This window comes from Asterias rubens, chromosome 12, assembly GCF_902459465.1.
Source record: "Asterias rubens chromosome 12, eAstRub1.3, whole genome shotgun sequence".
NCBI lineage: Eukaryota > Metazoa > Echinodermata > Asteroidea > Forcipulatida > Asteriidae > Asterias > Asterias rubens.
This window is the reverse complement of record NC_047073.1, coordinates 5,168,157-5,229,104: the sequence shown is the minus strand read 5'-3', so window position 1 is coordinate 5,229,104 and position 60,948 is coordinate 5,168,157. Positions and strand designations below refer to the sequence as shown.

The 60,948-nt window shown below is 39.2% G+C and overlaps 2 protein-coding genes across 6 annotated transcripts; both read left to right on the top strand.

Moving 5' to 3' along the window:
- Window positions 1-4,883: 4,883 nt before the first annotated feature.
- LOC117297967 lies at window positions 4,884-32,717 on the top strand. Its single transcript, XM_033781167.1, has 6 exons — window positions 4,884-5,139; window positions 13,850-13,916; window positions 22,683-22,727; window positions 23,952-23,984; window positions 28,014-28,058; window positions 29,894-32,717. The coding sequence occupies exons 2-6, from the start codon at window positions 13,850-13,852 to the stop codon at window positions 30,043-30,045; spliced, it is 342 nt and encodes a 113-aa protein (XP_033637058.1). The 5' UTR covers window positions 4,884-5,139; the 3' UTR covers window positions 30,046-32,717.
- Window positions 32,718-34,773: 2,056 nt separating this feature from the next.
- LOC117297965 (YTH domain-containing protein 1-like) lies at window positions 34,774-58,486 on the top strand. 5 transcript variants are annotated; one of them, XM_033781162.1, is made up of 18 exons: window positions 34,774-34,934; window positions 38,757-38,849; window positions 39,762-40,321; window positions 41,597-41,636; window positions 43,019-43,249; window positions 43,995-44,090; window positions 45,157-45,207; window positions 45,584-45,681; window positions 46,964-47,072; window positions 47,863-47,980; window positions 48,372-48,456; window positions 49,383-49,519; window positions 54,221-54,288; window positions 54,717-54,744; window positions 54,933-54,975; window positions 56,536-56,616; window positions 57,112-57,441; window positions 57,678-58,486. In XM_033781162.1, exons 1-18 carry the CDS (start codon window positions 34,916-34,918, stop codon window positions 57,786-57,788), a joined length of 2,298 nt encoding a protein of 765 aa, XP_033637053.1. In that variant the 5' UTR covers window positions 34,774-34,915; the 3' UTR covers window positions 57,789-58,486. The 5 variants fall into 5 exon arrangements, with proteins under 5 accessions (XP_033637053.1, XP_033637057.1, XP_033637056.1 ...); XM_033781166.1 differs by having other exon boundaries at window positions 38,754-38,849; window positions 45,587-45,681; XM_033781165.1 differs by having other exon boundaries at window positions 38,754-38,849; window positions 54,224-54,288.
- The last annotated feature ends 2,462 nt before the right edge of the window (window positions 58,487-60,948 follow it).

Below are 60,948 nucleotides of genomic sequence, written 5' to 3'. Positions count from 1 at the left end.
ATTCAAAGAATTCATCATAATTTGCGACAACCTCGAAAGGGGGAGGTTCGCGGCGATTGTCCGTAGGCCAGTCGGTCGTAGACCCAGGGGAAATAACAATAATTCATGTGTTATAATGTTTGTTAACCCAGAAACTGTATGTCTGTAGACATCGTGGTCCCGTCTGTTAGTTTAATGTAGGGTCTTATTAACCACTCCAACAATCGCTGACGTCAGTACTGGTCAAAGCATGTTGTTGCTTTTGCTCAACCATGTCTGAACTAAGGGTACTTTGGTTTGCACAAGGCAGTTTATAAGGAATGCTTTTTCTTTCATTTGTTTCTTGCAATGTCGATGAACAATATTGAGCCCAAATGTTCAAAGACTTGCTTTGTTATGCTTGGATGTTGGGATACACCGAGTGAGAATACTGGTCTTTGGCAACTATCAAACGTGTCCAGCGTCTTAAACACATTGAGTGTCAGGTTGCACAGTAGAATTTTCAAATAAGCGAGAATTACAGGGGCGCAGGTTCACACCCAGTGTGATAGGCGTCGTGTGCAGTAACTATAGTACCATTGACATCAGCACAGATGAGAGGGCATTGCGTCCCAAGCTCATTTAGAGGAGAGGGGAAGGGGGGATCTGTTTGCCTCTTCACCAAGTCAATCACCAATCTTGTGGGGGTTACGACTATAAACAAAACCTCCATCTTCCAAACTGACCCTCTTGGACATGGTGCTTGGGACTTCCAGTGAATTACAAGACAAACACAGTGTCTTGACAGGGTCAATACCATAGGAACCCGCTGCTCAATTATTATTGTACTCTTCTAAACAAATATCCTGTGTTTACACAACTTTTTCCTTACATAACCAGCCCGTGTTAGACTCCGGCGAGGTCGACCGGGCCCCGTGGAGTGTTGACGGCGGTCCAAAACCCTCTCGGAAGCGCTGAGAGGTCTGCTCGTTCCCCCACTCTCAAACACAAGTGTAGTTGATCCATTTCTTATTCCCATACTAATAGTTGGTTCCTCAAACATGGGAAGGGGGTTGATCCCCTCATCACCCCACCCCCTTCACTTTTAGAGAAACAACGGACGCACGTTTTGTCCTCTCCCTTTCTGACGTAGAGGATTAATTTGTGCACTCAAGGGCTCCACGTCATCAATTTAAGACGTTATGGTGGGATGGTAAGAGTTGGGGGTAAACACAAATTAAAAATGTTGACGTCGAAACTTGAGATACGTTCTATATGAGTCGTCCCAATAAACGGAAGGATTTTATGAGAAATGCCCTAAAGTGTCTCACACAAAACAAAACAGCATTTCGTGTGTGATAAAAATTGATCTTAAAAATACGTTGATATATTGTTTTTCTTGTCCTAGCTCTGGGGTATAGCATAGGTTTGTCAAAATAGAAAGTTGTAGTCCCTAATTTAATTTGCCTTAAGAGTTGTAGTATCTATAGTCGTTGAGGAGTGGGTGTTAGTTACATCAAACCAAGTAAGTTGTACATCAAACCAAGTAAGTTGTACATCAAACCAAGTAAGTTGTACATCAAACCAAGTAAGTTGTACATCAAACCAAGTAAGTTGTACATCAAACCAAGTCAGTTGTACATCAAACCAAGTAAGTTTGTATTGCCGTTAATTTTAAGAGAGACTACAAACGTATACATTCCATTTAAAGACACTTGACATTATTGGTAATTATCAAAGACCAGTCCTCTCACTTGGTGTATCTCAACATATGCATAAAATAACAAACCTGTGAAAATTTGAGCTCAATCGGTCATCGAAGTTGCGAGATAATAATGAAAGAAAAAACACCCTTGTTGGACGAATTTGTGTGCTTTCAGATGCTTGATTTCGAGACCTCAAATTCTAAATCTGAGGTCTCGAACTCAAATTCGAGGAAAATTACTTCTTTCTCGAAAATTACGTTACTTCAGAGGGAGCCGTTTCTCACAATGTTTTAATCTATCAACCTCTCCCCATTACTCGTTACCAAGTGTGGTTTTATGCTAATAATTATTTTGAGTAATTACCAATAGTGTCCACTGCCTTTAAACGAATCGCGTTCTTACAATATTACAGTTAGCAACCTTTTTTAGTTTAAAGGCACTGGACACCTTCGGTTATTGTCACAGACCAGTGTTCTCACTTGGTGCATCCCAACATAATATTTTTTTTTATTTTTTTTATTATTTTTTTCCCTGGAGGGGGAAATTTATTCAAGTTTCTTCAATGTACAAAGCTACACAACTACTGGTAAAACCAACTACTTATAGAACGATACTAAGAGAGAAATGGCAAATTGCAAAAACAGGAAGTTTAATATAATTATGCACAAAATAACAAATCTTTGAAAATGTTTACTCAATTGGTCATCGAAGTTGCAAGAGAACGATGAAAGTAAAAACACCCTAATTATGCCTTTAACCTTTCCTAATAAAAGTCTTGAGGCCTGAAATCTTTATAATAATTGAGTGAGAACTTGCCCCTTTCGCTAATTCAGAGGGAGCCGTTTCTAACAACGTTTTATATCAGCAGATCTCCAATTTGTTCGTTATACAAAGTAAGTTTTTATGCTAACAATTATTTTGAGTAATAACCAGTGCATTAACGAGTCTCGTTTTTACCACACCGTAGTTACCAACGTGTGTCTAATATAAAAGATAGTATTTCGTGACGTCATCCTCATCTATCAACTTTACCGGCATTCATGTTTATGCAATATTGAGAGACAATAAACTGCATGAAAGAAGATACTCTCAGTAGCCTAGAAGTGGGCAGAAAAAAGATTTATTCCGAAAACCCCATCGAGATTGTATTGCCCGCTTACCTAAAACACTGGTTGATGTCACCGCTGCACGCAACAGCCATGGTCAACAACAAGCTGCGCATGACTGCAAACTTCAATGAACTTTAAAAAAAAGTTTGCTGAAGGGCGCCGCCCGGGGTCGACTCCCCACCACTTCAGAGAGGCTGGTGCGCGGCGTTTTACATCATCACTTAACCTTGCGTGAATGCTAAATACGGCTTGAAGGGTACCAGCTCCTTTGACGCACTCCAAACCGGAAATGATTTGTTTTAAAAGACCTGTCTATCAAAGCTGCTTATATTAACATTATTATGATGTTAACATTAGAGCTTTTATGTTTGCAAAAGTGCTGAATGGTTTACGGCTCTGACTGGGTAATAGATGTTAATTTTGCATCCGGGATAATTAATATGATTTGGTATTCTACCTTGGTACCTAATTTTAATACACTGTGATCTAAGTACTCTCCCGAGTTCTGTTTAAAAAAAAATCATTTGATACGCAAATCTCTTGCCTGGACTTCATACCAATGACCTTGCATTGCAAAACATAAATTTCGCCTGAAATATCGTGGCAAAGCGAACTGAACTCGAGCTCTGATGTTTCTGATGAGCAGAGGTAAGGTCCGAGTCCCGGTCTTAAAAATGTCTGACAAGCAAGACATTTAAAGACAGTGGACACTATTGTCACTAAAATAACAAACCTGTGAAAATTTGAGCTCAATCGGTCGTCAAAGTTGCGAAATAATATAGAAAGAAAAAACAAGTTGTGTGCTTTGAGATGCTGTAAAAAGTGGAATACAATGATCCACACAATCATTCCTCGAAATTGCACGGTTTTCCTTTCGCCTCGTCGACTAACACGGTCGGCCATTTATGGGGGTTATATTTTTGACTCCCATAAATGGCCGACCGTTTTAGTTCGCAAAGTAAAAGAAAAACCGCACAATTTCGAGGCATTCTTGTGTGGATCATTGTATTCTACTTTTAAAACATCTTTCTAACCATATGCATTTTATAACAAACGGTTACAAACGCTTTTTATAGAACAACTCGTCCGATCCGATCCAATGATACAATAGGGTGTTCCCGCTGTGCTATAGCATCTAGTTTCTTAGAAAGTTTATGTTATATTTCGTTTGGGATATTAAAGACCGTTACTATTATATTTCAGAATTTCAAAATACATAACAACAGCCAATCACACTCGATCCAAATCGTAATTATATCTTTCTTTTCTAATTGAACCTTCATATGTGTCTTCAATAGTGTTGCCCCGCAATTCCAGTCAACGGGTAGAAATGCTCTTTTGAACGGGTGGGCAGGAAATTCAGATTGGGGTAAAAGGTGCAACAAAGAAACTCGATATCGAAGGAAGAAGTCAGTCTGTTTTGTGGGGTATCAAATAATCTTCGTAATGTATAGATGCACCATGATTGGTTAAACCACATGTTCATTCTGCGATTTAGGCGTATACAATACACGCCGACTAAATGGTCCATAGGGAATAATGAGTTTTAATTAGTATTCCCGCCCAGTGGGCAGAGGCCAGATCTGTTTTTCCAGTTGGAAAACACATCCCCATGAGGGTCCTCGACATCCCTTCACGGTCGCTGCCACTTTGTGGTTGGGCCACTTATCTCCCCCCGTCAAGTGCCTCCCTGAACCCCCCTGTCTCAACCAAGGCGGCGATCGGCGATGAGGACGTGGGGAGGGGAAAAGAAGAGGGGCTGGTAGACTGCGGCCCAAGACACGATCATTGTCGGTACCTAGACTCAGGAATGTGTATCACTCACCCTACCCCGCATCTCACACGTGCGGAGAATATTATTAGAAAAGTGGTCTGTAATCAAATTTTAATTTTATTGCAAAACAGCGGAGGGAAATCAAATAGTCGCGAGTATGTGACGATTGCAACACTGCGCCATGATGTTCTATTTAGTACATTGCGTTATGCCCTCCCTTCTTGTTGCGTCTTTCGCTTTCAAGGCAAGTCTGCGCGTTAGCGATGTGAGCATCACGTGATCCCCAGACGTAGGAGGAATTGTGGTGATTTGTCTGCAAGTTCACCGCCCCCCCCCCCCCCCTCTCTCTCTTCTGTCACTGGTAAGTTATTGTCACCAATCACGCGTGTGACAGGATATAAAAGCAATAGCATTGTATGGGTAGTCAAAGCATTTCAAAGTCGCCCCATCACAGTGTCACTACAACGGGAACCGGTGATTTTTTACTCTACTTCTTCTTCTGTTTTTTAGTGCATCTTTCGTCGAAGTCCGTACCTCATCAAAGTTAATCGCCCACATAGTGTAAAACACCACCACACACACAATCCACACGGTAAGTGTTCTTTTAATTTTGAAACAAAATAACTGAAATGTAATTTCTATGGATATTCTTCAAGTTTGCGGATTTTTGCGCAACTATACCGTCCGAATTTTTTTCACGTATGGGCAGATTCAGAGATTGAAGTTTTCCTTATTTAGTTTGAGGCAACTGACATCACAATATTGAAGTCTGCTTGTCCGGTATAGAGCAGGCGAAAATGACCAGATCAATCTTATAATTAGCAACAAGGGGAACTGATCAGCTGGGTAAAAAGCTAACTAATTTTGTGCTGCACAAACACAAATTTACTAGACTGGGACTTTGTCCTAACAATGCGGTGTCTCTATTTCGTCAGTCATTTTTCGGGGTGTCATCCATACAATCATTATTTGCCTTGCGCGGATCACACCAAAGATTAATCTTGTTACAATAAACTACTCTATGATTTTCTAATAAATACACGTAGCCAAGTGAACTGAATTATTTGCTTTCAAACGGCTCATGGTTTATGGTACTCGCCGAGAAGACACCATCAAAACGTGTATCTTAAAGGCAGTGGACACTATTGGTAATTACTCAAAATAATGATTAGCATAAAACCTTTCTTGGTGACAAGTATAAATGGGGAGAGGTTGATGGTGTAAAACATTGTGAGAAACGGCTCCCTCTGAAGTGCCATAGTTTTGAGAAAGAAGTAATTTCGAGACCTCAGATTTAGAACTTGAGGTCTCGAAATCAACCATCAAAACGCACACAACTTCGTGTGACAAGGGTCTTTTTTTTTCATTATTATCTCGCAACTTCGATGACCGATTGAGCTCAAAATTTCACAGGTCAGTTATTTTATGCATATGTTGAGATACACCAACTGTGAAGGCTAGTCTTTGACAGTTACCAATAGTGTACACTGCCATTAACTTTATCTCCACAGAACAGCACCCGCGGCTTTAAGTGGAAATTTTACGGGTACCGTAAATTGATCGCACGCAAAAACTTGATGCTATTTGAGAATTGGTCTTAATGTTTCTAAAAAGCTAAGTGCAGATCAAAATGGTGGCGGGAGTAAAACATCTTTACGAGCTAAGCCTCTAAGTATACGTGCCGGGTCAGGGGTGGTTTCAATTTATGTTTGAATCGAAATGATTTTGTTAGGATGGTCGATCAAATGCTGATGAATAATATTGGACTAGCGTGTAATGGTGACAGAAACACTTCCAGATACGCCTGGCTTAAAGTTACACTTTCCTTGAGTAAGCCCTCTAGGTTGAAATCAAAACGTTGCTGAACGTTCAAAGTTGTATGCTTTTCTTGCAGTATTTAAGGTAAAATGCAGCATTTAAGGTTAAATGCTGGTCCGTGTGAGACGGGGACCATGGCGAACACAGTATTGGCAGCTTCCTAAATAACATTTTCGCTTAGAGTCCTATATTAGTATGGGTATTTGGTACGACACAAAACACAAATTCCACAGACATACATTAAACTTCCACGGTTTAAAGGCAATGATGATTGAAAGCTTCCATGAATCAAATATTCCTTGCGGAGGTGCTGCAGTTTTGGATAAATAAGTAAAGAAATTTCAAGAAAACAATTTTCGTCTCAGGAGGAGACGAAACTTATTTCAGCACGTACAATGAATTTACGCGATTCTCCTGAAAAATATTGCTTTATGATTTTCAACCAACTTGACAACCATTGAAGAAGTCTACTTGCACCCAGTCATACAATTTTGCTTTCCGAACCACTCATTCAATTATTTTATTTAGTCATTAATTAATCCACAGACGTCTTCATTTTACCTGAATAAATATCACTTTACTGTTGGATCTATAATGAATGTACCACTACCGCACAAGACAAGACAATTGAAATCAGTGTTTAGGGAAACATGCTCTAGATTTCTTACCATCTCTTGACCGTTTCCCGGGATGAAAGAACACAGAAAGAAAAGTATAAGCAGCTTTCTAAATCCACAAATTGTTTTTTTTCTAATGGAGCACCTTTAAAAGGGCACGTTTGCGGGTTTTTTTTCTTTTTATTTTTTTTACCGTTCGATTGTTTTAACCGTTTACCAATGTACACAATAAAACATAAAACTAACAAGGTGAACAAATTCATTTCAAAAAATTATAACGTTTTTGAGATATCGCGGAAAATCCGGAATGGTTACGTCAACGTTGGAAGAACAATCCGTAAACACAATCTGAGAAACGTACATGACAGTTACGTTTCTTAGATTGAAACGTTTGGGAGAAAAGAAATTGTATTTTCTGTGCTAAGTGAAATGATTCACTTAAAATGCTTTATAACTATCGAAAGCTGTGGTACTTCTTTTCGAGTAAGTTTTTGTTTACATTAATTTATAGAGTAATTTACTCAACGTAAACCTTGCATTGTTACACTAGATCTTAACTTAAGATCTTAATTTTATTAATTGAAAAAGAACAGAATTGTACATCTTCCGTTGGTTTTGTACCCCCCCCCCCCGTATTTCTGAATGTATATATTACAAATTGCCCTGGGCACCACTCGTCAAGAAATTCTGTCGATTCCGGACAATGCTTTAATTAAACGATACTGTTCATATTACGCCAAGGAGATACTACAGAGACCGACGTTAAACAAATGTTTAAGGAAACCCGCTGCTTGATTAAAGAATGTTAACGCGTTGTTGTTGTTGTTTTCCCAACTTTTTGTAAATATTTATAGTGCTGTGCTCATTAAACAAAATTCAACCGAGAAGAATTTCACTGGCAAATCCGACCAGACAAACGCCGGCCTCGGTTACTTGATTATCTTGTTTGTATTTAGAACATTTTATTAATTTTTTTTTTCTGACTAATTATCAGTATTGTTAGAATTTGTTAACGGAGGTAGCTAATTAAACGATTTCTGGACAGTCATGGATACAAATTATGTCTTTTGTGTGTTCAAGGAGAGAAGGGAAGTTAACAATATCAAGGAGAAAGGGGAAACACGGATTGCCATGTGCCACTTGTAAACATGCGTCTATTGTTCCTACTCCATGCACATTGATTATAACATAAAAAAGTACTGGGACAGTTTTGCGTCCGTCCAAATTAGAAACACCTGATGTCTAGTTATTGTTATTTTTAGCTTAAGGTTGTAATGTTGGAATGATGCAACAACAATACACTGATGCTACTTCTAGAAATAAGGTTCATTTGGTTTAACAACTCTCGTGAGAGCCCTGTATCTTGTTGAGGAAATTGTTCTTAAAGTTAAGTGGAAAGGGAATCTGCCACAAACAATTAATGGACTTTTTTATTTTGAAAGGAAGACTAATGAAAAGGGAATTTGCTTTCAGATGATTTTTTATTTCGGTTTACTTTTTTTCTTTTCCTTTCAGTGGATACAAACACGTGTACTTATATAAAAACGAGACTTTTTTATGCAAAGACACTTGCTTTCAGGTGATTTTGTATTTAAGTTAACTTTTTCTTTGCTCAATACTTGCTGTAGTTGCAGTTCTTTACAAAAAGTCACATCCCTTTGGTAAAAAATCAAATCAATTTCTTCTTCGATTCGAAGCAATATTTAGGTATCGACTACACTCCATCGGAAGTTTTTCTAAATTTGCTTCGGTATTAATTGAATTCAGCCGGTTCATTCAAAGAGCCTACTGGCTTCCTACTCAATCTCATATACCGCGAAACCAAATAGACGAAAAAAGAAAAGAAAAAGACGAAGAAGTAGAAGAAAAAGTAGAGGAAGAAAAAAACAACAGCCCGGACAGGCGAGTACCCGATCGTCTTATTATTGATGGTGTGTAACCCAACCCTAACATCTTCATCAGTATTACGGTAACTTGTCCAGTATTCCATGTATTATGTTGATTTATCTACACTCTACCCACCTGTCATCAAACAGGGCGTGGTCTAAGGGCATTTTTCATCAAAAACAGCGACAGTTTACATAAAGATTAGTTCGACACTTTGCGAAATAAACAGGCTGGACTTGTGAAATAGCAAAAAAATGAAGGAATGTATCAAAGGGCATATTTTGTGTATTCTACAATTATTTTATTTTTTGCTGGCGGGAAAAACGGTTGAGGCACGCACCCATGAATCTGCAGACCTAGATTTGAAAGCCCCTTAAGCGCTTCTAATCCAGTTACACTTCTTGCTCGATGCGATTGTCATCTCAAATGCGGGTGTCAGTGGGTTTGGGGTTTTGCGTCGAGCAAACCAATTACCATAGATGAGGAAAGGGCAAACCAGCCGTTTGTTTCGGCGAGTACGCGGGTTGCTTTAGCGAAGATACAGGGTTGATCTTCACATCTGCAGCTGTCTTGTTTGGGGAATAATATGACTCAATTCTCGCCCGCATCAATGTTGCGAGAGGTAAATCATTGCTCGCAGTAGTCGGATTTTGGTGTGCGGAACAAGCATTTTGAGAAAATAAGGGGAAATAAATTGAAGCATTTTAGAGTGCATTTGGGTCGGATTGCGAGAGTGCATGATTGGAACAGTTGAGTGAGGGGGTCGTGGTCTTTTAGCGCCGGCATTTATTACCCAGTGGGTTTGCCATCCTAGTGTTATCATCTAACCTACTCTCATTTAAGACGATGGGTTGTGAAGACAAGTGTTAAAGGTGTGAGTGCATTCCGATTTTCAATTTCCACCCACTTGGGTTTGTACCATGTCCCGAAACAGTTGGTCAGTTTTTTTTCTTTTAATAGAGTGGTGTCCTCTCATACTTCATACTTGAGAGATTGTCCCGTTTCGATTTCACATCCTACGAACGGATCTCGTCTAAGAATAGAGTGTTCGTATATGACAACATGTGTTTTGCACGTCTGATGTCCTTCCCACGCCTACAAATGACAATCATCCGCGGTGGGGACGTTCATCTTACTAGGGGCATAGAGTAAGGAGGGGTAAGGGGCTTTAAGGGGGTGCAAGGCGGGTGGAGGGGGCGGTTGTGTGTGGGTAAGTCATTGTTTATCCGTAAGAATAATGTTTAAAAAGGGTTTTCCGTTAGGGTATAAGCAGATGGTGTGCAAACTAATTGCGTTTCAGGAAACTGAGTCTGAAAGTATGTCTAATTAGGAAGGTCATTATCTGTGTGGGGTGGGGGTTATTTGGGGATAGCTATTTAACAAGAAAGATGAAACACGCACGCCATATTTTATTTTTCCAGAGCCGTGTCATGACGTTCTTTTACTCGGACACAATATATTGTGTGCTTGGCATGTAAGAGGGAGTTAAACTATTCAAAGATAAACCAAAATTTGAAAGCTTAAAAGCTTCCAAATATTCTTTAAACAAAAAAACAAAGCAGGAATATTTCCGCAGAACAAATCAGACACATACTCTCTCCACTAAAAAAGGAGACTGTGTTTCCCATGTGGAAAGTAAATCAGTGATGACTCTGTTTGAGAACTCAATTTAGTCTGCTAACTCCATTTTCCCCCGTAGAGATATCGAAAACCTTAAACAACATCTGAAATCTACCCGTCACTTTCGATCGCCATCTCCACAGTCTCCGTGTTGATGCAGGTATGGTTGTTTCCTTGGCACTATCACTGGGGAAAAAACCCGCGAATATTTTTCATTTCTAAAGGCCCGGGTAATATCACACACCGCACAAATAAGATTTCAAAGACAACTCGACACCGTCAAGAATTTGTTTTAATCAAATAAGTTTCATGTTGAAAAGGTAGAGAATGGTTTATTTCGATAGTGAGGATAAAAAACATACGGACTTCTCAACATTTTAATTCTTCTAGCTCATGTCACGGGATGATTGCTATTACACTATTTTGAGCCAACCTTTTTGTAAGTGAACGCCTTATAGTTCATGTTTCTGGATCATGGAACACAAATTTTCATTTAAGATTCGTGTCGAGGGAACAAAAGTTTCCTGTTGAGGGACTGCAATAGACTAAAAAGAGAGGGAAAAAAGAGTTGGTTGTGGCAACTAATAACAATAGTAAACTCATTGGCGTCCATGTTTTGGATCATCAGTGAAGACATATATTTTCATTTCAGTTTCTTGTCGAGGGACTGCAAGAGACCATGGATTGTTGGAACTAATAATAGTAATAGCATTTTTGAACCAACTTTGTTTTAAGTACACGCCTTACCGTCCATGTTTCTAGATCAGAGAACACACATTTTCAGTAAGTACCTTGGCGTGAGACTGCAAGAGACTAAAACGAAGGAAAGCAAATGGGTTGTGGCAACTATTAACGATAGTATTTTACCGCCATTGTTCTTGATCAGGGAATACATGTTTATTGAAGTTTCTTGTCGAGGGACCGTATTAAGAGACTTTTTAAAGTAACTCTTTACCCTCCATGTTTCTAGATCAGGGAGCACAAATTGTCATTGCAGTTTCTGGTAGAGAGACTGCAGGAGATTAGAGAGAGGGACAAAGAGTGGGTAGTGGCAACTAATAACACAGCACAGCACCAACATACATACTGAGCCTGATATTATCTTCATGCCATTATAGCTCAGATCATGACACCTTCCATGTTCACATTCCATGAACACGCCAATATAGAGAGCCCGGTCCTTCTCATACGGCCCATCACTATGGCTCGAACTCCCCCAGATCTCCGACAAGTCACTATCTTATACCAGCTTTAAAAATCATCTAAAAACTTGTTTTGTGCTTAAATCTATGTAACTCATTGTAGTCCCACTGCTTCTGCACCTCTCCTGCACCTATACTACGCGTGGAGTGTCTTTCAGACTGACATTACAAAGGGCCACCGTTATTAGTTGTGTGCCAGAAGACGGGCCGCTGCTGGCGGACGCAAGTTAGGACATTTTTACATCACCTGTCACTCTGGGTTTTCTGCTTCTCATTTCGCTTCGGTCAGAACGGGTTTCGCCAACACATGTAATTGACATGGGTTTTACAGCGCAATAAAGCGTAGTGAGTTGTGATTGGATGCTGATGTGTTTTGACGGATGGCGAGAATACACGTTGTCCTGCATGTTGTCTCGCTTCTAAGTTTTAGAGCATGTTTTTTTTTTGTTTTTTTTACTTACGACTAATACGTATAAGTACCCATTTTGTGAATTCGTGCTTAAGTCTTGGGCTCTGTCTGTCTGTTCTACAAGTAAGCAACCGGTTAATTAAGTTGTCCAATTACTCTGCTTATGAATTTTGTTTAAAATCGCGTTTTCCTACACTTCTAAGACAAATACGCTGTAGAATCATTACATACAGTTTGAGTGATCAGGGCAAGGTTGCTTATTCGCAAGATTTTTTTACATCATAGACTGGTCCGCTGACTCAAACGAATTACCACATTGATTGACGCGTACACGAACGAGTCTTGGTCTACCATGTAAGAAATTTAAAATATATTAACACGCCTGGCTCCACTCTGCAAATATTCATTGACAAGCACCTAAAATGGTGAAATAGGCTTTCTAAACCGTCTGGAAGACGGTTATCACCATCTGGAAGACGGTTATCTTTCGGTATAAGACTAGGAAGAGATGAGCACTGCAAGTAATGGCAGGGCTTTACTTTAACGTCCCAAATGGACTCTTGCGCTTATAAAGCCAGGAGTAACCCGAAAGCGCACATTTTCCAGATGACCATCACAACCTGAGCTACACACCCACAGTTGTTTCGAGCCACAAGTAGCAATCGTTTAGTCCCAACGCGTTATAACGAAACTTGAGAATCGTTTGTTGCAGCATAACGATTTATTCGGCTGTGAGAGTTCGCAATGATCAACGCATTTGATTATGCGGGGGAAGTTGTAACGAATTGCAGCCGGGAAAACTAAACTACGACTTCATCGAAAACAGATGTTTTTGAAGCTATTTTGCTAGTCAGTATGTTGATTAGGAAGACATTTCTATTTGATTATTTGATTATGTATCGCTGTTCTTCGTGGCTTATTTATCAGAACATATGTTCCGGTGTGCGTCAAATCCGGGTCATTTTTGAGTCAATTTGACCATTCTGTGTCAGACTGACTCAAAACCACTTAATTTCCATGGGAAATAAAGGACTGCATTATCCTTTGACTCAATATAGAGTAATTTTGACCCGTTTTCGGCGTCAGACCGAACCCCATTGGGTGAAATCTTGTCAGTGACGTTGTCATTTCAGATCATGGAATTCAAAAAGTGAAACTAAAGAGTAAAAACACCCTTTTTTTTATAAGGTTTAGAAGTAATAATTGCTGGCAAACTCTTAATTTTTAACCGAACTTACTTTTAGCGATGTCATAATTACAATGATCTGGAATTTCACGGCGGCCACGACGGCCATTGCCGTGTGGTGCTTCAAATGGTCGTGATGCCCCTATTGGCAATGAGATAATTATTACGGCTACTTTTGCCGTGTCCTTGCCCCACGCAGCCATATTTCACTTTTTGCTCCGTCGAAGAGGCCACTGCATATTAAACTATATTGAATATAATTACACCAATTCACTAGTGACATCATAGAGCGATGGAGTACTTCGAATTATGGAGTACTTCGCGATTTATTGCACCGTGAAAGATTATCCAATGACTTCCGGCTTTGAATGAACAAAATTGAAATCATAAAATGCACCAGGAGAGATGCATCTCAAATCAAACCGAAATGTGCATTTATATTCCTTCTTAATAATCTTCATAATTCATGTAAAAAAATAAGTTGTAATAATATTTATTATAATATTGAATATTATTAGTATTGTTTTCATTGGTATTATCATTTTCTTCGTTTACCAATACAGATGCAGTCGTCAACAGTAGTTACCTTGGCAACGTGTCTGATCATCGCCACAATTGTAACAGAGTCAGGTATGCATTTCATTTCTTAAAAAGTTGTAAATTCAATATTCTGATGGGAGAATTTTATTGACTGTTCTTAAAACCGAAGTGAGGAATCGGGGCTTTGGTGTGACTTGTAACAATGCTTTAAGATGCACCACATGGAGGTGAAGTTTAAAAGGGACTTCAAGGTCAAATTCGTTGTTTTTGCTGTTTAAGCTTTACTCATTTTCCATATAAAAAGTCCTTATACAACTGGAAATTATAATACAATTCTCTACCACCCTCACCTCTGAGGCACTGGGCAACTTAGGTAGACCAGTATTGTCACTTGGTGTATCCACACATGCACAAAATAGCACATCTGGGCAAAATTTGTACTCAATTGGTCGTCGAATTTGCAAAAGAATAATAAAAGAAAAAACACTCTTGGTGCACAAATACGTGCTATCAGATGCCTAAGGTTTCAGGTCTGAAGTATTTAAACATTTGAGTAATAAATCAACTCTTTCTTAAAAACTACGTAACTTCAGAGGGAGCCGTTTCTCACAATGTTTTTATCAACAGCTCTCCATTGCTTGTTACCAAGTAAGTTTTTATGCTAACAATTATTTAACAATAACAATAGCGTCATGTGCCTTTAAATTAAACTTAACTGTCACTTCAACTTGCTTAGTAACCCTCCTGTGGGCGGAAACAGACACCGTTAAAAAGCGGTACTTTCTTGGGCAACTTAACAATATTGCATCCCGACACTCGGAAGACTGTCTTTCCTGCGCGATGTCCTCCCTCGCCCTTCTATTTATTTTCCCCGAAGGAGTTTTGCAATTCGAAACTTTTATCGCAGTAGTTATGTACGCTAAAATTTGAGAAAATATATGTAAGGGTGTCCACGCCTGGCGGAATTGATATGCAGCAAACAATTAAAAATGCATTTTTGCTAAATTTTAGAAAATAAAATATATTTCAAACCTTCTTCAGAAAAACAAAAAAAATTATGAAACGATGGAAGTCCAATTAGAAATTAACGAAGTAACTAAGTGAAACATTACATAAACAATCTGGAGTCATCATGGTTAACCCTTTTTTTTACTTTCGTTTGAATACAACCTATACATAGAGTTATAATGTCATAGAGTTTGGCGTGGTTCGAACCGGGGTCCTAGAGGTTGAAAGTGGGGAAAAGAAACGTTACGCCAGAACAACCACCCGACTGATGTGATGAAGGCCTTCACAAATAATCAATTATCTGAGCCAGCAAACATACATAATGAGTATCTCTTTAAAAGTTGACTTTCATTTTTGAAGATCAGTGCAGCTGTTCTAGGTCACGTAGACAAACAGACCCGAGTTGAAAACCACACAAGAAACGGAGACACGAAAACATGCGAAAATGTTGATCTGCACAATGTGTTATTTACAAGAACCAAAACTCAAGGAAAAAACAACAGATTTGTAGAGAAAGAAAAACCAAAGAGAAGAAAACAAATCTTGAACTCTCCTGGGAAATATTCTTCTTCACAAGGACGCTTAAGTTTGTGCAGTGGCCTTCCGTATGCATCGCCACTCTTATCGGCTTAGCTTAGAGGAAACACAAAAATCAGCCTACAAGACGGGAAGCTTCTTAAGACCATCTGCGATTTCTTCCACCTTCTTCTTTAAGACGTTATTGTTCCTATAGCATCTTGCCTACGTCATACCTCTAATGACTGTTGGATACTGAGATGTAGAAGATGCGACAGAACAAATTGTAACCCTTTTTATTACTCACATTTTGTTTATTTAACTTTTTCTACATATTAACAAGTTCTCGCTTTTTTTGTGTGAGTATGTTCCAATACTACTCAAAAGATGAAAAAAATGAAGACATTTATGTTTTATATGGGTTAAAACAAGGATTTATAATAGCCCAAATCTGTCCGCTAAATTTTGCACTTCTTTTGCAATGATATCCCTTCAGAAAAACCTCCTCTCTCACACTAATTCCCTTTAAGTCAAAGATGTCCGCCTGAATTCATCCGAATAAGTTGATAAAAGTCTGTTCACATCGTTTTGTAGAACCCTCAAAGCATTACTTCAAACTGCAGAACAAATCCACGTTGCACCAAAAGATCAGATTTTATTTCAATAGGAAAGTTGCTGATACTTTTTGCATAGTTTTATTTTGTTCAAAAACAGAAGAGTCTGAGGATCTTAAAAAAACTTTAAACACACACTAAAAGGAGTGTAAAAAAAACAGTATGGCCGTACAATTCTCAATACGTATCTTACATTTCCATATTTATGTCTCCGGATTAATATTTCAAAATCATTGCAATATATTGGGTGTTTGTACGTACCAAACTGAAAGAAGAATCATTACGCTAATACGCTTCCTCCTATAGCAAAGTGTGGGAAGATTTTTGGCGGGAATGCGACCGGGATGATGTCGTCTGCGCCATTGAGGCAGCAGGGCAGGTGCGTTCTAAAACTGGCTCACTTATCAGATGGTTCCACTTGAAACAAAAGATTGGTTTCAGATCACAAACTTAAAGGCTGCTTACAGTTAATGAAAAAGGTTGACAAGCCTTCAGATAAGTCCCTAAACCGATATGTTGATGGTATATTAGATCATGGTACCGTCTGCACATAAGTATAAGGTCATTGGCGCAATTTGTTAGGGTTTTAAAAACATGCTTTTGCATAACTATTTCAGAGCTTCTGGTTATTAGGTTTGTTTGATGAAGAGTGGTCTTCGAAGCATTTTGTTTTGCCAAAAGTTTAATAGTCTCTTGTGTGGTTTTATTGTTTACGCATTTTTCATAATATATGTTGACTTGGTCGGTCTCTATTACTACTATTGTTACCATTAAGGCATCACATTGTGCTTACACTAGCAGCAATTTTCTTTGCAAGCAAAACCAATAATGTAATGTTCCTATAAGCTTGACGTTAACGCGCACATTCTCAAAGAGACCTATGTCATTAACATACTTTCAGGAGTATGACATTAATTTTCAGTGTAAAGTTATTGCATTGAAAGAGTGTTGTGACGACGTATTCAAAAGTTGTTGTTTGTCATACTACATTATTTTTCTTTTTTATTGTGACGTCATGCTAATGCTCCAGGTTTCCAATACGTCATTGCATACTTTTAGAAATGGGACATTATTTTCAGTGCATAACGTTGCTGCAAGTAAATAGGGGGCCACACACAGGGTGTTAACCGCCAACAAAATACATATTGATTCCTTACATGCATTCTTCAATTACCATGTTTCTGATTTAGATAATTTTTGTTGACGACGTATTTCAATTGGTTCCAATCCTTCATGTTTCTTTATTCCTATGTGAGGTAGTGTTACAACCCCTTTAAGATTCCCCCTGTGGTATATAGGTGCATACTAACAGCCTATTACGCTGTTAGAACGTGTCAGTTGGTATTTCACACGTAAACGTACGTCGGATATACCGTATCGTATGGCACGCCGTTGGCCGACTATAAACCCTGACGGGGCAACAATAAAAAGTGCGTTCGCTTCATATAGCAGATGAGATAATGTGGATATGGTAAGACGCCGAGTATCTGACGGGGGGGGGGGGGCGGTTGACGAAAAGGCAAGCTAGATATTGGGAGATTGAGTGGGGGAAGTAAACCGCATCTTAATCCTGGCCGTTATCAATTTAAAAAAGGACCATCTGCCTGTGATGAGTTGAGATTGTTTATTCACGAGGTGGCTTTCGTAAACTGACCGTAGTGCTGGTGTTGTTGTGTAACGTTAATCCTTTTTATTGTTGCGTTATGATTTAATTTTGTAAAGCTCTTATTTGTCTCATTTACCCTCCTCCCACGTCATGTTGAGTAGATTTTAAAATGAAAGTTTTTTGACCGCAATTTTTCTTGTCCTGTGAATAACAGAGACTTTATCTTCAATAGTGCAGGGATTTGGGTAAAGAGAAAAACGATAGGACTACCCGTTATCAAGTTCGCAATGTTGCACTGATATCTAGGCCTACTCTTCTTCAGTGGTATTTGCCATGGTTTTCCCCGAAAGTAAAACCATGCCCGAACCAAGCGGCTTAGGCTACGGCCATAGCCACAGTCGAAGCCGGACACGCTCTCGAATTACGCTTGTTGGGCTGATGACGTCACCCGCGGTTGCTGTCTGCTGCCGCGATCGCCATTTTGTGTTTGAAATTATTGCGAGTTAAAGTTATGGTGTTCGTGTGATTGCCGCATCGCCTAAAATGTGTACTGTCAGCACACGAGGACAATGACTCAAAAATGGCGCAAAGATGATTTGGGTCAGTAGACAGTCTTTACGGTAATTAGTCTTCCATAAACCCCATCCTGATAAAGAAACACCGTCGCCGATTTTCTAGTTTTATATTGCTCTTCATCGAAACACCGTCGCCGATTTTCTAGTTGTATATTGCTCTTCATCGAAACACCGTCGCCGATTTTCTAGTTGTATATTGCTCTTCATCCGAAACACCGTCGCTGATTTTCTAGTTTTATATTGCTCTTCATCATACACTTTTTGATATTAGTCACATTGTATCAAACCAACTTTAACATAGATGTGAAAACTTCATCAAAGATGATCACGTTTTTTTTAGAAAAAGCTACGGGAATTGGTGATTTTGTGCCGTCCATGCGTGCTTATGTCGCGGTTGAGGCAGTGGAAGTACTCAAACGTGATTTTGAACTGTTTTCAATTGGTGATTTTGGTTTTGACGGTATTTGAAAATTCTCCTTGTGGATTCATACTCCGGTGTGAACTATAATCAGTGAACTTTCACAGATTGAACCTGTCAATTATTGCCTGTACTATTTTTCTTTGAGTAGGTATAGCTTACTTTGTTATTTATTTCTAAGCTCCAATAGAAACAGAATAATCATATCGCCCGTGTCCTGTTGAGATATCAAAAAGGTAATAGAATCAATCTTGTGAAATTGTAAGCGAACGAAAGGCCAAGGGCCCTTATTTTGTATATATCGCAACAAGAAATACGAATGTCACATTGATACAGAAAGCATTGCCGGAAGTAGCTAAGGAAGGCACAAGGACGTGTAGTCTTCACTTCAAGACGCCTCAAAACGTCACGTCAAAAGGTTATTGGAGACCTTCGTGTCATTTGTTGGAGCTGCATCAAGGTACGAGTGAGTCCAGACCGCATAGAGTCTACCCCTCTCACTCCAGCGATACTCAATCGGAAATCCTGCTGTGCGTTGTCTGAGGCTTTTACGAGTGGGTTCCATGTACCCTCTTAAGATCCTAAAAAGGCCAGGCGAATCTGACTCGGCAGGCTCACTACATTCTTGGCCAATAATTAGGTCGAAGCCTTCAACCAAACTAATTTTTTAATTTCATTGTGTGTGTTGTGGCGATTTATTAAAATAATCCCAAGAAGAAAAGCAGTTGGCGTGCTTTTATCGTCCGTCAAAATCGCCCGCACGTTGCGTGTCTCAGTCCATCATTGAGACACCACACTGATTATTTGCCAATTTTTGCGCGCACTGACACAGACTGGGGATTTTTCCCGCAAAACAAAAAAACGGGGAAAGGCAAGAAATGAGACGTTTAATGCGTTTAAGCCCGGGGGATCTGGACTATTATGGAAAGTAATTTGTCACTTAGGGGTGATGATTAATAATGAAGACCCTGATGTATTTAGGATGATGAAGAACAGTAAAATATAAGTATCCCCAGAGGGGAATATCAAATTGGATCTTCTTTTTTATCGACTTTTTTTTCTTTCTATTTTTCTACTTTCTTTTTTTCGATTTTTTTGCCTCTAGAGTTATATTTATGCGATAATATCACACAACAGAGTATAATAAATAGAAAGCAACACAATTTGTAACACATATAGAAAAGGGAATTATAACGGGTGAAATTGAATCTTTTCACATGAAATTATTACTGTTTTGAAACTGTTCAGCGGCGTTTAAAGGTAGTGGACACGATTGGTAATTACTCAAAGTAGTTATTAGCATAAAACCTTACTTGGTAACGAGTAATGAGGAAAGGTTGATAGTATGAAACATTGTGAGAAACGGCTCCCTCCGAAGTGACGTAGTTTTCGAGAAAAAAGGTAGTTTTCCATAAATTTGATTTCGAGACCTCTACTTTAGAATTCAAGCATCTGAAAGCACACACCTTTGTGTGACAAGTTTTTTTTTTCTTCATAATTATCTCGCAACTCCGACGACCAATCCAGCTCAAATTTTCACAGGTTTGTTATTTTATGCATATGTTGATATACACCAAGGGAGAAGACTGGTCTTTGACATTACCAATAGTGTCTAGTGTCTTTAAAAGAACACGTTGCCTTGGATCGGACGAGTTTGTAACCCTTTTTTTTACAAAATGCATATGGTTGGAAAGATGTTTTATAGGTAGAATACAATGATCCACACAAGTTTGCCTCGAAATTGCGTGGTTTTCCTTTTACTGTGCGAACTAACACGGTCGGCCATTTATATGGGAGTCAAAAATTTGACTCCCATAAATGGCCGACCGTGTTAGTCGACGAGGTAAAAGGAAAACCGTGCAATTTCGAGGCATGTTTGTGTGGATCATTGTATTCTACTTTTACAACATCTTTCTACCCATATGCATTTTATAAAATAACGGTTACAAACGTCTTCTAAAGACCAACTCGACCGATCCAAGGCAACGTGTTCCTTTAAGCAACACAAATGTTTGGAAATAAACACATATAGGCCCGTTAATAAATAAATACACAATAGAATAAATAAAGGTACTGCAAATTTAAAAATAATGAAATAGATATGAAGGTATGAAAATTGTTTTTGTTTTTTTACAATAAATGTTTGGCTCGAATAAAATGTTCTGCAGGAAACAATGCCGGGAATTTTCCAGATTTGCATTAATTGGGACAATACAACGTCGATGTTTGATTAATCAGAAGGTGTTGGTAATTTAAAAACGGAAGAATGTTCCTGCGAAAATATCGACAACAGTGGATATAAATTTTGTTTTAGGAGCATGTACGATCGTAAACAACAAAGATGGTGGCCCTTCCGGGCGTTGCAGTCGGTCTCTCCAGGTTCCCTAATTCTACTCCTCGGAAATTATGACATTCCGCTGACATTAAAAATGCAAGTGTTCTTGACGTCGGCGCTACTGGCCCCCTTAGCGTCTTCATGCAATTATGATGTGCTGCGTTAATTCAACGGTCACAATGAAGTGCGATCCACGCTGGTTTGACCGAACCGCGTCCGGCGAACATTGCAGAGTCAATTTTGCCAAAAAGCCACTAATTCGGAAGCACTGCTTCCGTTTGTGTGTTCGAAGAGGAACACTTAAACTACGTCTCACCCCGCGGACGCTTTTGTTTTTGCATCTGTAATACATCTGGCCCCCAGCACGGTCATTTTAATAAATATATGAAAGTGATAAAAAGCTTGTAAACGGATGCCCCGAAACCATGCAGATAGTTACCAAGAAGTGAGTTGGATTGAAAAAGAAAGAAACCAAACTGCACTTAAAATCAGATTTATACAAGGCGCGGGAGTTAGGCCTAAGTACTTTCTTGCGTCATTTTCAACCAATAATCATGCCATATAAAAACCGTATTCCATTTCAAACAGTCGACTGCCATTTCTAATATATGTTTTGGTGTAAACCTTATTAGTATTACGACCCATCATAACCATTGCGAACCGTTTCGTTCTATCAATTTTTGTTTGCTAATATATACTTTGGTATAATGGAGACCTTGGGATGCAAGGTGGCATCAGACTAGACCAGATACAAGAGGAACAAAAGGGTGAAAGACTAATGTTGAAAACCATTTACAATATCCCATTACAACTCTGGAAATGTCCTATCCCAAGAGTCGATGAAATACGATTGGGGGGGGGGGGGGGGGGCACTCCTCTAGTCAATTCCCATACGTTTTATTGCGTGTAACTCTACCGGGTGTAAGCACAGAAAGTCGCAGTAAAAAAGCAAATCCGTGAAAATGGGCACAGGTTCCCCCAAAGTAATGATCGCCCATGTGCGAGTTATGCTCGCTCTTTTATCTAGAGAGACATGTGTCGTAAATGGTTGAACCTCATATTGATAACGCTGTCGCACCCAATGTCACATTCCTCTCGTCATTTCACTGTAGTCAATATTGCATCTCGGATTCCTAACCCAGCTCTGGCTAGGGTTAACCCAAACCTTTTCATCACTTTCTAGCTCAATATTAATGTTCACATTCGTAATAGTGAATGTCTCACGTGTGACAGAGGATGACAGTGCCACAATTTAAAGGCACTGGACGCTATTATTGGTACTTATCTCAAAGTAAATGTTAGCATAAAAACTTACTTGGTGAACGAGCAATGGAGTGCTGATGAAAGTATAAAGCATTGTGAGAAATGGCTCCCTCTGAAGTTACAGTTTTGTAGGAAAAGGACATTTCTCACTCGAAAAGTAACAGACTTCAGCGGGAGCCTTTTATTATGCAACTGAAAGCACTCAAAGAAATACAAAAAGTGTCCTTTTCTTTCATTTATTATCCTTGCAAATTCGATGACCAACTTAGCCCAAGTATCAAAGGTTTGTTATTTTATGCATTTGTTGTGTGAGAACACTGGTCTTTGACAAGGACCAACGTGTCCTGTGCCTCTAAGCGAAATCATCATGTCCATGAAATTAGTAAAAAAAAAATAATAATAATAAGCATTGTGGAAAATATTGTTTGACGATGCAAAAGCATAACAACTGACTAAATGTAATAAAATAATTTTGATTATTGCCAAAGTGTAACTTTGCTTTTCTTGTTTTCCTCCTCCAGCCAGCGCATTAGCCTTCCAAGGTTCTCAAGACAGAGCGAAAAGATGTAAGTAAACCAACTTTTCCTCAACTCCATTCGAAACAAGATTTGTAAAATTTTCGACGTGGGGCCATAATTACCATTTATTGTTGGCTTCTTCTTCTCTCCCCCTGGAAAAAAAAGCTTGCGAGATTGTCTTCGAACCACCCGGGGCTGCGTGTCAAACACAGACAGCATTTAGCTACCTCTTCAGTCGATTGCATTAGCTCCCTACAGTCTTCTCCCCTCGTTACCACATGTGTTTTTAGTTCCACGCAATATATACATATGCTGGACTCCATTAAGAGAAGAAAAAAAAACCCCGATTGATAAAGTGTCGGTGTTCATCTCAGCTGATGTTCCTCGCTATCTTCTTTGTGTTTGTGGGGTACCCGGGCCCTTTTTACTTTAGCGGCGTTATTTTACATTACGTTTTCGAAACTGCTGCTATCTAGTCAAGATAGCACACTAACACGATATGACAGGACACCTCGTGGCGATGTGTAACTTGAACCCCAGAACGTTACCATCGTATCCAGGATTATTATTTCAGTTTATATCATACAGTCAAGACGGCATATTATATATTATTTTGGTTTGGTGGTAGAGGGGGTTATGGGGTTAGATCTCATTCATGAGTATAAGCTTTTGTTACTTCAAGAAGGAGAATAATTCGGGCTGTAAATCAAGGCAATTTGGGGGTAAGATGGAGAGACTTGAATTGGGAACTTAAATCTTATCAAATACTCATTTTGATTTGGTTGTGCTCCAAGATGACACATAATTTGTACGAATACACAGTTTCGATTTCAGCTATCAACTAGTGGTGTTCAGTTAATGACAGGCGGGTCCGTGGATGACGACAGGTTTTTAAAAACAACGTATTGCTATTTCCTATGGGTAGGGTGGGTGGTGACATTTATGTTCTAATGTTTACCTAGTTCTGAGCATGCGCAGTATCAGAGAATAAAGGATTTACCAAGCAGGTTTGCTGCCACCTAGCGTCTCCAAAAGTCCTCCAATCTCAAAGATTTAAGATCTTATAATGCGCAAATATATTCTTCTGAAGAAAGCGAAAGGCACGAGAGCAGTTTAATTTTGTTTAAATAATGATCATTACGCACACATGGAAATTGGCAACAATACGTTTTGCATGCGGAACAATTGGCTCAAAATATCTAAGATATAGGGACACAAAATTAAATGTCAATAAATCATTTTAACCCGCAACTTTTTTTTTTCGTTTCACAGTGTTCTGGGTGGACAAAAAGAGTGTGAATGAAGGTAAGATGATCAATTCCACAGAAGCTAACTTCAATGGGTGGGGCGAGGGAGAGTCAGGGTGGAACACTATAGATGACCAAAATTTGACAGTGTACATGTATCACTGCACTTTGTATAACTTAAAGGCACTGGACACTTTGGTAACTGTCAAAGACCAGTATTCTCACTTGGTGTATCCCAACGTTATGCATAAAACAAAAACGTGAATATTTTGATTAAACTGGTCATCGAAAACCATAATCTTATTGCACAAATTTTTGATATTAATAGTTTTTAGTAAGAAAGTACAATTTTTCTCAAAAACGTTGTACTTAATAGATGGAGCCATTTCTTACGATCTTTTTATATTATCTAAAGCTCTCCATTGGTCTTTACCAAGTTACTCTAAATACAAACAATTATTTTAAGTGATTACAAACAGTGCCTTTAAACGCGATAACTTGTGGCGTAACTTGTACCAGACTTTGTAGTGTATGCAAAAAGAATAACTACCTAGCGATTGCCTAAAGAGATAGTTACGACCGATAACCCAATTTAACCTAAAGGCTACTTTTACTGCCATCAACCAGTTTACCTGCGAGCGTTTAATGAATTTTGATGTTTTCAAGACCTCTCTTAAGTTAGCTCATTGCAGTTCCGAGAAAACCCCGAATGATGTTTGTAATAGTAAGGCAGGTAGTGGGTGGGAGTGTTCCTGTGTTGATACAAGCAAGGAATTGATCACTTAGTCAGAATGTGTCATAAGAAAGATATTTGGCGATAGGGCCAACAAATAATATTTGTTATAACACCCAAGCAGATCCTTGACATTTGATTGGAGGATTGTCCGTCACGTGATAGCAAATAAAAGTACCATTGCACGCTGAGTCACTCACCGTGCTTTTTCGTTCCATCCGAAAAGTACCATTGCACGCTGGCACGCTGCCAGCGTGCAATGGTACTTTTCGGATGGAACGAAAAAGCTGAGTAAAAACATCACTGCGTGCGCGTGTCTTTGGTAACGCAGCAGGTGTTACTGCAAGAAGGCATAGTAAAATTACTAGCATTCGGCTTCTACAGTTGAAATTGTTTGTTTTGAAAGTTGTATCTTTCAATCAAAATGACAAAGTTCTACTTGGATGTTATATAAAACAAATAATGAATGTTTTTCATTCGTGCAATGGTGCGAATATGTTCATTCGTTGAAAGCTGGAATGTTCCATTCAACTCGGCTCCGCCTCGTTGAATAGAACATTCCATCTTTCAACTCATGAACATATTCGCACCATTGCACTCATAAACATTCATTATGTGTATATTATTTGAACAATAATAGTGTAGTTTAACACGCATTCATAAATACCTCAGACAGTTTCGCTATTCCTATAGGTGGAGAGCGCGTCACGTGGGTGTGTAAAAACCTTTGTTTATGACCGGTAAAAAGTGTTATTTCATGGGCGTGACACGCGGCCTTGCACCTGTGCTTATAAGACAGTTTCTTCATTCCTATTGGTCTAGAGCAACGACTGAAGTTGTGCCACATCTGGCGCGACGCACAGCATTCCCTTATAAGGAGTTGTTTACCCGAGGGCGGCGGAGGGCTTTACCATTTTATAGCTGGAGGGGTGTGGTGTTGAAAGAAATCATTAATAATTTAACAATTAAAATGTTTGCATTTATTTTACTTTTTGACCAAAAAGTTATGATGTTTTTGACGGAAAAGCTATTTATGAATAGGAATCAATGTGTGTTGAATCAGTTTTCAACTAGTGGTTTAAACCCGCCGAGGCCTGGTTCTTGATAATTTACCTTGACTTCGTCTCGGTAAAATTATCAAGAACCAGGCCTCGTTGGGATTAAACCACTAGTTGAAAACCTCTTCACCACACATTGATTCCCTTTATATAGCAGCCATTTTGAAAAATGCTTGTTGTTCTACCTGGGTGTTTTCCTTTAAAATTCGAATCTGTGATGGCCCTCTATAGCCAAATAATATCTTTCACATGACAAACTCAGACTGTGTCCCAGATTACATGCTTGTTCTCTAACTTGGTGCCATTTCTATGCATGCTTGCTTACTGACTGTGTTCTAACTAGTTCCATGTTTGTATCACAAATGCACAATTCTCACTGCTCCCCCCTCACGTTGTGAGAAAAGGTTCCCCCTGGAGTAACGTAGTTTTTTAGAAAGGGGTAATTTCTCACTCAAATATAAAAGGACTTCAGGCCTGAAACCTTTTATAGGTATCTGAAATTAAAGTTGTGCAACAAAAGTGTTTTGTTCTTTCGTTATTCTCTTGCAACTTCGATGATCAATATTGAGTCCAAATTTTCACAGATTTGTTATTGTATGCATATGATGGGATACGCCAAGTGAGAATACTGGTCTTTGACAACTACAAAAGGTGTCCGGTGCCTTTAAGAATGACACTGTTTTGAGTTGTTGGGTTCCTATATCAACCCCGATTCCAAAAGCATGCATTATGACTATCTGTGTAGAAACCAAGGTGCATGGACACGCACTGGGATACCACGGCTAGATTTGAATAAACGATTTTTTTGCACATGGTGTCGAATTCGGAGCCACATTGAAATTCCGATGCATGGTCGTTTGAAATCTGATGTGCGCGTCGTATCAAAATACGCCTCCTCGTTTAACTTTGAATAATATTCCCGTCTAATTTTTGGTGAATTTCATGGAGCAATAACATAAATCTAGAATATTTTTCATAACCCAGTTTTTTTCTATACACTTTCATTATATTGATTCTGGTTTCGAAGCCAATGACTCCCAGAAAAGCGTTCTTAATCACTAAAGCCAAGAGGTACATAAGGTGCCATATAAGTGGATTTTATATTGAGAACCCAACGGAGAGAAGACAAGGAAGAAAATTTCTGTTTTCGATGTGGATGGGAAGGTTTGATTCCAGAAAACACGCAATACCGGGGACTGTGTAGACCCAAATCATATAGTGTCAGCAGTGGGATTAAAACCGAGGTCCTAGAGGTAAAAGGTGAGGGAGGATACCACATGCCAACCCGACCAACCTTCACAAATTTTAAATCGCTGCTAATCTTTTCTATACTCAAATTGCTAACACATGGAGGAAAACACATGATTTTCATTCTGCAAGTTGAATATACCGTACAAATTTTCCAAAGATCGATTATTTTCTTTTCTGAAATTATATACCGAAATGCTTTATTTTGTATCTTCGTAATTCTTACAGAGCTCTTTACATTGACTTGCCACAATGAAATAATAAATTAAAGACACTGGCAACGTTGGTAATTGTCAAAGACCAGTCTTCTCACTGGGTGTATCTCAACATTCTCAAAAGGCTTCAAGCCTGAAATATTTTATTATTTGAGTTTAAAATTATCTCTCTAAAAAAACACGTTACTTCAAAGGGAGCCGTTTCTCACATGTTTATTTTTACTATCAAAAGCTCTCCAATGCGCTTTACCAAGTAAGTTTTTATGCTAACAGTTATTTTGAGCAATGGTCAATAGTGTTCAGTGCCTTTAAAACAAATGCAAACATTGTCTAAAGGGTAAGTGCTCAATTAAACCTTCCCATTCTCCATGAAACCCAATCCTTGGGCTATGCAAACCAGATTACGCTGTCCAGGATAATAATAATAATAATATACCTACCTTCCTAGTTGACCAACTGTGAAAATTTCATTACTTTAAACTCCATTCGGGATAGGCGTGGGTTGTGTTGCATCGATCCATAGATCGGCACAAACGAAGCTATGGAGGCTCACCATGGCCCAATGTCATGGCTCTGCTTACCGCCGAATTCTACGCTTACGATCATGATTCCCCGCTTACGTGCAAGCGCCAAATTTCTGCGCTAGCCTTGTAAGTGTAGAATGCCTAGTAACGCGGAGTACGCACGTGAAATACGCTTGCCGTAAGCACATAATTCCCTGCTTCCGTAAGCGCCGATTCTGTGCTTGCGGTAAGCAGAGCCATGAAACTTGGCCCATGTGTGTTGGGGAGTTATGATAACTTTATTAATCATTTTGTTTTGTCATTTCACAGATACAACAGTTTGCGTCAGAGCTTCTTCAGCGGACGATATAGCTGGTAGGTTAAAAGTAATTTTGTTGTTGAACAAACTCGTTTTTCTCAATAACATCAAATTGGCCCAACCTTGACAAATCGATTCGGATCATATAGGCATGACCCAATTGGAGACTTTTTGGACGCTTGGTGGCAGCAGATTTATCGGGTAAAATCCATTGTTGTCGGTCATGTGCGCACGCTCAGAACTACGTAAACAATGGAAATATACCTGGTAAGTCTGCTGCCACCTAGCGTCCCAAAGTCTCCCATTAAGTCCACGGACCTGGTATCACATTGAACCATATTTGTGGGTCATTTGGGCGCATATTCCGGGTCAGTGACCCTGAAATGGGTCAGGCCCCCTGAGAACCAATTCAACTCATGTAAATTCAATAAGACGTTTATTCCATAACCGGATTAAATCTAAAAGTAATTTTGTTGTTAGAGTGTAACTAGCCAATTCAAAGCTCTTCAAATGTGCTTTGAATTAGAAAAAACAGCAGTCACCGAGAAAAATAGAAATACATTATTGTTCAAAAATAGCATGTAAAGCACGTTCCTAAAAAAGAGACGCAGAGCTCTCGAACAGCCGATCACGTGCCACATTCCCTATTTTGAATTCCAAACCACAAACCTTCACCCTAAACACGCGAATAGATATTGTCAGAGAGAAGGGAAGAAAAAAACTCGTTGGTGTAATTTCCAATTGACTCCACTCGTGTGTCCTCCCTGACCGCATCAGAATCCGGGGCCACCCATTCTTAAAAAAACAGTCCCCTTGCCATCAAGGACTGTATAGGAGTCAAGAGGGGTCTTAATGGAGCGAAACATGCTACGCCCCCCCCCCCCCAATCCCATCGTTACTTCAGGTCGTGTGCCAGTTTTACTGGAATAACCACTTGACACACTAGAAGAGGAAGGGTTAGGGATCAGGAAGGGCAAGTGGGAATTGATGTATTCGTAGAGAAAAGAGGAAAGACAAACTTCCCTCTGCATACAGCAGATACTTTTTTCTATGGCTCTGCAGATGAGGAGGGCATTGCCTTGTGATTCAAAAATAGCTCAACTCTCGGTCGTCAAATACAAATCACGTAGGGTAGCCTTACTGTTATTACAGTGTAAAACATGGCCCTGTGTGACTTGTCGTGGCTGGGCAATGCAAATGCTGAGCGCTGGTGTATTTATGATTAGCAGAGTGGGGTTTGAGTACTAGCCCGGGGCCCAATTTTAAAGAGCTGCTTTCCTGCTTAAGCAGAAAATAATGCTTATCAAACAGGATACCAGTCATACATTGTACAGGTGACACCGTATTTTGGCTGGGAACCTTATGCTGTTGGTAAACATTGTTGTGTTGAGCTGGTATTTCTGATCAGCAGGGGAATCAAGTCCTGGGCCCAACTTCAAAGCTGCTTAAGCAGAAAATATTGCTCAAACTTTGTTGTTGCTTTGCAAAAATGAGCAGGACAAAATGGTATTTTGACTGGTTTCTGGTATAAGGCACTGTTGTTAAAGCTACGTTATGTGCTGGATCAGCTCTTTAGGACATTGGGGCCTGATCATAGCCTGGTGTATTTTTTTTTGCGAAAAATACTTTACCATAATTGCTAGTCCTTCGGATGACTTTAATCCGTAGGTCCCGTTAACAAGGATCAGTAGTGCATTTTTAGAGAACACAATCTTTGACCATTCCTGAGCCTGTTTGGCTGTTCAGCGTTTCGTTTGCAAACTTAAAAAAACTCGTGAAAACTGCAAGTTTGAACTTTTTTTTCTCTTCTTCTACAATGTACAATGATTTATTTATTCATATTAAATTCATTCATCTTGTTAATTGATTCTTGTATTCATTCATCCATCAGAGTGTTTCATCACGGAGTGCATTAAACATCAGATCAACTGCGAGATGATCTGCGGAAGTGACAGCGAACCGTGCCATTCTCTTTGCAAAGCCAAGAAGTCCGATTGCGCCATCAACTGCCTAGAAAGGGAACAACAATCCATGAGCCAATGAGGACAGCCGACCTATCAGCAGATGGCTACAAAGTGAACAGGCTGTACAATTCTGACCAATAAAAATCCTCGACCCACTAAAACCTCAATGTCTTGACCTGACCTTTGACCGGAAAATGATTTTTCCTTCCATTGTTTTTCCGGGTGGGTTGGAAACAAATCTTCTTGTTTTTTTTGTTGTTGAATCCAGACTGATAATTAATTTATCAATCCTTGAACGAACTTGATTTCTTTCTTTTTTGAAAATGTTGTTGTTTAATCAAATGGTTTATAAAACAACACATCAAGAAGGAGATAACACAATAATTAAATATCTACGAATAAGCAACATAGTTTTAATTACTTTAAAATACTAGTTTCTTTGATTTAACAACACGTTTTAAAGGGAATGCTAACTATCTGACCGAATCAGAATCAATTACAAAATGTTCAGAAGTTTATATTACAGACTTGAATATACAAAAATATGTATTTTTTTTCTCCACGTAAAATCCTCGTGGATTTATGTTTGAAGAAGACTCGTCTAATTTTAAAACAATATTGATATAAACATTTATTGTAAATATAATTGTTGAATAATGCACAGGAAAAGTCAACATTGTGAAAGTAAGGCAGTTTTTAAGTGATCGTTTATGCAAATAAGACAGGAGTAGTACACACCGGAATTAAACAACTTGGTTCCGAGATTCACATTTTAGAAGCTTGTGATGAAAATAGCGCCGCCAACAGACAGAGAGAGTAGAAACAAAAAAGACAAAAAGCGGGTCAGAGTTCTTAAAAATTATTTTGTATATATCCAAGAGGTTGAAGTGAAGCATCATTAGACCTTATGCGCATGACGTCACTTGAGAAGGGCGCCATCTCGCGTAGAGATTAAAATGAGGTTCTTGTTAATATTGACCTGTACAAGTCCGTACGCTATTGTTTCACCATCGGTTTACCTCTAAAGATGGCGGTTGGATGACGTCAGTGCATCAGGTCTATTGATATGATATTACTAAAATATCAACCATTGATTGTCGGTTTAAAACAATAAAAAAGCCGATACACCATGGAGATACACAAAGCTACTTTAGGACGCTTTATATTTACTTAGCCGAGAACCGGCATAAATATAATATGGCATATTTTTTGCCGGAAAGACAAGATATTGTTAAATAAAGCTTTAATGCTATGCCAAAGAAACGTATACGCCAAACACTCTCATAATTGAGTCCCTGCAGCACCTTGTTCGCAAACCATAACGGGTGATGATACCATCATGGCCGCCTGGAGGCGCCCTGCAAAAAAACATTGGAAAAAAACATTTACACAACCGTCTCAAATTGTTGGGGAATAAAACTCATCGACCAACGCATTTTTTAAGCACCCTACTTTTTTGCACTATTTAAATAAGCTTACATACACGTTGCATGTACTATGAACATTGTTGCCAGTTGTTTTTTAAACAGGTTAACTGAATGCAAACTATTGGGACGAACAGAGGGTGTACATTGGATGCAACATTGAAGCCACTAGGTCGCCATGTTTAAACTCTGCTCAGCAGGAGCACATTACAACTGTGCTAATAATAATCGGGAATTATATCTCCAGTAAATATCATTTACACGTACAGTTGAGTGGTAAAAATAATGGCGACTCAACGTGGCTTCACTCAGTTTGTGATCTTGGTAACCCCTCCACTAATAGTCGGTATGGGGTTGTGATTATTACACTGTAATTACTGTTAATTATTTAATGATAGACTTATTTAATTAGGCCTATACATCAAATCAAAACATATTTGCTGGATTTTGTCAATCATAGACGAGAAGTTATGGCAAAACTCGGTCAGATAAACAGATTACTTGTTCGATCACAATCTAAGTTGACCATTGACTTTTCCACACCACAACAACCACATTAGTAAACGGCCAAAATGACATTCCTTTCCGTAAAGCCGTGAATTTAAAGCATTTTCGGCTCACTCGCAATAGTGGAATACCTGTTCATTACGTAACTTGCCTCTTTTAAAAATGTGCAAGTTGTCTCACGAGTCAATTTGCATAACAATTGGAGGCAATCATTTTGCACTACACGCCATCGCACACGAAATATTTTCAGCCAGAGTCTTGAAACTGGAAATGTGGATGTTATTTTCTTCTTGGAGAGTGCATGGGACTGGTTTGCCTGTAAATAACCCGTGTGGAGTAGATGCTCACTGTTAGTAGAGTTGCGTTGAAGGTAAAAATGTAAAAGTAGACACTAATTTGCACAATTTATTTATGACTATAGATTTGAATAAAATGTACTGTTATTCCCAATTACATTATTGACAATGTAAACAGAATCTGACCATTTTCGTGTTCACTGTGTGGGAACACCTCTCTGTTATTCAATTTAACATTTATTTCTAAATTAATTAATACCACTAATTAGACTGAGCTCCTTTTAACAGTGAGTATTAGCTCAATTTTGAGGGAGGATACATTACGTACTTTCTTTGATTTGCGAAATAAAAATGAGACCTATTGTTAAAAAAGTATTTAAAAAAAAACAATTTGCCTTCGAGGTTGATGTCAGTTTAAAATCGTAGTTGATTCCCCCTGTTTTACATCAGTTACTTAAATTACATACGAATCGTAAATAATATTGTGTTTTACAATAAAATTATGCTGTAGCTATTCAAAATGATATAACGTTGCACTGCAGTATTTTTATTATGATTTTGTTGTTAATTTTTTAACAAAGAAAAGAAAAACTGTTTTATACACTGCAGAAAGTGGGGTGTTGAAATTCAAACCAAAGGCGTTTTCACAAATACATACTCACACAAGATTAAAATTGTACACAAAACATTGTCGAAAAAACACTATGTAACAACTGCCAGTATAGCTGGTGTTGTTTTAACACACTTTGGTGTAAATTTTTATTCTTTTGACAACACCCATTTTGTAAATTTGAACACACCAGTTTCTGCAACAAATGCACATAGAGTCAATTTAACACACACCCTTGTGTGGAGTTCATAAAACAACAAAAATCATCTTCAGATGACTAAGCTAGCAGCAAGAGGCAGTAACTGGCGAACAGTATTAAACAATGATATGGAGTGGTTCATATTCCCTGGTATCCTCTACTGGAGCATTCCACTTATCTAAGGGGGTGGGTGAGGCAATGTTTTAATCGACCCCTTGTGGCAGCATGTCAACAAAAGTAGAGTCGATAGCAGGCGATGATAAGACAAGCTGCAAACTAGACGGCTTGATCATTTCTATACTCGTCAAGCGAGGAATTAGTTATACCGGTTTAATTTGAGTTTTTGTTCCCATTCGCTACCTGCACGGTGTCCCAGACAAATAATATTCGGTAGAGATTCTTTCCACAAATAAATGGAAACATGGGCTGAAGGAGGATGCATGGTTCAAAAGAGGGCGCGATCACGTTATACGGTTCCCCGTATAATATTAAAGGGGGCACCTCAAATTTATGCATCCCTGTTATAGAGACATCTTTTATTTTTTCCATAGTCCCTGTTCTTAAGATTTTCCCATAGACTTTGTACACAAAGTTGCTTGTGGAGCAAGGTCTTAAGAATAATGGAGTCCTTTTATTTTCCCCTTTTTGTTTTGTCCTTGGGCGGTAGCTCGTGGGCTTTTGCAGCAGAAGTTGTAAAGCTCTTCATTATTGTGTTAAAAAGAAGAGGGTGCAGTTTTGGTATGAAAATGTGTCGCTCAGTATAACATTATGATACAAAATAATAACAATAATTAACCTTTCTTGTATATTAATTAAACATGTCCCTAAGCGCTATAGAAAAACACAACAGAATACAAATACAAGATGTACAGTACTGGCCTGGGTAACATTTCAGGCTTTGCGTAAATTTAAAGGCAGTGGACACTATTGGTAATCACTCAAAATAATTATTAGCATACAACCTTACTTGGTGCCCAGTATAATGGGGAGAGGTTGATGGTATAAAACATTGTGAGAAATGGCTCTCTCTGAAGTGCCATAGTTTTCGAGAGAGAAGTAATTTTCCACGAATTTGATTTCGAGACCTCAAGTTTAGAACTTGAGGTCTCGAAATCAACTATCTAAACGTACACAACTTCGTGATACAAGGGTATTTTTTCTTTCATTATTATCTCGGAAGTTCGATGACCGATTGAGCTCAAATTTTCACAGGTTTGTTATTTTATGCATATGTTGAGAAACAACAAGTGAGAAGACTGGTCTTTGACAATTACCAATAGTGTCCACTGCCTTTAATGAGGTTCGTAGTAGGCCAATTGAGCTACGGCCATCCCGAACAAAAATACCCCTGCATGCTTTGAATTATAATTTAGAAAAGCAGCCATCTTGGTAGAGTCCCTATATAGGGGAGGTTGGGGAAAGTGGGCCATCGGGGCAGCTGGTCCGCTCACAAGTTTTTTTTTGTAAATTTGTTTGCTTTGCTGCCTTCTGTTGGGGAAACAGAGTCATTTGACCTTTGCCCTGAACCTGTTGGCTATGCGTGAATGCATCAGGGTTACCCGTAATAATCTTGATTCTTTTTCTTCTCTGCCGTTCACCAAGGGGCCGTCAACACATGATCTATTTCTGCCCCCCCCCCCCCCACCACCTCCCCTTCTCGCCCTAAACCCCGCTGCGCTGCACTACCCGTCATGCGACTAGCAACGAGTCTAAATTGGGCTAGCAGTTCGTGACGTTGTGTGACGTAGTTGCAAGACGCCATTTTGCAAAGTACACGGCGTCCGTCAGTTTCTTTCAGAGCACGTTTTTTTTCTTCTGAAAGGTCTACGAATGATGAGAGCCGGTCCTGGTTGAATTAAGCGATTTGGTTTAGGCTAGTGAACTCAACCAGACGTCGAGGTCATCCAAAAACCATGGCTGAATCGGATAAAGGTGAGATTTTATGTGCAAATAACTCGATAGGAGGTCAACATTATTTTGCCGTGGCCATACTCCGCTAGTCAATGAGTTTTGTTGATAATGCAGTGTGTTTACGATGCCAAGGTCCTGTATTTCCGACAGTTACATTTTTCATAGCGCTGTGATGTGTGAAAGATTTCCGTATACTGCCGCCACTTTTCAACTCGTTTTTACACAAATTGAAGATAATATTTTGAGTTAATTAGATACCGACGATTGTTGAAAAAGTAAAGTGGTGGATGGTGGCACTGGCAATCTGATCCCATTCTGACCTGACTAGCTGAGTCGTTAGTCAGAAATCATTTGAGTTGGCATGATTAGATAACTTTCCGTATGGCGCCACCACTTTTTCACTCATTTTTACAAAAAGGGATATATCAATCAGGTAAATTAGATACTATATTATTTTATTTCGAATGAAAAAGTGGTGGCGCCATACGGAAACCTTTCCGCAGGATTTTTTTATGGATACAGGAATTGCTCCCCTTTTCACTTTTTGATCTAACGAGCATGGCATGGTGGAGGTACAATGTTGTTTCTTATATTGTTTTTAATAAGCTACCTGGTTCTTCTATGCTAGCCCCACAGTCACACACAGGGACAGGTGGGCAAGTTCAATTTTGTAATCGTTGGTTTTGGACATTTGTAGTGTAGTGGTAAAGTGGTCGCACTAAATACCGACAACTCACGACCCCTCACGACAACTCACGACAACAATTTTTAAATGCACTTTAACAGAACATTTGAACATAATTCAACTGTTAAATATGTGCACAAAAGTCGTTAGTTGCGATAACGTAACCCTCCTGCTGACGGCGGAGCCGGAGGGTTACGAGTCATACACAATCTGTGCAGGGATTTGCAGATTTGCTAAATTTTTACCCCTTTCGAAAATCATGACACAAGCTCTATTATGGACACAACCTTAATCCAACATCTAATGAATAACATTTAAAACACCATTGAGAAATATTTTGAAAAAAAGGACAAAAACTTACCAGATCCCGGAGCGAAACAGTCACAAATTTCCCAGGTTCTATTTTGAACCTGTTTTGTGACTTCCCGATGTTCATTGCTGTTGGACTAAACCATTCTGTAAAAGGGGTGTTATAAGGCAGCACGGCAGTGCGTGTGCGCTGTTCGTTTACTATGCCCGCTGTTCACTCACTTAGCGCACTGCAGCACCCCTTGTAACACCCCTTTTACAGAATGGTTTAGTCAAACTCTGCTGCGGCTTGGTCGGCAGGTCGTCAATTCAATTGGCTAGTACCTGCGGTTGGGTTCAGCGCTTGGGTTCAGCGCTTGGTAACCAGTGCCAGGTTCAAAAATAGAACCTGGGAAATTTGTGACAGTTTCGCTCCCGGGATCTGGTAAGCTTTTGTCCTTTTTTCCATATATTTTCTCAATTGTGTTTTTGAATGTTATTCATTACACATTGAGGATTAAGTTCGTGTTCATAGAATTTGTGTCATGATTTTTGAAAGTGGTAACAAATGAGCAAATCTGTTGACTAAAATATTTCGCCCTGCATCGATTGCGAATGACTCGTAACCCTCCGGCTATGCCGCAACTAAAGAGTCATATGCATCTAAATCATTTACAAACTGTTGAAAAAATTGTATTTTTAACTGTAAAAAGGTGTAAAAGGTGTTTTTTACCCCGAATTTAGTAACAAACGGAAATATTCGCCGTGTTGTCTTTCGACATACATGTACTATGTGTGCTTTGTAATAGGGTCATTCCGTGTCAAATCACCAAATGGGTTACACTCTACACCTAGAACTACATGTATTTCAGTTTCGTCTGCTATCGTCTCCCGTAACCTCATATGATACATGTAGGTTTATATCCCTCACGACAATACCGATTATTCTGGTTCATTGAATTTTGGTAAATGCAAATCTTTTTCTCATTTTTTTCTTGCCAAAACTAGGCTCTATCATGTCTATGTGTCCTTTGAACTCTCATTGGCCATGTGGGCGACAGAAAATCAACTCCGCAATCTCAAAAATTGTTTAAAATGGTATACATGCAGTGTTCTCCATAGACTTTTTTATTAGGAGGGCGGCATGACGTAATCAAAATGGCGCCCATTTTGATATGACGTCAGCGGACGTGAAAGCAACAAATGCTTGAGAAAACCATTTTCTTAAAATGTATTACGACGGCGCTACCTGTATTGATAGGCATCCATTTCGGTTGGAACAACCTATTTTAAAAACTAAATCAAAACTACAATTTGTTATACATTTTGCTTTGTGCGCCGCGCCAATAAATAACTTCAAAGGGATGATCGGCATGGCGCATGTCGGAATTTAGAAAGCGGGTGATCAGACCATGATCGGACGGTCTTCGTGTGCAATTTTCAAAACGGAAAAAAAATAATAAAAACCCACATTTTTTGACGATCTTATCCCCAAATTATGGCCCTAAATAATACTTTTTCCATCCATAACCATTTCCATGAATTAGTGATTAGCGGTTCCGTCGTTAAGAACTTCGTTTGTAATAAAAAAATCGAGATTCAATGATCAATGAACTTTGCCCCGCATCGCGTACGCCCTCAATGGGCGAAACTTGGCATGTTTGAACATGCTTCGAGGCTGTACATTGTACCATTCTGTACATGCGTGCGGCACTGTGTGGTAATTCTTTCTCTGTTTGTGAACGTGCGTGTTGTGTTGGAGTATATCAACGGCCAATCACAGCGTGTGGACTGTTCATGCCCTATGCATGCAGCGGGTATTCCCATCGTTGATGGTGTGCGTGGTGTGTGTGCATGGTTGGTTGATGCTTACATGTATGTACTCGGCATATAAATACGAACCATGTGGCCGTGTGTACATCGTGTTTTAACATTTACGATCGCGTTTGTGATACTATAATTTTGAAGTCGGCTCTGGCTTGTCAGGTACTCGTTTGATCTTATTAAATGCAGTCTAAAAATAGTCTCTTTATACTTTTTTGGGCAGGGCGGCCAATAATTTCAGCAGGGCGGCCAATTCTTTGGCAGGGCGGCCTAAATTTTAGGAGGGCGGCCCGCCCTCACAATTTATGTGTGTGGAGAACACTGACATGTATTCTTACCGCAATTCAGTCCCCAACTAGGCCCTACTCCGTTTTACTGGGTCGCATTAAATACCGACAACTCTCGACCCCTCACGACCCCTCACAAACTAAATCCACTCATTATTTGTTTTATATAACTGACACATAAATCCTTGTCATTTGATGTATTTTAAAAGTATAACATATTGAAAAATCACACAACTTACTGACAACCAAAAATCATACAGTGCCGCGTGGTGGCAACAATGCACAAATCGGATCACAACCTTTTGCACAGGTGCTCCTTTGTTTTAGCAGCGGCACGGCGGCGCTGTAATGCTCAAAAACGTTGGAACAAGGATGATCCCAACTGTTGAATGGGAAATACTATTCTCCATGGGCGAATAGGTCTTTTTGATCGTCGGTGCGGATGGGAGTAATAGTGAATGTCACGTGAAGTAAGTTCTACCAATCAAATGACAAGGATCTGTATGTCAGTTATACATGTATAATCATTTTTTTGTTCTTCTGTACTAAAACTAACAAATTCAAAAATTCACAACCGCCGAACTGTTACAAAACTGCCATGGATGTGGCATCAAAATTCGCTTTGCATTCACATTCGCAGGAAGAGGAAAATTACTGTGCCCCTGCAAGACCTGCTGCTGTTTTTGTTTTTTTTGTCTAACTGTGCTGTCTCTATTTATGAAGTTTTCTTCAACAATTTGTTTCCTATTTTGCCAGCAGAGGATGTTGTGGATGTCCTGACGGATTTGATCTCCCCAGGGGATGATGAGTTTGCTGAGGAGATGGATACCTCTCCTGCAGAGAAGAAACCAGGTAAGCATTAGTGGGGCCGGAAACTTTGTTTCGAAAGTTAGCGGAAGCTTTTGCAAGGGCCCTAAGCCCTTAGACAGGACCCAATTTCATAGAGCTGCCTCAAAGATTTGGGTACTTTAATTAAAATGTACACAAATTTACATTAAACTACAGGGTTTGAAGACAATGATAGTTGGCAGCTTCCCTTCAAATATTACTGACTGAGGTTGTGTCGTTTTTGAGAAATGAGTAAAACAAGACACAAAATAATTTTCGTCTCAGGAAGAAGAAAATTATTTTAGCATTTAAAACCCCATTTTCCAGTTATGATATTATACCATAACCATAGCATAACTGGTTAATACGATTTTACATGCTAACACTGAGACGAAAATTATTGGTTTTACTCATTTCTCAAAAACTACAGCACCTCAGTAAGTAAAATTTCAAGGGAATCTTTCTACTATCATAATCTTCAAACTGTGTAGGTTTAATGCATATCTGTGGACATTGTGTTTTGTGTGAGGAAAAAGTAGATACATGTAGACCCTTTAAAAGATTTGGGTACTTTTTGTTACACAATGTCCATAGATTTACATTAAACTTGCACCGTTTGAAGTTAATGATAGTACAAAGCGTACCTTAACGTATTAGTTGCCGAGGTGCTGTAGTTTTGAGAAATGAGTAAAGCAATGTCATGAAAATACGTTTTTACATGCTAAAATAATTTTTACTAATCATGTTACCGTCATGCTTACAGCTACATGTATGTACACCGTTAAAGCATTTGTATCTGTCGTTTGAAGAAGCTCTTACAAAAACTCTGAATTCAATGATTTTTGCCAATTCCTTTTCTTCACTTGTTTCTTCTCAAGCATCCTTCTCTTCCCTTTAGAAAATATAAGTAACTAAATTGAAACATTTCATTTACAGTTAAGAAAGCTACACCGCCAGCGACAAAGAAAACGACCCCCAAGACAAAGCCCACCAGCGCCAAGTCAACACGAACATCGACAAAGGCAACGAAACAAGCGACCAAAACAACCCCTAAGACATCCAATAAGAAATCCACCACAGTAAAACCAGATGCTGGCGCGTCAGAAGAACAAGATGCGACTTCGTCTCCCAAGACAAAGTCGACCCCTACCTCTAGCAACACCAAGAAAATAGTAAAGAAAACAACAACGGGGGAGACGGCGTCCGCCAAGAACACCAATAAGACGACGGTTAAGAAGGAGCCTTCAAGCGAGAAGAAGGGAGGAAGCGCTAAGACACCAACTAGGAAGCCAGCTGCGCCAGTCAAGAAAGAAGCTGAAGATAAGACGAGCAAGTCCAAAGAAGCGACTTCAACTGATCAGGGTGATGGAGAGGAGAAGACACAAGAAGAGATGCAGCCGGTCATCTCGCCGCCTCCAGCTAAGAAAGCCAAGTTGAAGACATCCAGTAAGAGCGGCGCCACATCAAAGAAGAGGGTGAAGCCATCTCCAAAAGAGGTACAGTGTAGAATAAGTAGTTGAATATAAGATAAGACATGTCTCCTAAATTCTGAAAACTAAGTTTGAATAAATAGCAAGACAAGTTCTCAAAGAACAAATCTTCAAAGCAACTTTAGTAGCTTGAAAGGTGTTACTGCATACTGAGTAAACTGATACCTCACCATGCAATGCCTAAAGACCCATGAACATGTTCTTCAGGTAACAACTTTCATTACATGTATCTCATCTAACTTTGTGTGTGTTAAGTTTACTTCATTTCTGAATAGAATTGGAAAACAAATATCTGACACAAAGTCAATATTTAAATTGATTTGTTTCTGGTCAAGATTTTACACAGTGTGGTAATGTTATTGAATTGAAAAACAAAAGACCACTGGACTTGTCTGGTCATAGGTTTACAGGCGCTAGGCCTGGGCGAATAATTTGAATATCCGGTTAATGCGAATAGGTTTTCCTATCCGTAAAAACCTCGAATGCCTTTTTTTTTTCTTAACCGGATATCCGAAATGGGCGGGAACACCTATTTATAAACCGGATAGTCCTGTAATTACAACCTAGTAACCGGATATTCTTTAATATCCGAATATCCGCGGACGTCGGGCGACAACTGATAGGAATGTTTAGTCTGAATCATTAAGAAACTTCTATTAAGACAGCATAAAACAGCATAAATTAAGTGTTTAACTATTCTCACCTGCGTGAAGAGTTAAAACAATGACATTTCTGACGTAATTTGTTCAAAGATTACAAAAGTTTTCCTTCACACGTATAGAGTCAATGACAATCAAAAGAATTAGCAAATCCGGTTATTTATATGAATGAACTGAGTGACACTGTCTAAAACTAATATCAATTTATTATTATTATTTTCTTTTCAATAGAGCCCTCTAGCGGCAAAAAAAAACTGTTCGAATATCCGGTTAATTTCGGATAGTTGGCCAGCGGTAACAGGATACCAAAATTTCACTATTAGCCCAGCACTAATTAGCGCTGGCTTCAGGGCTGCAATCCAGTGTAAATTTTGAGCCGTGACCAATGGTTTTGCAGGATTCAGGAGGGCATCTAGTCGAATAAACTATGAATTAGAGTTAAGGCCGTGTCACACTGCAGCGAAAACGATAATGATCACTACACAAAGAGAGTGCATTGTATTGGTTGCATGATGAGCGTGTGCGTATTCTGCCAATAGATTGTTTTCGCTGCAGTGTGACTCGGCCTTTAAAGTAGCAACAGTACAAAGCTAAGTGAATATTTCTTTGTACCACTTTACAGACGGAGACCAGTCAAAACGAAAAGGAGGATACTGCTGCAGGTAAGAAGTTTTCTACGGAAGTGATTTTTTGACAAATTAGGCAATGGCTAAATTGCTTAAATTTATCACATCTCACCGAAAGCATAACAAAATCTGTGCTACAAAGACAAAAGTTGAATGAATCTAACGTTTTAAAGTCACCTGGAAGTGGTATTTTTTTTAAATAAAACTTTTGTCACTAAAATATGTGTTTTTATGAGAGGAATGTGAATAAAAAGTTAACTAAGGTTTAAAAAAATTAGTTTTGATTGTATTTACAAATTTAAGAGTAGGACCCGACCTGAGAGGGCGCTGTTCGTGACGTAATTCAAGGCGCGATATTTGAAGAGAAAATTTGTAGTCAGGCCCCCGTACATTACGTCTGGGAACATGGCACATCAAAACAAATTTAGACACGATTTTACACACATACAATGTACGTACATTGAAACTTGAACATGTTGAACGCCTAGTGGTTTTTACAAAAGCTATTGCTGCTATTTTTATTTAACTATGCGACTTTTTAGTGACCAAATGGGTTGTAAGATGTGGGTCTGCCTACGTATTATTATAGAAATACGGCCACGGAGCAGACTGCACGCACGCACTTTGGCTGCTGTATAATGTGCGGACGGTCACATATTAGGACCTGCACGCACGGTGAATCCCATGCTGTACCAACACAAAATCGTATCACTTGGCAAAAGCTAAAAACATACCCTCAAAGTTCAAACTTACCCGAATTTTTTCACGGTTAGCAAATGCTCCTCTGGGTTCGTCACGTCTTTCAGATACCTCTTCGACTTCCCACTGGCTGGAAAAATTGTTGGGACGGCGTCGTGTTTAAGAATGGCTCTTCTCTTCATGTCAAAATGAGTGGTGTATCCCGGATTCGAAGCACGACGGCTCGAAGTGTTCGCTGCATAGCGCTGAAAAAGACGTCGGACCGGACCACTTTGCTCTAGTTAATCTGAATTTCGCAGCCCACAACTGCCTATACTTGGGATCTGCAGGAAACAGATGAAGACTGACCCCATCTTTAGTTGTTTTGCTGCATCCAGCAGCAATACACCTGGTCGGCATTGCCGGAAAAATGCCAGAAAAAAAACCTTTTTCGCAGCGTACAAACTCACGTCTTAGAATTACATGTACTTTTGCACGTGTGTTTATCTACGCATCGAGGGGGGTCTATGTTTGATCGAGGCAAAGTCTTCCTTTTCCTACGTCACAAAAGGGGTAGGCGGAGTCAACCCCCGCAAGCACTTAATTAATTGTTTTAACATATAAATCGTGACAAACAATTACTCAAAAAATTGTTTTATTGTTAATAAACATACACTCTTATGTTTAAAAGAAAAAAAATCCTATTTCCAGGTGCCTTTAATATTTCTGTTTTGTTATAGAAGAGACGGGCACAGAGCAGGCGGAGGATGAACACACCGACGAGGCAGCTCCAAGCATCCCTGGACTGGGTTTAGAGGAGGAGAGCAAGAAGGAGGAGCCAAAGGAAGGAGAGGAGGCTAGGACTGAGGCCATGTTGGCCCAAGACCTAGAAGGGTTTGATACTCGTAGTGAAGCTAGCAGCACCGATGACAGTGATTCAAGCCTGTCGGACGTCAGTGGTGGGCACTCAGGTAAAGTACAGTCGAGTTTTATAACATTAAAGACACTGGACTCCTTTGGTAATTGTTAAGGACCAGTCTTCTCACTCAGTGCATCTCAACATACATGTATGCACAAAATAACAAACCTGTGAAAATTTGAACTCAATTGGTCTTTGGAGTTGCGAGATGATACTGAAAGAAAAAATACCCTTGTCACACAAAGTTGTGTGCTTTCAGATGCTTGATTTCGAGACCTCAAATTCTAAATCTGAGGTCTCGAAATCAATTTTGTTGAAAACTACTTTTTTTTCTCAAAAACATTGTCACTTCAGAGAGAGCCGTTTCCCTGCAGCCGATTTCACGAAACTCTAGGATGAATCCTAACTCGAGGTTGGGACGAGTAACCCGTCCTAACTTGGGATGGGTTCAATGCTTCCTATGTATTTGTATACGGGACTCAACTCGTCCTTAGTCCTTGGATTAATCCTAAGTTAGGAAGAGTTTGGTGAAATCGACGGCTGTGCACTTATCCAAAAAAAAGAGAAGGGGTTCGTCCCGGACTTTCTGGTTTGATTGGCAGCATGTTGCGCCACATCACCTTTTAAACCATTTCATGGTGCTATGTAAAGCCTAGATCTTATAATTCAATACATATTCCACATACCTTGCAAGAAAATACTGTATGTTAAAGCGCGTTGAGCGTAACTGAGTGACAGATATGCACACTATATAAGAATCCACCGTTATTAATGAGCATACTTGTTTTTCTCAACAGGAACAGAGAAACCTCGCCGGCGTAGAGGGCGTAAGCGTTCCATCTCACCTATCGTCTACGAAAGATCTGGCAAGAAGGCCAGTGGATCTGAAACAGGTAGGCAACATTGTTGTTGATTATTTTCTGGTCTGCGTTCTTCTTCTTTATGATCATTATTAGTTTGTTTCTTTTCCATGCTGTGTTCTTTTTACATCTTGAAACATTTATTATAAGATCTATTACCTTTGTTTTCTCACAATCTATCTTTTGCATCATTTATTCTCCTTCTATTTGTACTCTGTCATGTTTGTGTGTATTACTTTGTATCAGTATTGCACATGAGCGTGTATTTATAGATTGTGTATGTAGAACTGCATTTCAATTGAATGGAAACCTTGTTTTCTGTGTACAGAAACTTCTGTACTAAAGTGTACTTCGTCCGTGTGCTTGAAATATGTTGTGGCCTTAGAACTGCATATCAACTGAATGAAAACTGTATAAATAATCTGTACAGAATCTTCTGTATTACTGTGTGTTTCGTACAATGTGCTTGTATTTAATAGTTGTTTCTGTATAGAATTGCATTTTAATTGAATGAAAACGTTACCATTTTCTGTGTACAGGAACTTCTGTATTGCTGTGTATTTGTACATGTGCTTGTATTTATAATATTTTGTCTGGAACTGCATTTCATGAAGATCTTATAATATTCTGTCTACTGAAACTTCTGTATTATTGTTTACTTTGTACATGTGTTTTGTTTTGTTTATACATGTAGAACTGCATTTTAATTGAATGAAAACCTTATTCTATTCGTCTGTATTCGTTTTTTTCTTCTTCTTTTTTCTTTTTGCAAGTTGCCAGACACACAAGGCCTGTAGGCCACTTCAAGGTGTGGGCTACAATTTTTCAAAAAACCTTATGATATTCTGTGTACAGAAAATGTTGTATTATTACTGTGTATTTTGTACATGTGCTTGTATTGTATTTACAGATTTATAGGTTGTGCCTGTAGAACTGCATTTTAGTTTTAAAAAAAGAAAACTTAAAATGTTCTGTGTACAAAAACCTTCAAATCGGCTTGAATCTTCAAGTATGATTTTGCATGTTTAACTTACATCGACTTCTAAATATAACATTTAATTATAAATGGTGTTAATTTGTTGTGGGTCTTTTGTTTCAGAAGAGGAGGAAAAAGAGGAGCCAGTGGAGGCAACGAGCAGAACTCGTAAAGGTATCTTCTGCAAAATTTATTTGCTTTCATTGCAACATCCACACCTGTGAAAATTTGAACTCAACTGGTCGTCAAATTTGCGAGGGAATGGTGGAAGAAACAAACATTGTGTGCTTTTAGATGCTTGAATTTCAGACCTCAGCTGAGGTCTCAAACTCGATTCAAATATTTCAGTGAAAATTACTTCTTTCTCAAAAACTGTGTTACCTCAGAGGGAGCCGTTTCTCACAATGTTTTATACTATCAACAGCTCTCCATTTCTCATTACCAAGTAAGTTTGTATGCTAACCATTGTTTGGAGTAATTACCAATAGTGTCCAGTGCCTTCAACTCATCAACGCTGACTGTCTCTGTCTCGGTATTCCATTCTTACCAGCAGACCCAACCTCCAAGCTCAAGTACCTGTTCAGAGACGCTCGTTATTTTGTCATCAAGAGCAACAACCATGAGAACGTGGCTTTGGCCAAAGCTAGGGTGAGTCCAGACATGAGATTGGGTTTTATAAAAATGTAAACTACATGTACATCTGTGGTTTTCTCAATTGATTATTCTTGTTTCCTCTTAAAGGATTTGTTACTTTTTCAAAATCTCCACAGATTTACAGTAAACTTACAGGGTTTGAAGATAATAATAGTGAAAAGCTTCCCTTCATTTCTCAAAAACTTACATGCAGGTTCTGTAGTTTTTGAGAAATGGCTAAAAACAAGTCACAAAATAATTTTTGTCTCATGTGAGAAGAAAATTATTTTAGCATGTAAAATCCCCTTAACCAGTTTTGAAACATAGCATAACTGGTTTAATACGATTTTACATGCTAAAACTGAGACAAAATCTTTTAGTTTTGCTCATTTCTCAAAAACCCCAAGCACCTCAGTAAGTAAATTTTCAAGGGAAGCTTTCTACTATCATAATCTTCAAACTGTGTAAGTTTAACGTAAATCTGTGGACATTTTGTTTTGTGTTGGGAAATAGTAAAGAACCTTTAAACAAGATTGTAATTAAATGTATGATTTCTCCAAACACAGGGTTTTGGGCTGAGTACCATACAGTACAGTATGCCAATTTGTAGGGGCTACCAATGACATGTACATTGTTAGCACTGTGACCTGTTTTACAAAATAAATTGATTGCTTTGAGACACCTTTGGGTGTTATAAAGTGCAATTTTACAGGGACTGCGTAATTTATTTATAATTTGTAATTGTTATAATTTGAAGGAACATAACAGAATTGGTTTTGCTTACAAAACAGTTGCTGGCAGTGTAAGCACTTTATGTAATCCACCACCTGTAGAAGTTTGAGATCGATCGGCCATCTGGGTAACGAGAGAAAAGTGAAAAACTGATTACAAATTTTGCATTGCATCGATGCCAAAATAAAAATAAATAAAAGGCTCACTGAGCGATAAACTCAAAACGTGAAGTTAGTTTATTTATTTTTCACCAAATATGACATTTCAGACAGATATATTTGAAGGGATGTTTTCTACTATCAACGTCATTAGACCGTGTATGTTTTATGTAAATCTGTGATGTTCACGATTTTTGTTTCTTACCAATTTTGTACTGTTCCTTTAAATAATATTGTGCGTAATTTTTATACTTTTTAATTTTTTTTTATTTTATATACAGTCAGTTTAGTGCAAGTGTACAATATCTGTAAAATTATTGCTTAGAACATAGACAATGGAACAAATTTGCAAACAGGAAAGTATTTGTCAAATCATCAGTCATTTTCAAATTATCTTTCTGTTTTAGGGAGTGTGGTCAACTCTACCCAACAATGAGCAGATGTTGAATCAAGCGTTCAGGGAGGCTCGGAACGTCCTCCTGGTGTTCTCCGTCAAAGAAAGCGGAAAGTTTCAAGGTGAGATCAGGGCCAATTATATTTCAACTGCATTAGCAGAGAGTATTCTCACGCAATATTAGCCTTGCTCAAGGAAGTCGCATTATTCACTCTGAAAAGACGCCGCTAAAAACCCACCCGTATACACTGTGCTTACTGTGTATTCATACCTCACCACCCAACCGTATACACCGTCACATCGCTCAATGCACACTGTTCGACTACTGTGCACAAGTTATCCGCACTCATACCACTAACCCGCATTCGGAGGCCGTCAGGCCGACAGCCTTGTCGGGTCTGTAACTTCCGTGTTTAATGTGTTGCATAAAAAGAATTTCCAATATTGGAAAAAATTGGGGGGGGGGGGGCTCTCGGATACGCTAGTATGCAGCTCATGAATATGTATATCTTTCGTCAGACCTATCAGACAACACAGGATGTGAGGCAAATAAATTATTCTTTTTGACCTCCAATCACGCACTTCCCTTATCGCGACCTTTGGACCCTATCATGCTCGCTGAGCGTCCATGGTAGTGGTGTGATGTAAACATATCTCGTCTCATCTTTCGCGGGCATTATGGTAATGAGTTGAATGTGGGAACTCTCCGCTTATTATATGTGGCTTCAACACAGACCCTACAAGGCTGATGGCCGATGCATGCGAACAGTGTAAGGGGCGTCATGCGGAGCGGTGACCCACATACGCACAGTGTATACGGGTGGGTTTTTATACAGTTTACAATTTTCGGTTGTAAGCAAAATTGTTTTGATTGATTGATAAAATTATTACTTATTATCTACGTGTATGTAGGGTTTGCACGGATGAGGTCCGAGTCTAGACGAGACGGTCCAACCATCAACTGGGTCTTACCCAATGGCATGAATCGCTCGGTACTCGGCGGAGTCTTCAAGATTGATTGGATTACAAGGTCAGTAAGATGAGTATTTATTGAACTTCGACCTCTTCTACTCTGGAATGATTTTAAAACTTTAATTCATAAAACGAGGGGGGTATGTAACCATGATTGTGGCTGCATGTTTATTCATGGGTCTGTCTTTGAAATTGATCAGACAAATGTTGGATTAAGTAGTTTTTGAAACTTTGCACTATGGAAGTATATACATGTAAATGAGGTTTGCGGTATGACCATGTAAATATCTCTTGAGCAGTGTTGGTTCTGAAATATGAATCACCTGTTCTTTTCAGAAAAAGAAATAATAACTTGGTGTTACCACAAACCTCTCTCAGTTAAATGTTGGATTGTAAATTGTGACATTTTTTAATATCCATTCCTCTTTTGTTTCTCTGTCCAACTAAAGGCAAGAGCTGACTTTTGGCAAGACTGGTCACCTCTTTAACCAATGGAACGATAACAAGCCAGTCAAGATTGGACGTGATGGCCAGGTAGGTAATTTCCCCAGCCCCTCCATTAAACAGCTCCCCTTTACGTAGTAGCTTTAAGAGCCAATTTCATTGGTACAGTTGGCGGGAGTTCATTTTAGGCCTCTGCTGTAGGGGAGAAATGCAGATTTTAAGAAGTGGGCAACTCCAGTTCCATGAAATTTGTTCATTAAAGGGGCAGAGCAATTTTCCTCTGGTTAGGGCATTTCTATGGAGAAAATGGAAGCAAAACAACAGGGCTCTGCTGCATTTGCCGGTGGTTCCAAGGGTTGACTCAAGGTAACTCCTGGTTGAACCCAGGAAAACCATGAAAAACCTTTTAAAAATAAACCAAAGGTTTAAAGCCAGTGGACACTTTCGGTAAACATTGTTGTCCAAGGCCCCTACTTTGTGTATCACAACTTATATATAAAATAACAAACTTGTGAAAATTTAGGCTCAATCGGTCATCGGAGTCGGGAGAAAATAACAGGAAAACCCACCCTTGTTTACTATAAATCCGTAATTCTCGCTTTCGAGAATTGATAATTGTTTTAATGTTTTCTCAAAAAGTAAAGCATTTCATGGAATAATTTTTCAAGAGAAGTATTTTACCATTGTCTTCTGTAAACCCTGTAAGTTATTTGTAAATCTGTTAACATTTTTGTTTGTTTCTGTTCCGAAAGTGTATAATGGCTTTAACTTTGCATTTCTCCCTTTACAATACAAACAAAAACGTTAAGAGTTGGGCTTGTTCTTCGTTTTAAATTTGCGCACAGTTTTTATTAATTTTAGATCGTGTTTATCTCTGCCATCACGATGAGCTTAAATTTTCTGAGTTTTATATTGATTTCTGAAATAAGTTATCAAATAAATCATCTTGATATTAAATAAAACACTTGTTTCAACTTCAAGAAGTAAGACATGTTTTTATTCTTTTACTTCAACAGGAAGTAGAGACACGATGCGGAGAGGCCCTCTGTCGACTTTTCCCGCAGGACGAGCACATCGATGTCGTGGAAATCCTAAGAGACGCCCGACGTCGCCGGCGCGAGATGGCCACCAAGAGAAACCGCGAACCCTTGAGGTTAGGACTCCAGCCTAACGGCCTTAAACTTGGACAATCAATCACTAGACCCACACCCTTGAGGGGACTCTGTGGCCCCCTGCTGGACCTGCACCTAATGGACATGCCCCTATATGGACTTCTTTATCAGACTCTTAAATCATGGCCAGGGGGGCCACACTCCCCTCATCCTGGGTGAAAACATTTGTTTATGTTATGTGTACAAGAACTGTCTGTAAGAACGAGACCGGGATGATACGGTAAGACTCGTTATTTGTGGATGGATGAGGCTTGTCTCCAGAGGGCGGTATAGCTGAATAGAAGGACGATCTTTTAGGGTATATCTCTTAGGTTTGGACGTCTCGTCGCTGGCTATTGAGAATAGCCTTGTCATTGGGTAGAGATGTTTGCGGGCATCTCTCTAGACAACTCGAGATTATGGGAGTGTTTTGTCATCTCCAATTCTTTACTCATCTGCAAGGAATATCCTTAGTCTAGACCAGAACATTTTGCAACTGAAAAACAACCTCAGATTCCAAATTATATATTTTGTGCTCACCTATGATGTAACAAATCCGTGAGGAGTTCCCATACACTTTCCATGCATTTCTAGGGCACCAAGGCAATGACAAGGAGGCATCGAGGCAATTGCCTCCGTTGCCTCTGTGAAGTATCAGGCTTTGTTCAACAGTTGTAAATTGAACAAAAATGAACACGAAAAATGTCTTAATCTGTGCAGAGAAAAGTTTGAAAGTGACCCGGCAGGGCTCGAATTTGGGGAAAAAATCCACAAGACCGCAGGGCTTGTTGCTCAGAATTTTTACTGGACCGGAAGATGTTTTACAAGACCAAAATTTTATTAGGAAAAAAAAAGTTAACACGATAGAACAGCAGGCCTTTTTCATCCCTTAGGAGGCTTTTTTTTTGCTGTGAAACCCAATCAATAAAGTTCCATATACCTACTTCACGTCATTCTCGCCTCCTCAAAAAAAAAAATCCGATTTGACAGGCAAATCACCAACAAAACACTGCAACGTGCAGCATTCATAAAAAGATCGTCATAAAAAGATTGACCAAAAATTTGACAGCAGTAGTCAGAAGCTCATCACTGTTGGTAGCCATACTTAGCAAGACGTTTGGCAACAAGACCTTACTTTTAATCCATGCAACACAGGGATGTGTGGTATTGCAACCAGACCTTCTGAATGCAAATTCAACACTCCTTTGTAAGGTATCAGACTTTACACATGGTCAGTGGTAAACAAACATCGCTGTACTAAGGTGTGCCGCCGCGCCGGGTACCAACACATCACTCCCTCGTCCCCGCTCGCTCACTCCCCAGGTGCATAAACATAAATGGTTTGAGACTAGATGTACAAGGTGTGGGCATGAGTAAACTGAATGGAAAACTTGTATGCAGCCTAATGCAAGTGAAAAAAGGACAGATTGACGTTCCGCAGGCGTGCTCAGAACACTGATTTGACGACAAGTAAAACAAAAACTTTTATTTTAAATGAGATTGAAATACATTTTTTAATGAAAGATAATATAATTATTTCATATAATTATTTGTAATCGTAACTGTATTAGTATGCATAAAAAAAAAACCACAAGACCACCGGACTTGTTCGGCATAAAGTTTACTGGACCGAAGCTAAAATCACTGGCCTCAGGCCTGCGGTCCAGCGTGAAATTCGAGCCCTGCCCGGACGCACATCCGCTTTTTTTTATATATTGATTATGCTCTGGTGGAAATTGTTCAGAAAACTACTTGGCCATTTAAAAAAAAAAAATGCTACATTGATGTTTTAGACAAACCATTAGCAGTGTTGTAGCTGGACCAATTTTAGTGGTGGTCTCTAAATCCAATTTAGTCCACCAAGGACGAGCGGTTCCACAACGTTTATTAGTACTTAGATATGGGGCCATCATTGCTGGAATGCAGCCTGGGGGAAATCTTTGCTGGGCAGCACACAGTGTATTTTGCTTAGAGTGCTGGGCAAAACTTGTTAGTTCAGGGCAGGCCCGCACTGCATTGCCCACAGTGGCTTCAACAAGTTTAAATTCTTATACATGTAACTATTGAATCTAACACGATTTGTTTTTCACTAATCCATCCAGCTAATGTTTCTTACCCAACTCTCTTACTTAGCACAAGGGGCTGGGGACCCTACAAGGCTCTCCTCCGTCAGTCGCCCTTCGGCTGAGAAATCAGCCCCTGAGCTCATTGTGAATGTGATGATGAACTTACAGGATTCAAAAATCCTAAATGACGGACTTTTCAATGCCATGTTTCCTCCTCCACTCTCCAAAAAAATGAAAAAAATAAAGTAGAAATAGCAGGACAATCTCAAGGACTCGACGCAAATAAAGTAAATCCTCGCAATTCTCAACCTCCATTGATAAAGGGGGAACGATGCTGTAGCATTGTATCGATGGATCTATGTATACGGCCATGGAGAACTCTATGGAAATGTGTTATTATTTTGTTGGATAACCCCCCGTCTTGATGATGTGTAGGGTCAGCTCTTCCGTTTGACATCATTTTTTTAGTTCGCCTGCAGAAATGCACTGAAGAACCGAGTCGTCCGATCAGAAACGATCTTGGACATTTTTTAGGGATTTTTTTTCAGCCCCTGTATCGGTTCGTTGATGACGAAAGTGTTAGACGGAGAGATATAGGAGGTTTAAATGGAAGGACTTTGCCCACTGTGTACGTAGTTCATGCTTGCCACTGAGTTTGTAGTTGATGTCAGTCCCACAATCCCGCTGTTTGACAGCCCGTAGGCTGTAGGTCACAACGGGGGAAATAAAACTGTCATATAATTTGCATGCCTTGTTGTAGTCTGACCTTGCAATCACGGGGTCACCGCCCAATCAGCACACGAAGACAGAGTGCGAGTGCGACACGTGCACAAGGACCAACCAATCACGATGGACGATTTTGTTGTACGTGATACGAGCAAGCACCACTCGACCTTGGGGGACGAAACGACCACTTGTCTGTGGACCTTTTTGTCACTGTGGACCATTTAGCTTGAAATTGTGAGGATTTTTCACGCTTAGGAAAAGAAAAAAATGAACTAAATGAAAATGGAACATTGTCTTATTGAAATGCTGAACTTTGTTGGACTATGTACGAAGCAAGGACATAAAAATCACACCATGCAGAGTGTAATTAGCAGAGTGTCTGGTATGTTGTGTGTGTACAGCTGAACTGCTGATACACATTATTTGCCTGTATACATCGTAGACCCTTTATTTTATTTTTAACGCAGCGATTATGCCGTGCAAACAACCTTGGAACCTTTGAGACATTCAAACAAAATTCGCATAAAAATTATGTGCAACTTATTTGGCAATTGGCAAGCATTGTACCGTTTTGGCCCGTTGTATTTGAGCCCCTTTTCCTGCAAAATTGGGTATGCAAATTTATGCAAAATTTTGATACTGTATTGTGCGTTACAGCCTTTCAGATGTCTGCAAAAATATTTTAGAGATATTTAAAAAAAAAAAAAAAAAAACCGAAGAATCAAGATAAATTGATGTTGGTATTTGTTCTCAGTTTTGGTGGCCTTCTAGAAGTGCAGGCTACATATGAACGATCCAGCGTTCTGCCAGTGTTTTTACCTCTATTGATAGTAGTGTTCTGTTTCTGTAACTTCCTTGACACGATAGAAATTTATCATGCTGTCTTGTGCCCTGGATTTTATAATAGTGATTCTTAGTACACCAAAAAGGGGATCAGACCATTTGACATTCAAAACTTAAATGGGTTATTCCTGTTGGTTCAGTTTTAGTCCTTTCGTCACAAGCATGCATATCTGCTGCATGCCCAAGGTTTTTGAGTTAGATTTGAATAAAGTCTTTTATGATGACTTGCTTAGTCACAAGTTACCAATTACATTAAAGGCAGTGGACACTATTGATAATTACTCAAGACAATTATCATGAAACCTCTCTTGATTACAAGTAATGGGGAGAGGTTGATAGTATAAACCATTGCGAGAAACGGCTTCCTCAGAAGTGCAATAGTTTTCGAGAAAGAAGTATATTTTCCATGAATTTGATTTCGAGACCTCAAGTTTTGAATTTGAGGTCGAAAAATAGCATCAGAAAGCACACAACTTTGTGTGACAAGGGTGTTTTTTTTCTTTCATTATTATCTCGCAACCTTGACGACCGATTGAGCTCAACTTTTCACAGGTTTGTTATTTTATGCATATGTTGAGATACATCAACTGTGAAGACTAGTCTTTGACAATTACCAATAGTGTCCACTGTCTTTAAATTCCTTAGACTATAGGGACAGTTACTCTCAAATGGTTCGGGGCGAGCTTATGTAAAGCAAGCTCCAGATAGCAAACCCTGGTACCATTGAGCCAGACACATTCATTCAGAATTTAAGCGGTATATTGTGATCAAGCACGTCATTGTACCAGACAGTTTTAAAATCTAACATGCAAATGGCTAATTTGATAGCTTTGAAAGTGTTTATGGCTAGATTGCTGAACGCCTCTGATCTGTAATGGTATCCCTGCCACCAACAACCAACGGGTAAATAGCTCGTTTTGGACTCGTCCGTGCAGTTGTTTGAATGCACAGAGAATCCAGATGGCTACACCATGATAGATTTCTATTGCAAGTGTGTATTTAATCCCATTTAATCCCATTTTGCTTGATAAGTGTTTTTTTGTTGTTGAATTGTTTGTTTTTAAACAGCAGCCGGAGGAGGAGAGAGGGTTTTATGGACAGTAGGCAAAGTAGGAGTAGACCGATGCCAAGAGATCGTAAGTTACTCCATAGATTCAATTTTGACTATCGTACACTTTGATTTGCCAGCCCACAACACTTTTCTTGAAGGGAAGGTATACAATTGCTATCACTCTTAAAAGTAAATGCACTAAACGCTTACATTTATAGCAGTTCAAAGCATTTTGAGAACCCTATTGCTTTGAAGTTATCATGGTTATGTGGTTGTGGGAAAAAAAATACTCCCACCTGAAATTTGAATCTGAAAAGCGTTACTTGCGGTAACGTCTCTCAGAATGTGTTTTCTTGCAAGGTTATAATCGCTCCAGTTTTTCGGCAGTATTTGAAATATGCGACCGCCTTACCTTTTCAAAAGAAATTTTTACTTGTAAGCTTTATGGTATAGACTTATCTACATTTAAACAGAATTAAATTGTTTGTTTTTTTTGGTTTTTTTTTTCTACAGCGTACTACATGGAAAGAAAGCGACCAAGGTAAACAGTTTTTGTTGTTAGCTCGTTTATCAGACTCAATCAAATTATGCTGTTGGATTTTGATGGTTTGAGTTCAATGTGTCAACAAAATTGTAAGACTGCAGTTTTAAAGTGCACTAGACTGCACAATCTACAATGTTTTCATTGAGTTCTCTTTAAGTTTAAATGTCCATTTTTTTTTTACACAGGCAACACTATTCGGACGTACCGAGAGATGTTGTGATGAACGGGGTAAGATGACTGAAGAATTATATTTTATAGTTTATGCATTAATTGTTGATATTTAAAAGCGCATAGCTATTAGACACCTTTTTGATATTGTACAGCGCTCAATGACTGGGTTGATGTTGGGCACTACGTATTGAAATCCTGCTTATTATATTTTTATTATTTCTAAAGATGATATGCATATTTTTGTTGTTACTTATGTGACTTCTTTCTAATCTCACTGAATTTATTGTTGTACATGTATCTTGTTTTTATGAATGTTCAGACTTTGACAGTGGTGGCTTTTCATGAATGTGATCTCCGTTGGCCCTGGTTCGAATCCCACTCGGGATCACAGCCTTGTGGCCATATGTCCCCACCTGATTGTGTGCATTTATTTCTTGATTTGTCGACCATTGCATTTAGCACTCTTATGGTCCAGTAATCCATCCTTTCATACTAAACATCTTTTGTCCTCACCTCTTTACTCCTATTGGTTCATAGCCACCAATTGTTTCTGAAATAGAAGCTTTGATTGGCTATAATTTTCCTGCTTCTTTCTGGATCCTTCCCTTAATTCCCTTTCCCCCTCTTTTTCTATATGGATATGTATTTGTTTGTACTTTTTTTATGCCTCTGAAGAAGGCCCGGTTTGGATCGAAAGCTAAGGCCATCTACCCAACTCATTATTTTATATGTTCCCTTTTGTATATTGTACATGTAATGTCTAGTAAGAAGGCCTAGTAATAGCTCGTCATTTCACAAGTTTTTCATTTTTTTCCCCGTTTTCTTATTGTTGTCGTTCTGATATTGCTTAAAGACTTGCTTTGCTTCTAAAGGTATTAGGTGCTATACATTGTATAAAACAGTTGTTTTAATGTTTACCTGTACACATGTTTGTTTATTAATATAAATGTTGTCTTTAGGCCTTGTAGTTGAATATTTACTCTATTGATATTACATGTACCTGTAAAACCTTTTCTTATGAATATTTCCTCCATCTTTGTAAAGTATTTTGTTGCTTATTGCCATTATATCTCATAGGCCTACTGATAGTTTACATATACCTTTAAAGACAGTGGACACTATTGGTAATTGTCAAAGACTAGTCTTCACAGTTGGTGTATCTCAACATATACATAAAATAACAAACCTGTGAACATTTGAGCTCAATCGGTCGTCGAAGTTGCGAGATAATAATAAAAGAAAAAACACCCTTGTCACACGAAGTTGTGTGCATTTAGATGGTTGATTTCAAGACCTCAAGTTCTAAACTAATTCGTGGAAAATTACTTCTTTCTCAAAAACTACGTCACTTCAGAGGGAGCTGTTTCTCACAATGTTTTATACTATCAACCTCTCCCCATTACTCGTAATTACCAATAGTGTCCACTGCCTTTTATAGGCCTAAAGTATGTACGGATATCTTAACTGTTTATTTATTGAAAGTGTTTTACATGTATTTTGTTATGGTTATTTTCTTAGTTCATTTTAGAGTTGGTGAAACCACCCTCTACATGTAGAACTCGTTGTGTTAAAACAGCTGATTTTTAATCGTTGTTGATATTTTTTTTTTTCAACCAGTCCTACTCTGATTACATCAGAGAGTACAGTCGACAGGTTCCACCAATGCCCATGCAGCCATTTCATCATCAACCACCAGGGGTAAGTTCACTGGACACTATTGGTACAGTTTTGTAATTACTGAAAATAATTGTTAGCATAAAAGCCTAAATTTGGTAACGAGCGATGTAAAGCTGTTGGTAGTACATGTATACAACATTGTGAGAAATGGCTCCCTTTGAAGTAACATAGTTTTTGAGAAAGAGTTAGTTTCTCACTCAAAATTGGGCATCTGGAAAGCACACAAATTTGTGCAGCAAGTTTTTCTTTTAGAATTCTCCTGCAACTTCAAAGACCAATTGAGTCCAAATTTGCACAGAGTTGTTATTTTTTGCATATGTTGGGATACACCAAGTGAGAATAATCAAAGGTGTCCAGTGCCTATAATGTTCCGTTAACAAATTTGTCAGTTTGGCCGTCAAAACAGCGAATGAGATTAATGAAGTCCAATGTTTGGAAAATGAATTTCATGTAGATAACAGCTGGAGTTTGTAAAAATTCTAAAGATTTTTTAATTTTTATTTCTTTTTCAAACAGATGTACCCGGTGGATAACTTCCCACCGCACTACCCCCCTCCGCCTCATCATCGCATGCCTCCCCCAGGCCCCATGCAACACCCCCGAGGCAGCATGGGTGACTACCCCACGCCCCTGATGCAGCCCTCACGAAGCGGGCGGGGCGGCAGGGATAGGGACCGCAACCGGGAACGGGAGGAGATGAGGCTGCGGATGCGCGACAGGGAGCGCGAGAAGGAGAGGATGCGCGACCGAGAGCGTGACCGTGACAGGGTGCGAGATCGCGACAGGGACAGGGACCGCGATCGAGACAGGGATAGGGACAGAGCAAAGATGCGGGACAGGAGAATGGTAAGAGCAGTTAATACCATGCATATTATAACTTTCATTCTTTTCCCTTGCTCTATTCGAAACGATGAGACCAATAAAGAACTTACTCAGTGGCAGGAGGTTAATGACGAGAATTCCCCTCGATCCACTTGGATCGTTTCTCATATATGAAGTTCAACAAGCTATAAAAACAAGATGCAATGTTTGAACGATGGAAAGATTTACTGTCGATGATCTCTTATCGTTTGATCCTCCAGGGTGACATGCCACGCTCTCACGCTGCCGCTGTGGATGAATTTATCAGGAGAACCTCAAGCTCCAGCAGCCGTCCCAGTCACTCTAGCCGTAGCCGGAGTGGACGTCACTGACACCCTAGTCGTAGCCGGAGTGGGTTTACTGACACTCTAGCCATAGCCGGAGTGGACGACACTGACCGCTGCTTTACACAACAATAGACCATATTTACATGATGTAATATAAGTTGGGCGCCCTCATGTAGAGGTAAAAAAAGCGGCCGTTCATTGGCCAAACCTCTGCGCTGCACGTTCAAATCTATGCGTTTTTATTGTTCTGTCATCGTTTTACCTCTATGGATGACCTCAATGCAAGGTCTACAAATCCCATCTGCGATCATGCATAGCTCACATGATGACACTGTAATTATAATCGTTAAGAAATACTCCCCCTAACTAATGAGACATGTCCGCCCCATTTTTTATATATTTTTTTTATTTGGTTTTCAGGCGACTGAGTTTAACTTGTAAAGTGGCAAACCTTTTAGGAACAGAAAGATGTCAGATTGTAAAGAGGTAGTTGTAAAAGGGCTGTAGTGTCGGATGACGAGTTTCCCATTAGACCGTTATGTCTGAGCTATTTTGCCAGACCTGGGGCCAGTTTCATGACTCTTCTTGCCATATCCAAAGCGCTTATGGAGGCAGGGAATCTTGCGCTAACGTATTTCACGTTTTAGCAGGGTATTTTTTCTTGTGTGCGTGCGCAAGCCATGTTCCTAGGTATTCTTCGCCGACGCTTGCCCTGTGAGCAAAGAATTGTGATCATACACATACATGTAAGCGCAGAATTTTGGCTGTATGCAGTGCCATGAATATGGGCCCTGCTGTCTCTGACGACGTTATGTCTGATCCTTTGAGTCGGATAAAATTTATAAAATCAGGGTAGTAATCGCCTAATTCCATTTTCAGTTCCAGAGGCCAAATAATTTACTTGAGAGAAGTTCCAGATCCAGTTTGTTTTTTGTTAGTACTTTGTTTTGAGATTGTAGAATAGTGAATCATAGTGCCAGTAATAGTTTTATCTTTTTTATTATTTGTGAATTTTGTATCTTTTTTTTTAAATCAAGAGATACTGTCTCCAGGGGGATACCTTGAAAATCATGTTTTCTTGAGATGAAGTTTTTTCGTAAAAACATTTTGTGCAGTGCTGGCACACGAGATCTTGGTGTATGTAGCCTTACATCACAAGGCCGGATGGTCATTTTCGGGTGCAGGCTACAATAATAACTGATTTGGGTAGTCGACCAAGATACGTGTACATGCGTACCATCAGTACGGTACACGTACCGTACATGTGTACTTTCTAAGTTGTTTGAGCCACGCGTACGAGGTTGAAAGTAGAAAGACGCGACTGTACTCAAGACTTCGCTATACTGTTCTCGCTGTACAATGTAGTGTACATACAATGTATACGTCGTTCGTGTATGCACTGCGTGCAGTGTTGCCGATTCGTGCCGCACCGGGCTGGGGCACACTACGCCAACTGCCTTGAGTCACATGCTCAAGGGCACAAGTGTCACAACCGGGATTCAAACCCAAACTCTGCTGCTGCAACACTAGTGCTTTGGTCTGGTGAACTAGACGGCTCGGCCCGGGCACACCACGAATCTTTGTGCTTTGTGACTGTTCTTTTGTTTTTCAGAAACATTGACCACCATTTTGTATCTACATGTACATGTCGGCATTAGCCTGGGAAACACAAGATAGCCATAGTTTTATCAGTGATTTGGCTCATTGAGTACAATTTGTTATGAGTGATTAGTTTGGTGTAAATTTTGCAGTAAGTTGCCTCTACTTTTGCCAAACAGCGGTTGGCAAAACCCAAGGCTGTGGCGTCACAATGAGGTGCCGTAAATGTGTGTACATTTTAGCATGTGGGTCACCAAACCCACAAAGTACCAGATTTAATAATATTTTATCAAACGAAATCCATGTGAAAGAGTGATTTTGCACTGTTTGCGACAAATGCATTAAAAGCACTGGACACTATTGGTAATTACTCCAAATAATTGTTAGCTTAAAAACTTACTTGGTAACAAGCATTGGAGAGCTATTGATAGTATAAAACATTGTGAGAAACCGCTCCCTCTGAAGTATTGTAGTTTTTGAGAAAAGTAATTTTCCGCAAATTTGATTTCAAGACCTCGGGATTAGAATTTGAGGTCCCGAAATCAAGCATCTGAAAGCACACAACTTGTGTGACACAGGTGTTTTTTCCTCCATTGTTATCTTGCAACTTCAACGACCATTTGAGTTCAAATTTTCACAGGTCTGTTATTTTGTGAAATTTTTGAGATACACCAAGTGAGAGTACTGATCTTTGACAATTACCAAAGGTGTCCAGTGCCTTAAACATTTTTTAGAACACCCTTATGAAAACGTAAAATTGAAATCCATTTTCTAACTATATGTACCCGATTGACTTGGCTATTAGTTGAGACATGTGAGATCAGTGAAACTTGAGAAAATAGAGTTATCTGTTGCAAACAACTTACCAACCGAATGGACCGAGAGAATAAATGCTAAAAATAGTTAATGGCCTGACGTTTCGACCCTAGCAGAGTCTTTCGAGAAAGCCTCTGCTAGGGTCGAAACGTCAGATCGACCCTAGCAGAGTCTTTCGAGAAAGACTCTGCTAGGGTCGAAACGTCAGGCCATTAACTATTTTTTGCATCGGTGAATCTTGTTACATGTACCTGTGGCACTAATAAGAATAATCTATAATCACAGCAGTGGCACCAGTCTTTTTCATCTTTTTTTCTTTAAAATGTATGGCTGATTTTGAATTAAATAGGCTTAGTGTAGGAAATCATAGATGGCTGCCACTTGGATGTCACTACTACACTACTACACAAATGCAACTAACGTCTTATTGTTTTGTCTCATTCTTTTAGCTGTACAAAAACGAGAAGAGAAACTACTTAATGGAATCATTTGAATGAAACTAAGGACATTGTCAAAGCTGCTTTGTTTTCTTCTTCGTTTTGTATTTTTAATCTAGACAAGTTTCATTTGTAATGCATTACCATGTACATGTACATAACAAATCTGTAAAGAAGGAAAATTTCATTGTTCATATTTGGCTATCATGTTTCAAAGACGCATTAAGTTTGTCTTTAATTGTAAGACGCCTGTTCTACGTCTGTCATACAGACCTCTGATATGTTTTAGGGCTGACGTGTCGGTGCAACAACGTCATAACTCGATCCTGCAACAAAGTTGTACATGTATCTCG

Coding starts and splice junctions, on each gene's coding strand:
- LOC117297967 (XM_033781167.1), top strand. CDS start 13,850: ATGCAGTCGTCAACAGTAGTTACCTTGGCAACGTGTCTGATCATCGCC. Junction 23,985..28,013: donor CAAAAAGAGTGTGAATGAAG/GTAAGATGATCA, acceptor GTCATTTCACAG/ATACAACAGTTTGCGTCAGA. Junction 28,059..29,893: donor TTCAGCGGACGATATAGCTG/GTAGGTTAAAAG, acceptor TTCATCCATCAG/AGTGTTTCATCACGGAGTGC.
- LOC117297965 (XM_033781161.1), top strand. Junction 45,682..46,963: donor TGGCTTTGGCCAAAGCTAGG/GTGAGTCCAGAC, acceptor TTTCTGTTTTAG/GGAGTGTGGTCAACTCTACC. Junction 47,981..48,371: donor AAGATTGATTGGATTACAAG/GTCAGTAAGATG, acceptor GTCCAACTAAAG/GCAAGAGCTGACTTTTGGCA.